Consider the following 66902-nt stretch of genomic DNA (forward strand, 5'->3'; position numbering starts at 1 on the left):
ATAGATGGACTTCTTTGCGAGAGCTCATAGAACTATAAAAGAGCCTATAGCTCAGAGTTAAGATTGCTGCATTGCAAACCAAAGGTTTTTTAGTTCAAGACCCAATAGAAACCTTAATAACAAAAATATATTTTTAAACCCAAGCTAGGAGACAAATTGAAATGATGTTTGACTTTGTCTGACTACTCGCTGGTCAGATTCAAAAAGAATTTGTGTATTTTTATGGAAAATCACATCGCTAGAGAAGATCCATGATCCTTTCAGGCTGAGCCTATAAGGCAATGATAAGGTTTCTGTGTATAAGTCTAATAGCGTTCAAGACCCGATACAAACCTAAAAAAATAACATACACACATATATATTAGATCCATAAAAAGTCAGGCAGCAGTCCTTTGGAAGTTGAGAAGAAGGGTGCCGACGGTAATCCCTCGATTCAGGATGATGACTAAACAATAAAAGTCCGCAGCACTCCTTGCTGCGCATTAGGTATTGGGAGACGCGCTGAATGCAGCGTGAATCACTGCGACTTGGGAAGGGAGTTTTGTCCTCCTTGTTCGATACATAAAATACAGCTTTAATCTCCCAGCAAGAAGTGCTGCGGACTTTTGTTATATATATATATAAATTTATTTTTATTTTTTTAAACCCTAGCTAGGAGACCAATTAAAATGATGTTTGACTTTGATGTCTGACTTTCCTCTTTGGTCAGCGTCAGATTCAAAATTATTTAAAGAGTTCCTGTGTATTTGTCTGCTGTATCACATAGTGAAAGAAAATCCATAACTACTCCGAGTTCAGCCTATACCTTAATGGTAAGGCTTCTGGCTTAGGGCTCTTTCACACCTGCGTTCTTTTCTTCCGGCATAGAGTTCCGTCGTCGGGGCTCTATGCCGGAAGAATACGGATCAGGATTATCCTAATGCATTCTGAATGGACAGTCCGTCCGTTCAGGATGCATCAGGATGTCTTCCGTTCCGGAACGGAACGTTTTTTGGCCGCAGCAAATAGCGCAGCATGCTGCGCTTTTTGCTCCGGCCAAAAATCCGGAACACTTGCCGCAAGGCTGGATCCGGAATTAATGCCCATTGAAAGGCATTGATCCGGATCTGGCCTTAAGCTAAACGTCGTTTCGGCGCATTGCCGGATGCGATGTTTAGCTTTTTCTCAATGGTTACCATGGCTGCCGGGACGCTAAAGTCCTGGCAGCCATGGTAAAGTGTAACGGGGAGCGGGGGAGCAGCATACTTACCGTCCGTGCGGCTCCCGGGGCGCTCCAGAGTGACGTTAGGGCGCCCCAAGCGCATGGATGACGTGATCGCATGGATCACATGATCCATGCGCATGGGGCGCTCTGACGTCATTCTGGAGCGCCCCGGGAGCCGCACGGACGGTAAGTATGCCGCTCCCCACTACTACTATGGCAACCAGGACTTTAATAGCGTCCTGGCTGCCATAGTAACACTGAAAGCATTTTGAAGACGGATCCGTCTTCAAATGCTTTCAGTACACTTGCGTTTTTCCGGATCCGGCGTGTAATTCCGGCAAGTGGAGTACACGCCGGATCCGGACAACGTAAGTGTGAAAGAGGCCTTACAAACACCAGTCTTTAGGTTCAAGACCCAATAGAAACCTTGAAAAAATGTATTTTGTTAACCCTAGCTAGGAGACAAATGCAAATTATGTTTGACTTTGATGTGTGACTTTTCTCACCCATCAGTGTCAAAGGAGTTTCATATATAATGTATATGTGCTGCTAAATCACATAGCAATAAAAAAAAAACATGAAGTAAACCCACTTTGTACCTCTATTGTATCCTTAAAGGGGTTGTCTCACTTCAGTAAGTCACATTTATCATGTAGAGAAAGTTAATATAAGGCACTTACTAATGTATTGTGATTGTCCATATTGCTTCCTTTGCTGGCTGGATTCATTTTTCTATCACATACACGGCTCGTTTCCATGGTTAAAGACCACCCTGCAATCCATCTGTGGTGGTCGTGCTTGCACACTAGGAAAAAGCATCAGCCTCTCTGGTGGCCGGGTCCATGGGAGCGTACATACACTAGTGCTTTTTCCTATAATGTGCAAGCAAGACCATCACTGATGGATTTCAGGGTTGTCTGTAACCATGGAAACGAGCAGTGTATAACATAAGGGAAAAAAGAATCCAGCCAACAAAGGTAGCAATATGGATAACGGAACGCCTGCCCCCCCCCCCCCCTTCCCGACTGGGCACCTTCCGCTGACGGATGCTCCTAGTGCTTCCAGAGGGCTCCAAGCACTCCACCGGACACCATAACCACCACAGACCCCACAAACCGCCGCAGCTTGGTTAGGGTCTCGCCGTCCTCCACCCACGCTGGACCCAAGACCGGGCTTTAGCTTTCAGTGGGTGAACCTCTCCTAAATCCATAGAGCAGGAACAAGCTCTTACAAGAGCTTATACTCAGGGGAGTATTGTGCTATAGCAATCCGCAAGAGTGTAGTTATCCCATTCCCCAAACATGGGCCAAGACTTCATGAAGGTATAAAGCAGGACTCCTTTATTGATGGCCACAGCTCGGCCTTTTATGCACGTCCTCCAGAAAGGGCTACTCCCCTGGGGACCTGATGGAGGACAGGCACACTAAATACAGTGACCAATCAATATACAGTACGATATAACACACTCCCATATAAACAGTAAAATCCCTCCTCTCTATCCTGGAGATGATTGGATTAAGGGGCCGGACATAGTTCCATGCGGTCGATGACCAAGCCCCGCTGGGCGTTCGTCAATTTAAAAAGGCCCATTGTGTTTGTTAAATGTATCACAAGCAATGCCCATGGAGCTTGTTAATTGCGTCACAGGCAATGTCCCTTGTGCTTGTTAATTGCGTCACAGGGCAAGAGGCTGGCAAGCAGACCTCTCCAACTCCCAGTGATGAAGGTGCTTTCGTCACAGATAATAACAATACATTAGTAAGTGACTTGTATTCACTTTCTCTACATGATAAATGCCACTTACTGAAGTGAGAGGACCCCTTTAAGTAAGCAAACCCCTGTTGCACCCTAAAGTGAGCTCCCTATTGCACCGTAAAGTAAATGAACCCTTTATTGCGCTCTAAATGTAGTAAACACCTATTGCAACCTAAAGGAAGCGAATCCCTTATTGCCCAGTAAAGTAGGTGAACTTCCAATGCTCTATAAAAGAAGTGAATCGCTTATTGCATTATAAAGGAAGTGAAGCCGCTAATGCAATTTAACGTAAGTAAACCCACTTTGCGCTCAAGTATTTATTTTAATGCTAAATCACACAGTTCAAAAAGTAAATCCATATCTCATCGTGAATTTGACCCTGACCTGTGAAGAAAGTCAGACATCAAAGTCAAACTCCGATATCGGGGTCCGATAGTATTTCGCCTCACACTGATATTACGATATCTGACCAGGTCCTAAAATAAACACTGTACGAGTGAGAAAAAAGACTATTGAATGTTATTTTCTCATCTAATTTGTGTGCTGGTAGGTGAGCTGAGGGATGTGATATCTGGCCTCTAGAATATAGGCCCTTGTAGATAGAAATAAGATTCTATGGTTCCAAGATAACGTGCGCTGATCTATAACAGACAGAGGGACCATGTCCTTTATTGCATTACGTCTAGCATATACATAGAGAAAACTTAGGCTACTTTCACACTAGCGTTCGGGGCTCCGCTTGTGAGTTCCGTTTAAAGGCTCTCACAAGCGGCCCGAACGCATCCGTCCAGCCCTAATGCATTCTGAGTGGATGCGGATCCGCTCAGAACGCATCAGTCTGGCAGCGTTTGGCCTCCGCTCAGCAGGCGGACACAGTGTTCGGGTGTCCGCCTGGCCGTGCGGAGGCAAACAGATCCATCCAGACTTAAAACATAAGTCAATGGGGACGGATCCGTTTGAAGTTGACACAATATGGCTCAATTTTCAAACGGATCCGTCCCCCATTGACTTTCAATGTAAAGTCTGGACGGATCCGTCTGAAGCTACTTTCACACTTAGAATTTTTTCTACAATATAATGCAGACGGATCCGTTCTGAACGGATCCCATCGTCTGCATTATATGAGCGGATCTGTCTGGGTAGCCTTAAGCTACTTTCACACTAGCGTTCGTCGGTCCGCTCGTGAGCTCCGTTTGAAGGGGCTCACGAGCGGACCCGAACGCCTCCGTCCAGCCCTGATGCAGTCTGAATGGAGCGGATCCGCTCAGACTGCATCAGTCTGGCGGCGTTCAGCCTCCGCTCCGCTCGCCTCCGCACGGACAGGCGGACAGCTGAACGCTGCTTGCAGCGTTCGGGTGTCCGCCTGGCCGTGCGGAGGCGTGCGGATCCGTTCAGACTTACAATGTAAGTCAATGGGAACGGATCCGCTTGAAGATGTCACCATATGGCTCAATCTTCAAGCGGATCCGTCCCCCATTGACTTTACATTGAAAGTCTGGACGGATCCGCGCAGGCTACTTGCGCACTTGCAAATTTTTTTAAAGTTATTAATGCAGACGGATCCGTACTGAACGGAGCCTCCGTCTGCATTAATATGATCGGATCCGTTCAGAACGGATCCGATCAAGCGCAAGTGTGAAAGTAGCCTTAGAAGTCAGGGTGTATAAACCTGCACAAAGCCCAGCATCCATATCTAATGAAGGGGGAACTTTCACAGCTTTTTTACTTCTGGAACATACTCCTCATACTCCGACTCTGGAGATACTGTAGGTGGTACTCTACTTGGTTCTTCAGAATCATAGTAATTCAAGTTCTGTACTTGCAAGAGCCATCAACAACTGTTAGAGACGGATCTATACAGAGTGTGGCTTCTCTATACAAGCAATATATATGCTGTATATCAGTCAGCACTTGTTAAACGCTACTCTGAAAGTTAGACGGCACGCTACAAGACACACTTCTTCATAGTGTTTACATGTGAGAGACATTATTGTTTGGTAACAAGTGCTGTAAACTCATGCAGCTAATTAATTAGACTAATGATGATAGCGCTGCAATACTCTGCAGTGCTGTACACAGAGTATCACACATTTGTCCATGGCACTCTTGGGGTTTGCAGGTGCTGTACTACAACACCATAGATGAAAAGTTGACATCTAGGGATGAGCGAATCGACTTCGGATGATTCATCGGAAGTGGATTCGTAGAATACTTTGTTGTAATACTATGAGGAGCGGGAGCATAAGCTATTCCCTAGGCAGCAGAAGGACCAGGTCCTTTATCCTGTGGGATCCAGTCTTTGTATATATTATAAGCCATTTCCTAGGCAGCAGAAGGACCAGGTCCTTTATCCTGTGGGATCCAGTCTTTGTATATATTATAAGCCATTTCCTAGGCAGCAGAAGGACCCAGGTCAGTTATCCTGTGGGATCCAATCTTTTTATGTAGCATAAACTAATTTCATAGTCAACAGATGGACCAGGTCCTTTTGCTGGCTAGGATTTAGCAATCTCACATAGAGCAGGCTATTTCCTAGGCAGCAGAAGGACCAGGTCATTTAGGGTTGTGTCTAAACTCCAGACACCAAACGGACCTGGTCGTTTTGCAGTATGGGAAATAGCCAGCTCTCTATGAGCTGTCTAAACTCCAGACACGGTACGGACCTTTTTGCCCCCTAGTGGACGGGTCCGAACAGAGCTAGTGTTTAGCCAGCTCACATTGATTTGGCTAAACTCCATACACGGTGCGGACCTGGTCCTTACTAAGTATGGGGAATAGCCAACTCTATAGGAGCCGTCTAAACTCCATACACGGTACGGACCTCTTATCCCCCTAGTGGTCAGGTACAGAACTATGATGGGATTTAGCTGATTCAAAGTGAATTGGCTAAACTCCATACTCTGTAAGGACCTTCTTAGGCTACTTTCACACTAGCGTTCGGGTTTCCGTTCGTGAGCTCCGTTTGAAGGAGCTCACGAGCGGACCCGAACGCAGCCGTCCAGCCCTGATGCAGTCTGAATGGAGGCGGATCCGCTCAGACTGCATCAGTCTGGCGGCGTTCAGCCTCCGCTCGCCTCCGCACGGACAGGCAAACAGCTGAACGCTGCTTGCAGCGTTCGGGTGTCCGCCTGGCCGTTCGGAGGCGTGCGGATCCGTGCGGATCCGTCCAGACTTTCAATGTAAGTCAATGGGGACGGATCCGTTTGAAGATGCCACAATGTGGCTCAATCTTCAAGCGGATCCGTCCCCCATTGACTTTACATTGAAAGTCTGAACGGATCCGCGCAGGCTACTTTCGCACTTGCGCACTTGCGAATTTTTTTAAAGTTATTAATGCAGACGGATCCGTACTGAACGGAGCCTCCGTCTGCATTAATATGAGCGGATCCGTTCAGAACGGATCCGCCCGAACGCTAGTGTGAAAGTAGCCTTAACCCTTTGTGGTATGTGATCCATTACAAATAATTTTGCCAAATAAAGTTGAACAGATGAGTGGTAGAAAATCTCATTTTTATTTTTAATCCTTATAAGGCCTCCTGCAGAAGACCGGATGGTTTTGAAGTCCGTTTTAAAAGGATTTTTTTTGTTTCAGTACTGTCTCAGTTTCCGTTCCGTTTTTCTGTTTGGTTTGCGTTTTTTGAGGAACTTAAACAAGGCATATACAGTAATTACATTCTAAAATTCCGCTGGGCATAAAATTTTCAATAGACGGTTTATCAAAAAATGGAACAAATACGGAAAACATACGGATGCATTCTGTATCCGTTCATTTTACAGCCCCATTGACTTGAATGGAGCCACGGAACACGATTTGCGGGCAATAATATGACCTGTTCTATCTTTGAACTGAAAAACGGAAACTGAATGCATACGGAGTACATTCCGTTTTTTTCCATATATGGGATTTAAAAAGCCTTTTGCCAAACGGAAACAAAAAACTTTTGTGTGCAGGAGGCCTAACTGTTTAATATCACTATAAAACGTGAATCCATATCATGGACGCCCTTCACCCCGAGTCCTGTTAGAACAGGGTCTGAGCTCAGATGATGCTGCAGAAGAGCCTCTAATCACTGAGAAATGTCCGCCTTCCAGTGTCCGAGAAAACGAAAGTATCGGCTCAAATTTTCTATTCATCAAGTGTTATCTGTGAAATGTTACCATCAAATTATACATCCAGATTGCAATACTCTGGCGGTAACCTGTGATTTCACCATCATCATGGTCAAAGGAAAGCTCAGCATGAGCCCCATCAGATCTGCTGCTTGTTAGGTCCTCTTCAGACATGGAGTTTAGCCTGCTCACAGTGAACTGTCTATTTCCCATACACCAGACGGACCTTTTCTATGTGTTATATACAGAGAGGTTCTCCTGCTGGTGAGGTCCTCTTCAGACATGGAGTTTAGCCTGCTCACAGTGAACTGTCTATTTCCCATACACCAGACGGACCTTTTCTATGTGTTATATACAGAGGTTCTCCTGCTGGTGAGGTCCTCTTCAGGCATGGAGTTAGCCTGCTCACAGAGAACTGTCTATTTCCCATACACCAGACGGACCTTTACTATGTGTTATATACAGAGAGGTTCTCCTGCTGGTGAGGTCCTCTTCAGACATGGAGTTTAGCCTGCTCACAGTGAACTGTCTATTTCCCATACACCAGACGGACCTTTTCTATGTGTTATATACAGAGAGGTTCTCCTGCTGGTGAGGTCCTCTTCAGACATGGAGTTTAGCCTGCTCACAGAGAACTGTCTATTTCCCATACACCAGATGGACCTTTTCTATGTGTTACCTACAGAGAGGTTCTCCTGCTGGTGAGGTCCTCTTCAGGTATGGAGTTTAGCCTGCTAACAGTGTAATGTCTATTTCCCATACACCAGACGGACCTTTTCTATGTGTTATATACAGAGAGGTTCTCCTGCTGGTCAGGTCCTCTTCAGACATGGAGTTTAGCCTGCTCACAGTGAACTGTCTATTTCCTATACACCAGACGGACCTTTTCTATGTGTTATATACAGAGAGGTTCTCCTGCTGGTGAGGTCCTCTTCAGGTATGGAGTTTAGCCTGCTCACAGTGAACTGTCTATTTCCCATACACCAGACGGACCTTTTCTATGTGTTATATACAGAGAGGTTCTCCTGCTGGTGAGGTCCTCTTCAGACATGGAGTTTAGCCTGCTCACAGTGAACTGTCTATTTCCCATACACCAGACGGACCTTTTCTATGTGTTATATACAGAGAGGTTCTCCTGCTGGTGAGGTCCTCTTCAGACATGGAGTTTTGCCTGCTAACAGTGAACTGTCTATTTCCCATACACCAGACGGACCTTTTCTATGTGTTATATACAGAGAGGTTCTCCTGCTGGTGAGGTCCTCTTCAGGCATGGGGTTTAGTCTGCTCACAGTGAACTGTCTATTTCCCATACACCAGACGGACCTTTTCTATGTGTTATATACAGAGAGGTTCTCCTGCTGGTGAGGTCCTCTTCAGACATGGAGTTTAGCCTGCTCACAGAGAACTGTCTATTTCCCATACACCAGACAGACCTTTTCTATGTGTTACCTACAGAGAGGTCCTCCTGCTGGTGAGGTCCTCTTCAGACATGGAGTTTAGCCTGCTCACAGTGAACTGTCTATTTCCCATACACCAGATAGACCTTTTCTATGTGTTACCTACAGAGAGGTTCTCCTGCTGGTGAGGTCCTCTTCAGGTATGGAGTTTAGCCTGCTAACAGTGTAATGTCTATTTCCCATACACCAGACGGACCTTTTCTATGTGTTATATACAGAGAGGTTCTCCTGCTGGTGAGGTCCTCTTCAGACATGGAGTTTAGCCTGCTCACAGTGAACTGTCTATTTCCCATACACCAGACGGACCTTTTCTATGTGTTATATACAGAGAGGTTCTCCTGCTGGTGAGGTCCTCTTCAGACATGGCGTTTAGCCTGCTCACAGAGAACTGTCTATTTCCCATACACCAGATAGACCTTTTCTATGTGTTACCTACAGAGACATGGGTTTTAGCTGCCATTCAAACCGCTCCCAGGTCATGGTCTGACTGAAAATTGGAGTCTGGTAGAAAATGTCAGAATTCCAATATTGTCTAACGTTTGGCTTCTTTACTACGCCCATATGCAGCACGAGTCCCCAAAACTTCATCTCTGCTGCATCTACTGGGGTCCAACCTAGGGGTCTAGCGTATGGAGAACTCGGGTTCTGAGCAATGAATTGTTGGGCGTCTAAATTGGTTTCGGTCACCATTAGATTTACAAAATTTTCAGAGAAGATTTTGAAAAAATCTAGCTCAGCGAAGTCCGCACAATCTATCAGAATTCCTGAGTGGCCCATGAACTCCGGAATTTGGGGCTGATAATGGTCAGGGGGTGGGGTCCATGTGGGCTCACTCTGGGGGGCTGCCTCCGCTGCTACCCTGGGGCACCTTCTAAAGCAGGCATGCTCAACCTGCGGCCCTCCAGCTGTTGCAAAACTACAACTCCCAGCATGCCCAAACAGCCTACGTCAGGGCATTGTGGGAGTTGTAGTTTTACAACAGCTGGAGGGCCGCAGGTTGAGCATGCCTGGTCTAAAGGGTCCCTCATCAGCGGATGAGGATGAGGGGGTAGAGGAAAGTGGCATCCTCTTCTTCCTCACTGGCAGACTCTGTATCGGAGGCAAGCATGGCGTATGCCCCTTCAGCTGAATATAGTCGTTGGGATGAATGGGACATTTTTATTTTATTGAGGTGTGAAACGTGTAAACCTTTATTTAGTGTGGGGAGTGTATGTAGTGTTTTCACACGTGAAGGGGCTTGTAATAAATGTGAAATTTAAATTTAGAAGAATAGTTCTAAAAAAATAAAAACATTTTCAGCAAAAAAAAATAAAAAATTACTTGCAGCGCAAACTGAGCAGACGCGATCAGTAACGGACACTACTGATCGGTGCTCAGTGGTTGCAAAATGCACGTACACAGATGGTGCGTTCGTGCTGAAATCTAAACTGACTAACTGAAATTGAGAGAGATATCTATGTATCTATCTAACTAACTAACTTAAACTAACTACCACTAACTGCAGTTATTTTTTCACACACAAATGTGAAAAAGAAAAAAAACCTCAAATGTGCAAATGCTACTGAGCACACGACTGATTGTGCGCGCTGCAGAGCACCACTACTGATTGTGCGCGCTGCAGAGCACCACTACTGATTGTGCGCGCTGCAGAGCACCACTACTGATTGTGCGCGCTGCAGAGCACCAAAGATCGTATAAAACGTTACTACATTGGCTAAAATTTTTACTTATATCTATATAGAAATATATAACTCTATATATATTTATATAAAGCCCTAACTACCAGTTCTTTTTTAACCCCCAAAAATTTTATATGAAAAAAATTTGCCAAAAAATCTGCACAAATAGTCCGCAGGTGCTGATCAGGCAGGTACGCACTGAAAAGCACTTGGCGGTCACAGGTCGCACACAGAAAAAGTGATGCAGAGCTGGAAAATGGTTAAAAAAATAAATAAATGCACGGACCAAATGGTGTCCTTAAAAAAAGGATGGGGGGGGGACTGCAAAAATTGTGCAGCTATTCCAGATGTTGTTGTTCTTTCTTCTTTTCAGCAGCAAAGGCGTTAAATTCGTAGTGGTGGTGCAGCACAAGTCCCAGCAAGCCACAGAACCTATCTGCAAGCAGTCACTAGCTAGAATGGCTGCATGCAGGGACGTTCTGCCTCTTCCTGTGCAGCTATAGCGCTGCCATTGGCTGGAGCGTTGTTTCAGCCAATCGCAGCGCTGGCAGGGGACCCAAAACACTGGTGTTCCCTGCCTCACCTCGGAGGTGACCGGTGCTGACCAGTTCAGCACCGGCCACTGTCCTCTGACCTCCTCCCAGCAGCTGCTGACAGCTTCCTGTGCTGCGATGTGACGACACATTGATCATCCAATCGCAGCGCTTGGAGCTGCAGGGCATAGCTGCCTGCCGGTAAGAGCACCCATGGTGCAGCGATTCCACCCCGATCTTCCCCCAGACCTCATGAAGTACATGTACGTCATGGGTCCTTAAGGGGTTAAAACAGCACCCAGCAGCTATGGTGCTCACGAGCGGCCACCATATTTAAATACCCACCCACCGAGGTACAATCCTGATCAAAAGTTTAAGACTACTTGAAAAATGGCAAAAAAATCATATTTTACATTGTTGGATCTTAACAAGGTTCCAAGTGGAGCTTCAACATGCAACAAGAAGAAATGAGAGTGAGACAGAACATTTTTTGAGCATTCAATTAATTAAAAATAACGATTAAACTGAAACAGGCTGTTTTTCAGCTGATCCAAATTTTCGGACCACATGCCTTTAGGCCTCTTTCACACGGGCGTTGCGGGAACATGTGTGATTTTTCCACGCGAGTGCAAAACATTGTAATGCGTTTTGCACGCGCGTGAGAAAAATCTGCATGTTTGGTACCCAAACCCGAACTTTTTCACAGAAGTTCGGGTTTGGGATCGGTGTTCGGTAGATTGTATTATAAGGGAAAATTATAAGGGAAAATAATAGCATTCTTAATACAGAATGTATAGTACAATAGTGCTGGAGGGGTTAAAAAAATAATAATTTTTAACTCACCTTAATCCACTTGATCGCGTAGCCCGGCTTCTCTTCCGTCTTCTTTTTTGCTGTGTGCAGGAAAAGGACCTGTGGTGACGTCACTGCGGTCATCACATGGTCCGTCACATGATCTTTTACCATGGTGATGGATCATGTGATGACCGGAGTGAAGTCACCACAGGTCCTTTTCCTGCACACAGCAAAGAAGAAGACAGAAGAGATGCCGGCTGCGCGATCAAGTGGATTAAGGTGAGTTAAATTATAATTATTTTTAACCCCTCCAGCCCTATTATACTATGCATTCTGTATTCAGAATACTATTATTTTCCCTTATAACCATGGTATAAGGGAAAATAATAATGATCGGGTCTCCATCCCGATCGTCTCCTAGCAACCGTGCGTGAAAATCGCACCGCATCCGCACTTGCTTGCGATTTTCACGCAGCCCCCATTCACTTCTATGGGGAATGCGTTGCGTGGAAAACACACAATATAGAGCATGCTGCGATTTTCACGCAACACACAAGTGATGCGTGAAAATCACTGTTTGTGTGCACAGCCCCATAGAAATGAATGGGTCTGGATTCAGTGCGTGAGGTGAACGTATTGCACCCGGGCGGAAATCTCACCCGTGTGAAAGGGGCCTTAAAAGGCCAAATCTGTGGATTCATTGTCATTCTCTGTCAGGTAGTCACACGTTGTGATGACAAAGGCAAAAAAACTCTCCCTTTTTGAACGTGGTCGGGTTGCTGAACTGCATAAGCTGGGGGGGACACAGGTGGGACGCAGGAAGACAGTCATTTGGAATTATCATTTTTTATGATCCTGAGGGTTATGGAACAAAAAAAAGTCAAGTGTTAGACCCAAAAGCATTTCATCAGCACTGAGCCGGAGGATCCAGTTGGCTGTCCGTCAAGACACTGGACGATCCTCGACCCAAATTAGGCCCTTTCTGGTGCTGACTGCAGCCCCATAACCATCAGACGGCATCTGAGACTGAAGGGCTTCAAAAACAAAAAACGTCTTCAAAGAACTCGTCTCCTTGAACGCCACAGAACTGCTCGTTTGGACTTTGCAAGAGAGAAACATGGGACATTCAAAGGTGGAAGAAAGTTTTATTCTCTGATGAGAAAAAATTTAACCTTGATGGTCCTGATGGTTTCCAACGTTACTGGCATGACCAGCAGATCCCACCTGAGATGTTTTCTACACGCCACAGTGGAGGGGGCGCCATAATGGTCTGGGGGGCTTTTTCCTTCAGTGGAACAATGGAGCTTCAGGAAGTGCAGGGGCGTCAAATGCAGGGCTGTGGAGTCTGAGGCAATTTTGGGTACCTGGAGTCGGAGTTGGCAAAAAATGAACCGACTCCAATCCTACTAGATTTAAATTGGAATAAAAATAAAAAAAGCAAGTTTAAATGTCCCAATTCACAAAAAGTTATAATTAATTACCATATTTTTCACCCTATAAGACACACCTAGGTTTTTGAGGAGGAAAATAAGAAAAAAAATATTTTTAACCAAAAGGTGTGCTTTTGAACTAATGGTGGTCTGTGGGTGGCACTGTTATGGGGGCATCTGTGGGTGGCACTGTTATGGGGGATCATTGTGGGGGCATCTGTGGATGACACATATATAGCATCTTATCTTATGTGTCATCCACAGATCCCCCCCATAACAGTGTCCCTGTGTAGTGAATGGGGCCCGGCATCTGTTTCTGTAATGGCAGCGGGGCCCGGTGCCTGCTTCATTCATAAAGTCGGCGGAGCAGATGATTGGAATACTTTAACAATACCCACAAGTTAGATATGATTACCGTATACTACAGTGAGCGGGGCCCGGTGTAGGAGAATACAGTGACTGCCCCGGGCCCCGCTGCCATTACAGAAACAGATGCCGGCCCCTCCTCCCTCTCAGCCTATTCACCGGACGGTCGTAGCATTCACCCCCATAAGACGCACTGCTATTTTCCCCCCACTTTTGTGATAAATATGGTACTTCTCTACTGTAAGAATAAAGGCCAATGCATGCAGTGCGTCACGTTACCGCAAAACGAACACATTAAGTGACCATGAAGAAGCATGCTTTTCATATGCTTCACTATATGGCAGGCAACGCACAGTTAAAGGGGTTGTCCGGGTTCAGAGCTGAACCCGGACATACCCTTATTTTCACCCCGGCAGCCCTCCTGAGCCTGGCATCGGAGCATCTCATGCTCCGATGCGCTCCCGTGCCCTGCGCTAGATCGCGCAGGGCACAGGCTCTTGTGTTTACAATAACACACTGCCGGGCGGTAACTTCCGCCCAGCAGTGTGTTCGGTGACGTCACCGGCTCTGAGGGGCGGGCTTTAGCTCTGCCCTAGCCGTTTTACTGGCTAGGGCAGAGCCAAATCCCGCCCATCAGTGCCGGTGACGTCACCGGGCTGCCTGTCAGCCCCATAGAGAGCCCGGTATGTCACCGGAACTCAGAAAAATGCCTTTGCCCTGCGCGATTTAGCGCAGGGCAAAGGAGAGCATCGGAGCATGAACTGCTCCGATGCTCATGTCAGGGGGGCTGCCGGGGTGAAAATGGAGGGCTGTCCAGGTTCAGCTCTGAACCTGGACAACCCCTTTAAGGAGCGGCAATACATATACTTTCCATTGTGTTGTGTTCCGCTGTTACAGGGAACGCAACGTCCATGGTTAACCTCCTAGCCTCTCACTGATAGCTGATTAAGTAAATATGTTTTTTGCAGGACTAGAGACACTTGTATAAGGGAATGGATGGTCAATAGCTCAAGACTGAAGCTGTAAACCATCAGAAAAACTGCTGCCATTCAGCTAAGGCTATAAAAACTTGTAAACTCGATTGTTAGCTTAAACATGACTATGGGATTCTACTGGGGAAATCATGTTTTACAATAAATGCCCCGTCCTGGATCCCCCACTGCCCGATCATCAGCAGAAGATCAGCACACAGCGGAGAAGGCAGCGGCTTCCTGGCCAGTACTTCTGTGGTAACGACATTCGCATATTAAATACAAAGGAGTCGGAAGTACCAAAAACTGAGGAGTCGGACCATTTATCTACCGACTCCACAGCCCTGGTCAAACGGCCGCTGGCTCTGTCCAGATGTTGCAGAGAGCATTCCTCATGACTGAGGGCCCTCGTCTGTGGGGTAACAGGACAACGCTACAGTACACAATGCCCGCAGGACAAGGGACTTCTTCCAGGAGAATAACATCACTCTTTTGGCCCATCCTGAGTGTTCCCCTGATGTAAATCCAATTGAGAACCTTTGGGGATGGATGGCAAAGGGAAGTTCACAAAAATGGACAACAGTTCCAGACAGTAGATGGCCTTCGTGCGGCCGTCTTCACCACTTGGAGAAATGTTCCCACGCACCTCATGGAAACGCTTGCATCAAGCATGCCGAAACCATAACGGCAGAGCTACTCATTACTGAGGTCATGTTTGGAAGTTGGATTTCTGTTTTTTTTTTTTGGGGGGGGGGGGGGGGGGTTTAGTTCTTTTTTGGAGGTGTGGTCCTAAACTTTTGATCAGCTGAAAAACAGCCGGTTTCAGATTATTCGTTGTTTTCATTAAATTGAATGCTCAAAAAATGTTTGGTCTCGCTCCCATGTCTTCTTGTTGCATGCTGAAGCTCTACTTGGAACCTGGTTAAGATCCAGCCATGCTAAAAAGGATTTTTTGCCATTTTTCAAGTGGTCTTAAACTTTTGATCAGGACTGTATATTTACGTTGGGTGGTCAGAAAGGGGTTAAAGCATTGTACAGGGAGTCCCCCTTGTAGCAGTAAATGCTGTTCCTCACAGATCCGCGGGGCGGTGTAATGTGCGTGTCCGTTAGGCCATTGTCAGTGTCAAGCGCAGTGAGCGTTGGAGGCTTCATCCGAAGGCACTTTGTTTAAAACTTCGGATTAATACTGTACAGTGATTAGACTACGTACAGTCTTAGAATGTATGGGCTCCGAGGAGCCGAAGTCAGTTATTCATGAAGTTGCACGAGACTCCATTGAATAACTCAAGTAGTTGATTTTTTAAGTGGAAAAGCACTTGAAACCGAACTCTGCTTCGGTCCCGTCTAGAACCTCTGAACCGAAGCAGAGTTCTGTTTAAAGTTTTACGCTGGGTTCACACCTGAGCGTTTTACAGCGCGTTCAAACGCGCTGTAAAACGCTCAACACATGAAAACCAATGCTTCCCTATGGCCCTGGTTCACACTTGAGCGTTTGACAGCACGTTTGAACGCGCTGTAAAACTCCCTACGCTCAAAAAAGTTCTTGAGCTTCTTTGGGGCGTTTTGTCACGCGTTCCTGTACATAGACTTTCGGGAACGCGTGACAATGGGCGTTCGCTTGTCTCTGTATGCGCGATTGCAAACGCCGGTACAATCGGGCATACAGAGCGCTCCTTTCAGAACGCTCAGGTGTGAACCCAGGGTCAAAGTGTTTTTCCACTTTAAAAATCCACTACTCGAGTTATTCAATGGGGTCTCACACAACTTTGTTAATAACTGACTTTGGCTCTTCGGAGCCCATACATTCTAAGACTGTACGGAGACCAATCACTGCAGAGTGTTACTCACAAGTTTTGAATGAAGCATCTGAAGCTTCACTCAACACTGACCATTACAGACGTCTGCACCCGTCTCTATGCACAGCTACAAGCGCCGAGAATACAGCAGAACTGCAATAAAAAATAATAAAAATAGAGAAATGAACATAAATATATAGAATACCTTTTTTTGGGGTTCAACAATAAGTTTTTATTAAACAGTAAAACCTGCAGCTTTCACTTCGACTTGTACAGTAGAAAATATATAAGAATAAATATCGGGTGCGGAGAAGATGGAAACCTGTTCTATTCAGTAAAACATGTGACATACACCGTGGCCCCCCAGATAGCAGCCCGCAAACAAAATATACAATCCCGCACCCCCCCCCCCGTCATAAAATCCTGCACCGCCCCCCCATCATACAATCCCGCACCGCCCCCCCCATCATACAATCCCGCACCGCACCGCCCCCCCATCATCATACAATCCCGCACCGCACCGCCCCCCCATCATCATACAATCCCGCACCTCCCCACCCCATGATCATACAATCCCGCACCTCCCCACCCCATGATCATACAATCCCGCACCTCCCCACCCCATGATCATACAATCCCGCACCTCCCCACCCCATGATCATACAATCCCGCACCGCCCCCCATCATACAATCCCGCAGCGCCCCCCCATCATACAATCCCGCACCGCAGCGCCCCCCATCATACAATCCCGCACCGCAGCGCCCCCCATCATACAATCCCGCACCGCAGCGCCCCCCATCAGACAATCCCGCACCGCAGCGCCCCCCATCATACAATCCCGCACCGCAGCGCCCCCCATCATACAATCCCGCACCGCAGCGCCCCCCATCATACAATCCCGCACCGCAGCGCCCCCCATCAGACAATCCCGCACCGCAGCGCCCCCATCATACAATCCCGCACCGCAGCGCCCCCCATCAGACAATCCCGCACCGCAGCGCCCCCCATCATACAATCCCGCACCATAGTCCCCCCCATCATACAATCCCGCACCATAGTCCCCCCCATAATACAATCCCGCACCATAGTCCCCCCCATCATACAATCCCGCACCGCAGCGCCCCCATCATACAATCCCGCACCGCAGCGCCCCCATCATACAATCCCGCACCGCAGCGCCCCCACCATACAATCCCGCACCGCAGCGCCCCCCATCATACAATCCCGCACCGCAGCGCCCCCCATCATACAATCCCGCACCGCAGCGCCCCCCATCATACAATCCCGCACCGCAGCGCCCCCCATCATACAATCCCGCACCGCAGCGCCCCCATCATACAATCCCGCACCATAGTCCCCCCCATCATACAATCCCGCACCATAGTCCCCCCCATAATACAATCCCGCACCATAGTCCCCCCCATAATACAATCCCGCACCATAGTCCCCCCATAATACAATCCCGCACCATAGTCCCCCCATAATACAATCCCACACCATAGTACCCCCCCATCATACAATCCCACACCATAGTCCCCCCATCATACAATCCCACACCATAGTACCCCCCATCATACAATCCCACACCATAGTACCCCCCATCATACAATCCCACACCATAGTACCCCCCATCATACAATCCCACACCATAGTACCCCCCATCATACAATCCCACACCATAGTAGCCCCCCCCCCCATCCCACATGGCAGCCCCTCCTCACACCTCCTAGAATTGTCAGGCCCCCTCCACAGGCTTCACATGTACCTCTCAGGCAGACACTCTCCCCTGTCAGTGCTAAAGACGCTGGTGCGCAGAGCGAGAGCAGCCATGCCTGACCAAGTTCCTGCTGTAATATAACTTCTGAAGCGCGCGCTGGCTGCCGACCCACGTGACCTAGAAACGTCACGTGATAGTGTGACGTCAGAAGGTCCGTTTGGTGTCTGGAGTTTAGACACTACCGGTCCTTTAGCTGCCTAGGATTTAGACTCTACCCTATGTGAGATTGCTAAATCCTAGCCAGCAAAAGGACCTGGTCCATCTGTTGACTAGGAAATTAGTTTATGCTACATAAAAAGATTGGATCCCACAGGATAACTGACCTGGGTCCTTCTGCTGCCTAGGAAATGGCTTATAATATATACAAAGACTGGATCCCACAGGATAAAGGACCTGGTCCTTCTGCTGCCTAGGGAATAGCTTATGTTCCCGCTCCTCATAGTATTACAACAAAGTTTTCTACGAATCCACTTCCGATGAATCATCCGAAGTCGATTCGCTCATCCCTAGATGTCAACTTTTCATCTATGGTGTTGTAGTACAGCACCTGTAAACCCCAAGAGTGCCATGGACAAATGTGTGATACTCTGTGTACAGCACTGCAGAGTATTGCAGCGCTATCATCATTAGTCTAATTAATTAGCTGCATGAGTTTACAGCACTTGTTACCAAACAATAATGTCTCTCACATGTAAACACTATGAAGAAGTGTGTCTTGTAGCGTGCCGTCTAACTTTCAGAGTAGCGTTTAACAAGTGCTGACTGATATACAGCATATATATTGCTTGTATAGAGAAGCCACACTCTGTATAGATCCGTCTCTAACAGTTGTTGATGGCTCTTGCAAGTACAGAACTTGAATTACTATGATTCTGAAGAACCAAGTAGAGTACCACCTAGAGTATCTCCAGAGTCGGAGTATGAGGAGTATGTTCCAGAAGTAAAAAAGCTGTGAAAGTTCCCCCTTCATTAGATATGGATGCTGGGCTTTGTGCAGGTTTATACTCCCTGACTTCTAAGGCTACCCAGACGGATCCGCTCATATAATGCAGACGATGGGATACGTTCAGAACGGATCCGTCCCCATTGACTTATGTTTTAAGTCTGGATGGATCTGTTTGCCTCCGCACGGCCAGGCGGACACCCGAACACTGTGTCCGCCTGCTGAGCGGAGGCCAAACGCTGCCAGACTGATGCGTTCTGAGCGGATCCGCATCCACTCAGAATGCATTAGGGCTGGACGGATGCGTTCGGGGCCACTTGTGAGAGCCTTTAAACGGAACTCACAAGCGGAGCCCCGAACGCAAGTGTGAAAGTAGCCTAAGTTTTCTCTATGTAGATGCTAGACGTAATGCAATAAAGGACATGGTCCCTCTGTCTGTTATAGATCAGCTCACGTTATCTTGGAACCATAGAATCTTATTTCTATCTACAAGGGCCTATATTCTAGAGGCCAGATATCACATCCCTCAGCTCACCTACCAGCACACAAATTAGATGAGAAAATAACATTCAATAGTCTTTTTTCTCACTCGTACAGTGTTTATTTTAGGACCTGGTCAGATATCGTAATATCAGTGTGAGGCGAAATACTATCGGACCCCGATATCGGAGTTTGACTTTGATGTCTGACTTTCTTCACAGGTCAGGGTCAAATTCACGATGAGATATGGATTTACTTTTTGAACTGTGTGATTTAGCATTAAAATAAATACTTGAGCGCAAAGTGGGTTTACTTACGTTAAATTGCATTAGCGGGTTCACTTCCTTTATAATGCAATAAGCGATTCACTTATTTTATAGAGCATTGGAAGTTCACCTACTTTACTGGGCAATAAGGGATTCGCTTCCTTTAGGTTGCAATAGGTGTTTACTATATTTAGAGCGCAATAAAGGGTTCATTTACTTTACGGTGCAATAGGGAGCACACTTTAGGGTGCAACAGGGGTTTGCTTACTTAAAGGGGTCCTCTCACTTCAGTAAGTGGCATTTATCATGTAGAGAAAGTGAATACAAGTCACTTACTAATGTATTGTTATTATCCGTGACGAAAGCACCTTCATCACTGGGAGTTGGAGAGGTCTGCTTGCCAGCCTCTTGCCCTGTGACGCAATTAACAAGCACAAGGGACATTGCCTGTGACGCAATTAAGCACCATGGGCATTGCTTGTGATACATTTAACAAACACAATGGGCCTTTTTAAATTGACGAACGCCCAGCGGGGCTTGGTCATCGACCGCATGGAACTATGTCCGGCCCCTTAATCCAATCATCTCCAGGATAGAGAGGAGGGATTTTACTGTTTATATGGGAGTGTGTTATATCGTACTGTATATTGATTGGTCACTGTATTTAGTGTGCCTGTCCTCCATCAGGTCCCCAGGGGAGTAGCCCTTTCTGGAGGACGTGCATAAAAGGCCGAGCTGTGGCCATCAATAAAGGAGTCCTGCTTTATACCTTCATGAAGTCTTGGCTCATGTTTGGGGAATGGGATAACTACACTCTTGCGGATTGCTATAGCACAATACTCCCCTGAGTATAAGCTCTTGTAAGAGCTTGTTCCTGCTCTATGGATTTAGGAGAGGTTCACCCACTGGAAGCTAAAGCCCGGTCTTGGGTCCAGCGTGGGTGGAGGACAGCGAGACCCTAACCAAGCTGCGGCGGTTTGTGGGGTCTGTGGTGGTTATGGTGTCCGGTGGAGTGCTTGGAGCCCTCTGGAAGCACTAGGAGCATCCGTCAGCGGAAGGTGCCCAGTCGGGGGGGGCAGGCGTTCCGTTATCCATATTGCTACCTTTGTTGGCTGGATTCTTTTTTCCCTTATGTTATACACTGCTCGTTTCCATGGTTACAGACAACCCTGAAATCCATCAGTGATGGTCTTGCTTGCACATTATAGGAAAAAGCACTAGTGTATGTACGCTCCCATGGACCCGGCCACCAGAGAGGCTGATGCTTTTTCCTAGTGTGCAAGCACGACCACCACAGATGGATTGCAGGGTGGTCTTTAACCATGGAAACGAGCCGTGTATGTGATAGAAAAATGAATCCAGCCAGCAAAGGAAGCAATATGGACAATCACAATACATTAGTAAGTGCCTTATATTAACTTTCTCTACATGATAAATGTGACTTACTGAAGTGAGACAACCCCTTTAAGGATACAATAGAGGTACAAAGTGGGTTTACTTCATGTTTTTTTTTTATTGCTATGTGATTTAGCAGCACATATACATTATATATGAAACTCCTTTGACACTGATGGGTGAGAAAAGTCACACATCAAAGTCAAACATAATTTGCATTTGTCTCCTAGCGAGGGTTAACAAAATACATTTTTTCAAGGTTTCTATTGGGTCTTGAACCTAAAGACTGGTGTTTGTAAGCCAGAAGCCTTACCATTAAGGTATAGGCTGAACTCGGAGTAGTTCTGGATTTTCTTTCACTATGTGATACAGCAGACAAATACACAGGAACTCTTTAAATAATTTTGAATCTGACGCTGACCAAAGAGGAAAGTCAGACATCAAAGTCAAACATCATTTTAATTGGTCTCCTAGCTAGGGTTTAAAAAAATAAAAAATAAATTATATATATAACAAAAGTCCGCAGCACTTCTTGCTGGGAGATTAAAGCTGTATTTTATGTATCGAACAAGGAGGACAAAACTCCCTTCCCGAGTCGCAGTGATTCACGCTGCATTCAGCGCGTCTCCCAATACCTAATGCGCAGCAAGGAGTGCTGCGGACTTTTATTGTTTATTCATCATCCTGAATCGAGGGATTACCGTGGGCACCCTTCTTCTCAACTTCCAAAGGACTGCTGCCTGACTTTTTATGGATCTAATATATATGTGTGTATGTTATTTTTTTAGGTTTGTATCGGGTCTTGAACGCTATTAGACTTATACACAGAAACCTTATCATTGCCTTATAGGCTCAGCCTGAAAGGATCATGGATCTTCTCTAGCTATGTGATTTTCCATAAAAATACACAAATTCTTTTTGAACCTGACCAGTGAGTAGTCAGACAAAGTCAAACATCATTTCAATTTGTCTCCTAGCTTGGGTTTAAAAATATATTTTTGTTATTAAGGTTTCTATTGGGTCTTGAACTCAAAAACCTTTGGTTTGCAATGCAGCAATCTTAACTCTGAGCTATAGGCTCTTTTATAGTTCTATGAGCTCTCGCAAATAAGTCCATCTATAACTCATTCTGACTGACCCGGACCTGTGAAGAAAGTCCGGTGTCAGAGATAGGATTTTGCCTTACATTATTCTGATACTTGACTATGATATCTGACAATGTCCTAAAATGAACCCTGTACATTTGGATCTGCTAGTTTTTAATGGTCCAACTGTAAATCAACACTACAAACCAATATTTCTAAGAAAACTTTTTTATTGACAATAAAATACAGCATAAACAATGTTCCTTAATTGTAGTGGACATACCAAACATTTGTAAGCCATACAGAACCACTGCGTTTGTCATTACATTTTGTGTACAGTATATTACTACCTCAAAAAAAATGTTGCGCAACCATGTTTTGCATTTAATAAAATTACATTTTTTTATTATTACATGATTACAAAAAAAATCGTATGATGCAACAAATCACATTGGAATAAAAAGTGTGCACCAGTAGTGAAAAACTATTAATTCAAATACATTAATAGTTCATATTTAGACATAAAATATAACCATATCAATAACCAAATCATAAGTGCAAATTACTATATGTTGGGTCTCAAAGAAATAAAAAGAAAAAACTAAGTGCAAATAATAAATACTGTATTTACATATGTATATATATTTATATCCTCATAACCTACATTTAACCCCTTAAGGACACGGCCCTATTTCACCTTAAGGACCAGGCCATTTTTTGCAAATCTGACCAGTGTCACTTTATGTGGTGATAACTTTAAAACGCTTTAACTTATCCAGGCCAACAATATTGTTTTTTCGGCACATATTGTACTTCATGACACTGGTAAAATGAAGTAAAATAAAAAAAAAATATTTATAAAAAAAATACCAAATTTACCAAAAATTTGTAAAAAATTGCAAATTTCCAAGTTTCAATTTCTCTACTTCTATAATACATAGTAATACCGCCAAACATATTTATTACTTTACATTCCCCATATGTCTACTTCATGTGTGTAGCATTTTGGGAATTATATTTTATATTTTGGGGATGTTACAAGGCTTAGAAGTTTGGAAACAAATCTTGAAATTGTTCTGAACTTTTCAGAAACCCAATTTTTAGGGACCAGTTCAGGTCTGAAGTCACTTTGTGAGGCTTATATAATAGAAACCACCCAAAAAGACACCATTCTAGAAACTACACCCCTCAAGGTATTCAAAACTGATTTTACAAACTTTGTTAACCCTTTAGGTGTTCCACAAGAATTAATGGAAAAACGAGATTTTTGTATAACTTACCAGTAAAATCTCTTTCTCGCTCTTTCCTTGGGGGACACAGAAGACCTTGGGTATAGCTCATCTCCATAGGAGGCGTGACACTAAGTGAAAACTGTTAAGCCCCTCCTCCATCAGCTATACCCTCAGCCTGGAGAGAGAGACTGCCAGTTGCGTGTCCAAGTAGTGAGAAAAGGCAAAGTCCAACAAGTGGAAACAACAAGCCAACTACCCAACGGGTAAACAAAACTCGGAAACCGTGCAGAAAAAAACAAAACAAAAAAACAATGAATGGGTGGGTGCTGTGTCCCCCAAGGAAAGAGCGAGAAAGAGATTTTACTGGTAAGTTATACAAAAATCTCGTTTTCTCGCCCAATTTCCTTGGGGGACACAGAAGACCTTGGGACGTTCAAAAGCAGTCCAAGAGGGGAGGGACCACAGCACCAAGGCAAAGCACCCGAAGGCAGCAAGGAAATGCCGCCTGCAAAACCAGGCGGCCCAAGGCAGCAGCCGCCGAAGCCAGAGTACGCACTCTGGAGAACCTGGTAAGGAGTGCAAGGTAGACCGCGGCCACTCTGCACAATGGCATGGCCGAAGCCCAATGCCTCCGGCCGCGGAGGCACCATCCGCTCTGGTGAAATGAACGGTGACACCAAAAACAAACCCCTGCCTTTGATGCACCAACCTCAGCAACAGCCATTTGGTTAAAGCGGAGGAAAGCACCCAGGAGCCGTCAACCTTAGCGCGGACCTCGCGGAACACAAGAGACCGAGCGTCGACAAGAGTCGGAGATGTCCAAGCAAAAAAACTGCAGACACTGCTAGTAACAGAGTCCCAGTCGCAGGACCAGGCCAGACTGGAGAAGACAGAATCATGGGAAGAGAAAGGCCGAGTGGGGGAATGCCCAGCTTCCTAAAGAACCCCAGGTAAGATCCGAAGTCAGACAACAGAACCCGGACGAAGCACGGCCGGGAGCGAACACTAGTGTGCTCGCTGGACTCGTCTGGGCAGGCGGGAGGAAACCCAATGCGAGTAGGCGCAGATCAGTGGCACGGGCAAAAAGGTTGGTAAAACTGGTCCCATCGGCCCCCGAGCAACACCGTCCCGTATCCACACGAAGTGGGGGAGCAGAAGGGCAAACGGAAGGAACCGAAAGCGACCCGGCCAGCATCCAACAGACGCCAGGACAAGTCAGGCGAAAGTCCCTGTCATTATAGCCACCACAGGAAGGTGTTCTACAGTCCCGGTGTGGGGACTTGAAGGGTAATCTTGACAGAAGAAGTAGTCCCGCCAGGTTACCGAGAAGGTAAGTCCAAGCAGGACCATTGCCCAGAATGGAAAAAATAATCTGCACCCAGCGGGAGGACAGAATGCGGCAACCCGGTAAACAGGCACACAGCTAGTACAGCCAGTGCGAACAACGGAGACAGTATGAGGCCATAAGGAACACCGGAACCATCCATATGAACAACCATGTTCTCCCCAGAGGGGAGGGCAGCGAAGGAACAGCCCCTGAAGCCTGGCCGGGGCAGAAGCCACATCGGAGTAAAACTGTCCCAGCGGAAGCCAAAACAGAGCAGTCGAGAAAAAACAGTCGAGAAGACGGGTGACAACCTCCAACCGAAAGGAGGAGTGGGCAACAGGGAAGCCATAGGACCGCTCAAAAGCAGAACTCCGCTACTCCGAGATGTCCGGCTCACCAATTCGCAGAAGGCGAATACCCTAATGAACCGAAAGTGGAGGTCCCTGGGACATCGAGCACCCAAGAGACGTTGGGCGACCTGCTCGAAAAGAGCGGCTAGAACCCGGTAGCAAAACAAACTGAAGCACGGAGGGTGCAACAGGAAGAACTCATACCAAAACGCATCCAAGAGGAGGAATGGCAATAGGCGAGGGAACCGCAATCCCGCCAGAGCCAACGTAGACTTCGAGGGACGCTGGAGAAAGCACTCTCGACCATGTGACCGCTTGCGCTGGGAAGCAATGCCACAGGGGAACTAATGGGTACGCATCTAGGAACCACGAACACTCCCCAGGCGGAAGGGCCAACGAACATGGTGGACACCGTCACAACGGAAACACAATATACCCTCCGAACAGAGAATGGATACCACCCAGCTCGCTGCAGTAGAGAGCAAATAGAGCCCGACCAGGTCAGGTGAACAGAAAGATCTCTTCAGAGAAGAGTGCCAGGCTGGCGGCAATCATCGTATCCCAAGAGAAAAACGGTATGTCGCAGGAAGAATGGAGGCATACGTACAAGCAGCCCCGTAAGCAGTGAGAAAGCCAACCCACCTACGGAAGGAGAAGGCATACACGGCCCAACAACGCACAGAGTGCACAAGAGCGTCCGCCCACTGCAAAATAGTCACTCAGCGAAGAGGGCCAGCCACAGAATCCATGGAAGTGCAAAGTGCAACCGGAAGGGGGGGATATACACAAGACTAGTATGGCATGCGATGGAACGCAAGCAGTCCGCCCAGAAGAGAGGGAAATGTACTTGGCAAACATTGCAGACAGCAAGCGTGCAAAGCCCGCCCCACAAGGGTGTGATGCCCAAGACCAGTACCTACTTCAGAGAAGTAGGACATACCATATCCCGCCCAGAAGAGGGCCATGCACCTGGCCACACAGCATCCAGCAGGACGTCCACCTAGTGAAATGGGGACATGCACAGGGTTATCCTAGCATTAAGTGAGTGCAATAATCCACCAAACACCGAATTTCGTGAGAGTACAACTACTCCGCCAATGAATGGGGACAAGTACAAGTCCAGCACAGCATATACAAGGACAGTTGTGAGTCCTGTGAGCATACAAAATTCCACCCATGGAATGAGGGGTGGTCACGCACAAGGCCAGCACCGTATCCAATGGGAGTGCAAGTACTCCACCCATCTTAGAGGCCAGCAACAATCTGGTGAGAGTGCAGTATGCTGCCCAGAAGGGGGAGCCATGCCCATGGCCAGTATTGCAACCAGGGAGAATGCGAGCACCCCGCCATGGATGGGGGTCATGCACCTGGCCAGCAGCATACTGGCGAGAGAACAAACACAGCCAGTGAGAGTGTGTGTATGTTGCCTGAGGAAAGGAGACCTGCCCATGGCCGACAGCAAATCCAGTAAGAGTGCCGTACACCGCCCACGGAAGGGGGAACATGTATATGGCCGGCAGCGGATTCAGTGAGTAGCAAGCACCCCACCATGGAAGGGGGTCATGCACACGGCCAGCAACTTACCGGCGAGAGAACGACCCCAGTCAGTGAGGGTGTATGCATGGCGCCTGAGGGAAGAAGGCATGCCCAAGGCCGGCGGCGAATCCAATGAGAATGCAGCATACCGCCTATGGAAGGGGGTTATGTACATGGCCGGCAGCAAATCCAGTGAGTGCAGAATTTCGCCTACGGAAAGTGCTTTCTGGCCGGCAACGAATCCAGTGTGAGTGCAGCTTTTCCCTATGGAAGGAGGCCGTGCACATGCCCAGCACCATAACCGATGAAGTGCAGTATTCCGCCTATGGAAGGGGGTCATGCACAAGACCGGCAGCGAATCCAGTGAGTGCAGCATTCCGCCTATGGAAGGGGGTCATGCACAAGACCGGCAGCGAATCCAGTGAGTGCAGCATTCCGCCTATGGAAGGGGGTCATGCACAAGACCGGCAGCGAATCCAGTGAACGCAGCATTCCACCTATGGAAGGGGGTCATGCACATGGCCGGTATCAAATCCAGTGAGTGCAGCATTCCGCCTATGGAAGGGGGTCATGCACATGGCCGGCATCAAATCCAGAGAGTGCAGCGTTTCGCCTATGGAAGGGGATCACGCACATGGCCGGCAGCGAATCCAGTGAAAATGCAGCGTTCCCCTATGGGAGGGGGGTCGTGCACCAGACCAGCACCGTATCTGGTGAGAGTGCAGATTCCATCTATGGAAGGCGGACATGCACAAGACCGGCAACGAATCCAGTGAGTGCAGCATTCCGCCTATGGAAGGGGGTTGTGCACATGGCCTGCAGCGAATCCAGTGAATGCAGCGTTCTTGTGCACATGGCCAGCACCGTATTCGGTGAGATTGCAGTATTCCACCTAAGCAGGGGGTCATGCACCAGGCAAGCCCGCAGCCCGAGAGAGTGCAGTATCCCAAGAAGGGAAACATGCACCAGCCGGGGAGTGCGACACCATGCCGCTTATGGAAGGAGCATGCATACAGCAGCACTACTGAGATAAGGCTGCAGCGTCTCATGCACATGGCCGCGCACCAGAAATCCGTTAGTTATCCATTTTATTTAATTCTAAATAAAACAGCCTCTCTGAGGCAGAAAGAGGGGCCACCATACAGGTGCCCAGCATCTTAGAGAAGTAGGGAAAAAAAAAAACAGGGCAGGGGGGGGGGCAGCCATACAGGCCCATCGGGAGCCGCCGATACCCGAAGGGTTAACAGACATCCGACCTGGGGAGGGGGGAGGAGGCGGCGCCGATCCCCTGGGGGCGGGGAACCTCCAGGCGGGAAGAATTCGTGCCTGGAGAAGTTCCCGCCCCCTCCAACAGAGGCCGGAAGTTTGCGGCCTAGTAGGCCGTGAAGCCGGGGCCTAAATTTTTTGCGGCACCCGGCTGACCGGGGCCGCACAGGAAACCGAGAGTGGACTGCCTGTGCATACCGGCCGCGGAAGCCACCCCGCGGACCGGAGAGTCAGGGAGCCCGGGTGGAGCGCCGAAATGCGGCCCAGTAGGCCCGAAGCCTGGGCCAAAACTTGCGGCGCCCGGCCGACCGAATTCGTCGACGGCCGGCCGGAAACGGTGGAGCATCGTGCTCAAGCCAAACGCCGGCCGCGGGAGTCTACCCCGCAGGCCAGAACAGTCGGGGGCCGAAGGAGCGCCGGAGGTGCGGCCCAGCAGGCCGGGAAGCCTGCAAAATTCACCGCACCGCCGTCAGGAAACGGGCCCTCGGCCCAGAGCAGCGCATCGGTAAGGGGATGGGGGGGGACCCTGAGACCGGGTGCCTGTGCGGATGAAGAGTACAGCGTTCACAGGAGAGACGCTGATAGGTGAAGGGAGGCGATGTGGCTGCCTATTCGCAGCATTCTGCAGCTAGCGTGGGAGCTGCAAATGTCCCAGGAAGGGAGGAGAGGGAGCAGGGAGTAGAATGTCGCCCTGCAGCACCCCAGGGGCCAGCCTAGGTTCAGCAGTGACAGAAGGGTCCAGAGGCCCAGTATGGGGGCCAGGCACGCAGGAGACCATTGGGTGGGGGGTGGGGGACGTAGGGCTGGAGAAGCCACTCTCTTACCACAGCCGTCTTCACCCTCGGTCCATTCCAGCAGGGTCGCCCCTTCAGCTACTGGCACCGTAGTGGCAGGACACTGGAAGAGGGACTTGGCGTGTGGGCGACCCTTGCGCTGGCGGGATGTAGGGGAGCTGGGCTGCCCTGATCCACCTTGCCTTCTGTGGGGGAGGCAGCAGTGCGGGTGACCGGCACTGGCGCAGCTCAACCCCGGGAGAAACAGAGAGGTCAAGTGCGTCTCTGTTGTCCCTGATGATCTGGAACAAAAAGAAAAGAAAAAAATCAAAATTTAAACAAGGAGAAAACAGCCCTGCAGAGCAGGGAGTGTCTTGCCTCCTTGGACACTAAGCAAAAAACTGGCAGTCTCTCTCTCCAGGCTGAGGGTATAGCTGATGGAGGAGGGGCTTAACAGTTTTCACTTAGTGTCACGCCTCCTATGGAGATGAGCTATACCCAAGGTCTTCTGTGTCCCCCAAGGAAATTGGGCGAGAAATACAGATACAATTTCAAAATTTCACTTTTTTGGCATATCTTCCATTTTAATATATTTTTTTTCCAGTTACAAAGCAAGGGTTAACAGCCAAACAAGACTCAATATTTATGGCTCTGATTCTGTAGTTTACAGAAACACCCCATATGTGGTCATAAACCACTGTACGGGCACACGGCAGGGCACAGAAGGAAAGGAATGCCATACGGTTTTGGAAAGGCAGATTTTGCTAGACAGTTTTTTCTGGACACCATGTCCCATTTGAAGCCCCCCTGATGCACCCCATGAGTAGAAAATCCATAAAAGTGACTCCATCTAAGAAACTACACCCCTCAAGGTATTCAAAACTGATTTTACAAACGTTGTTAACCCTTTAGGTGTTCCACAAGAGTTATTGGCAAATAGAGATGACATTTCAGAATTTAAATTTTTGGGCAAATTTTCCATTTTACAATTTTTTTTCCAGTTACAAAGCAAGGGTTAACAGCCAAACAAAACTCATTATTTATGGCCCTGATTCTGTAGTTTACAGAAACACCCCATATGTGGTCGTAAACCGCTGTACGGGCACACGGCAGGGCGCAGAAGGAAAGGAATGCCATACGGTTTTTGGAAGGCAGATTTTGCTGGACTGTTTTTTTTTTTGACAATATGTCCCATTTGAAGCCCCCCTAGAGTAAAAACTCCAAAAAAGTGACCCCATTTTAGAAACTACGGGATAGGGTGGGAGTTTTGTTGGTACTAGTTTAGGGTACATATGATTTTTTTTGTTTCTCTATATTACACTTTTTGTGAGGCAAGGTAACAAATAGCTGTTTTGGCAGCGTTTTTTTTTTTGGGTTATTTACAACATTCATCTGACAGGTTAGATCATGTGGTATTTTTATAGAGCAGGTTGTCACGGACGCGGCGATACCTAATATGTATACTTTTTTTTTTATTTATGTACGTTTTACACAATGATTTCATTTTTGAAACAAAATAAATCATGTTTTAGTGTTTCCATAGTCTAAGAGCCATAGTTTTTTCAGTTTTTGGGCGATTATCTTGGGTAGGGTATGATTTTTGCGGGATGAGATAACGGTTTGATTGGCGCTATTTTGGGGTGCATATGACTTTTTGATCGCTTGCTATTATACTTTTTGTGATGTAAGGTGACAAAAAATTGTTTATTTAGCACAGTTTTTAATTTTTATGGTGTTCATCTGAGGGGTTAGCTCATATGATATTATTATAGAGCTGGTCGATACGGACGCGGCGATACCTAATATATATATATTTTTTTATTTATGCAAGTTTTACACAATAATATCATTTTTTAAACAAAAAAATAAATCACGTTATAGTGTCTAGTTTTTTTTTTTTGGGCCATTGTCTCATGTAGGGGCTAATTTTTTGCGGGATGAGGTGACGGTTTGATTGGTACTATTTCGGCGTACATGTGACTCTTTTGATCACTTTTATCACCTTTTTTGGGAAGTAAGGTGGGCAAAATTTCAATTTCCTGATAGTTTTTATTTTTATGGAGTTCACCGTGCGGGGAAACTAACATGACCGTTTTATAGATCAGGTCGTTACGGACGCGGCGATACCCAATATGTGTAGTGTATTTTATTTTTTAAATTTTTATTCAGTGATAAATGTGATTTTATTATCTTTACTCTTTTTTTTTTTTTTTTACATTTTTGGGACCTTTTAGCATAGATCTGTTCAGCACCATGGACAGCAGGACGCCTGAGAAGGCGTCCTGTTGCCATGGGGACCTTCCCCGTCTGCCACAACTAAGCAGATGGGGAAGGAGGGGAGCTCCCTCCCTCTGTCCCCCCATCCATCTGGGGGCTGCAAAGGCACAGCAGGAAAGGGTGAAATGGCTAAACGGCTGACATCGCACTGAGCAATGTGCTGACACTCTGGTAAACCACTGGACACCAATGAAAATTTAGCGGGAGGCGGGCGGGGGATCGCGATCCCGCAACTGCCGCACCGCCCACAAATTAGATTTTGGACATTTTTAGGTTTCTGATCCCTGCGGTCAGGGACCGCAGGGATCAGAAACTACATAAAGCGCTGCAAACCGCAGGTCTGAATTGACCTGCGGTTTGCAGCAATCGCAGGTATGGGGGGGTCACAGGTCCCCCCTCGGCATTGAGCCTGAGTGCCTGGCTGTGTGTAACAGCCGGCACTCAGCGCTCTCACCATGTCTGCAGACATGGTTTAATGCCAGGACGAGTATACTCATCCTGGTGCGCTAAGTACCCTCGCTCCAGGACGAGTATACTCGTCCAAGGTCCTGAATATGTTAAAGGGAATCTGTCACCTGCTTTTACCATTTTAAGCTGGCACCATCGCTATGTTCACTAAAGTACATTATTTCCAGAAGTCATCTTTTTACTTTATTTCGTTTTGTCCTTTTGATATAAAAGCGCTTTTTATGATATGCTAATGAGGCTCCAAGGTGCCCAGAGGGGCGTTTTTTCCCCTCTCCGGTGCCCAGTGACGCCCCCCTGCAGTGCCTAAGAACGCCTCCTGATCCTCAAATAACCTCCCACAGCCCGGCAAACGGTTCCGCCCCCTCCCCACGTCATAGTCTACCTTCTAGAAATGCCCAGTCCTTCTTCCTGTCGGCTAGAAAACTTGCGCACGCGCAGTACCGCCTGCGCGATCATCAACCTCCTCAGGGCAACAGCGCTCAGGTTACATCACTGGGCTCAGCGCATGCTCAGTGAGACTTTTAAGGCTGTTGCCCTCAGGAGCTTGATGATCGCGCAGGCGGTACTGTGCCTGCGCAAGTTTTCTGTCCGCGACAGGAAGAAGGACGACTGCACACTCTCAATGGCTGCACACTCTCCCCGGTCAACCAAGTCCGCTGCCTTGGAGTGACCTTGGATTCTGCCCTCTCCTTCAGACCGCACATCCAAGCCCTTTCCACCACCTGCCGCCTCCAACTCAAAAACACATCCACACTTTCCTTAACTTTGAATCTGCGAAAAAAAATTTACATGCCCTCATCATCTCCCGCCTAGACTACTGCAACATCCTCCTCTGTGGCCTTCCATCTAGCACCCCTCCAATCTATCGTCAACTCTGCTGCCCGACTAATCCACCTCTCACCCTATTACTCCTCTGCCAATCCCTTCACTGGCTCCCCATTGCCCAGCGAATTCACTTTAAAGTACTAACAAATACATACAAGGCCGTCCATAACCTGTCCCCTCCCTACATCTCTGAGCTACTTTCCCGATACACCCCCCACACGCACTCTCCGATCCTCACAAGACCTCCTTCTCTCCTCTCCTCTTATTGCCTCTTCCCACAATCGCCTCCAGGACTTCTCCCGTGCATCCCCCACACTCTGGAACTCGCTTCCCCAACATATCAGACTCTCACCTACAGTGGAATCCTTCAAAAGAAACCTGAAAATCCACCTCTTCAGACAAGCCTACAACCCGTGACCCTGCTGCCTCTATACCGCCATGACCAGCTTCACCCGCACCTACTGTGTCCTTCTCTCATACCATGTAGATTGTAAGCCCTCGCGGGCAGGGCCCTCTCTCCTTCTGTACCAGTCTGTAACTCATCTTGTTTATGATTAGTGCAATTGTCTGTATTATGTATGGGCACCGCTTATCATATGTACAGCGCCAGGGAATGAATGGCGCTTTAATAATAAATAATAATGATATAGCGTGGACCATTTGCCTTGTATTTGTCTGGATTTTTAAACCGAATGAAATAAAAGTTTGCTTGTTTTTTGGAGCCGAACATCATTTCGTTTTCTTCCTATGGTTACTTACACATAATCTGCAACAGCTCCATATCTTCTCGTTGACGCAAATTTATGTCACATGTCGTTAAGGGGTTAAAGAGATGCTCAATCCATGTGCATAACGAAATAAAAATTATGACGACAAGTGCATAACAAGGGTAAAAAAAAAAATGACAGAATATAAGCATATGATGTTGTGAACGAGGTGACTGGATCCATTCAATCTTCAAGAAAGCAAATGTAAGAAGCCAACTGAAACCTGTTTAAAAATAAAGGGAAAAAAGTGAATATATAAACCAGAAAGAAAGCCTGAAAAATTTACTAGACAAATATTAAAAAAAGAAAGTACCTTTCATACAATATCCATTCTTTAGCGTTTTCCCTAAGGCTGGATGTTCTCAGGAAACATCACCACCAGGTATCTTTCTGGTAACGCGCGTCACCCCTATTGTTGTCTGCCTCCGATATGACCAGACCCTGCACCTGCAAAAAGATTAGCCTCAAAAATTAATGTCTTGCTCTTATCCAGGTCACATTTCTATCAAAATGTTCATCTAAATAGTTCAAGTGGCCATCAGTTTATTAAACATTTCCATATTTAAAAAAAAAATAAAAAATAAAAATCACACTTCCACAAAATACATGCTTTTAACCGCTTGCCGCACACCTAACGCCGAAAGGAGTCATTGCTGCGGCTCTCAGGCTACACTAACGCAGATTGGAGTCATCTCGCGTGAGCCGAGATTTCCTGTGAACGCGCGCACACAGGATCGCGTAGTTCACAAGTTCACCTGCAGCCTGCCGGCCGCGATCATTGGCTGGCAGGCTGTGGATTTTTGAATCGACCAATGAAATGGTTATGTCAGACGCTATTTTGAAAATAGCATCTGATATACCTGCTGCCTGGTCCTCTGGTGTCCCTTTTGCTTGGATCGACCACCAGAGGACACAGGCGGCTCTCTAAGTAGCACCAATCACCACACTACACATTAGATATTACCCTGTCATTTATTAACCCCATATTTAGCACCTGATCACCCATATTAGACTCCCTGATCGCCCCCTTATCCACCCCCCTGTCACTGATCACCCCCCTGTAAGGGTTCCTCATCCCTGCCAGGTAGTTTAGCGCCCAGCCCACTCCAGTCACTGATTAGTCGCTGATTAGCGTCATCGCTGTCACTAATCAGCACTAGTACTATATAGTATCTGTAAGTGATCAATACTGATCGCAATCAGATCTATATAAGTACATTAGGGTCACCTTAGGCACTACAAAAAACGCCGTGTTCGCCCGATCAGGCCTGATCTTGTGCGCACACTTGCGTTCAGTCCGCCCCACCGCAGTGACAGAATATTTTTTTCTAATCACTGCAAAAACACCGTAAAAATTGCTGCGCCGCTATAAAGATCACTTTTGAGCTTTTTGGGTCTTTATTAGCGATCGCAGCTTTAGGCCCCATGCACACGGCAGTGTGCGGGCCGTGGAACCGCGGCCTGGATCCCTCCTGAGAGCAGGAGCGCACGGCGTCACTGGTTGCTATGACGCCGTGCGCTCCCTGCTGCCGGCACAGTACAGTAATACACTGGTATAGATCATACCAGTGTATTACTGTATTGCGGCGGCAGCAGGGAGCGCACGGCGTCATAGCAACTAGTGACGCCGTGCGCTCCTGCTCTCAGGAGGGATCCAGGCCGCGGTTCCACGGCCCGCACACGGCCGTGTGCATGGGGCCTTACTTCGCAAGCACTCCTTTCTACTAGGTAGGTTTGCTCTTTTTCCCCGGGTAGTCTCAGAGGAATACCCCCTAAATTTAGTGAACCCAAAATGTCAAACAAGGGGGTATTCCGCTGAAGAGGCCTACAGGATTCTGGCCGTGATGGATGAAAGCGATGGGGACGCCTCATCCGCTGAATCCAGTGGTTCAGAATATGAACCTGTAGACAGCAGTGGCACTCTAACCGCTAGTGAAGACGACGAGGTAGAGGTCCCTGCTACGGTCAGGCGTACCCGATCCCATGTAAGAGTTCTGCATACCTTGCATGATGATCCTCATTTGCAGCAGAGTGGTGCTAGCGCTGATCTTGTTTATGGTGCGGCATACACCAGCAGCACAGCCTGGACCTTCTACCAGCACTGCCGTATTCCCTGGTGAAGTGGCGAGCACCAGACGGGCAGTTCCAGCTGGTACGTGCAATAACTCCCCTGTCGCAGCCACCGCGTTCACAGGCCCGTAGAGCCCTTAGTCTCCCAGAGGTGCTGGCAAATCCTAATTGGCAATCCCCTGCTTCCGCCGCACCCGTATTGCCCCCTTTCTCCGCCTAGTCCCGAGTTCGCGTGGAGACGGCTCATTTAGGATCGGCCCTTCAGTTTTTTGAGCTGTTCTTCACCGCGGATCTCTATGACCTAGTTGTGGCAGAAACCAACCGCTACGCCACACAGTTTATTACCGCCAATCCGGAAAGCTTCCATGCCCAGCATTCCCGGTGGAAAGCAGTCACAGTTTCCGAGTTTAAAATTTTGTTGGGCCTTCTCCTCAGCATGGGTCTAACTAAAAAAAAACTTATTGCGGTCATATTGGTCTAAAGACCCAATACATTTCATGCCCATGTTCTCTGCTGCAATGTCCAGGGCGCGTTTTGAGGCCATCATGTGCTTTATGCATTTCACTGACAATAGCACCTGTCATCCAAGAGGCCACCCTGCTTATGACCGGCTCCACAGAATTCGGCCCCTCATAGACCATTTGTCATCCAGATTTGCAGATGCGTATACCCCTAATCAGAACATCTGCATAGACGAGTCCCTAGTACATTTTACCGGGCGCCTTGGCATCAAACAGTACATCCCCAGCAAGCGCGCCCGGTCAACTGTGCTTCTTGCAGACTCCAGACTAACTCTATAGGCCCCCTGCAGAGTATTACTTAGCCATACACCCACCAAGCAAAAACCTCACCTGCTTCTGCCCTTGTCCTCACCAGATCAAACCACTCAAAAGCCCGGGAAATCAACGGTGCTTCTTGCAGACTCCAGACTGGCTCCGCCTACTCGAGTCTGGTCACATGGGCATGACATCATCAGAGGTCCTTTAGCTGCCTAGGAAATAGCATCTCCCCTGCGGTGGCGGGGTGCGTTCCACAGTGGAACGCACGCTCACACCACATGCCTGCAGCTGAGCTACACCTGTGGCCAATACATCTGAATAATCAAGAGGGCTATAAAGTGGGCAGTGACAGTCAGACAATGGCTCTGGACCGCCATAGGGAGTGCAAGGAGGACTGGACTGTAGGACAACTTAAATGTGAGTAACTCCATAAGACTGCTATAAATGGGCTCAGGATATATGAATACATCTTCTCTCATTACTTAATGTCTTGAATGCCCAGGCTCCATTCATCCACCTGATATATCTGTGGGGCCAGACTTGCGTCATCTAGGACCTTTTCAAGGTAGCATCATTTATTTTGGTGGTGGTTTCCTTGAGTGACTGGAGACACAATAAGTATGTATATGTATATACTCCGCTTTTTTTTCAGCCATATATCTATATCCCATAGGGACGCTCGTCCTATAATATGACGACCTGTGCCCTGTTGGCATACTAATACAAGGAGTGACATCAAAACTCTTAGACAGAGTGAGTTACCAATTAACCCTATGTGACTAGCATGGTGGTGGGCACACATTTATCAGGTGATGATTTAGTGCTGATGACGACCTGTAATTATACATATATGTCTCTTTTTCCTTTCTGTTCCCTTTACAGAATCCTAATCTGAAGTCCTGCATCTATGTAACTGATAGCCATGCATCGATGGTTGATTATGTCGGATGCTTCCTTAAACTCTCTTTAATACTAATAATATCATGTAAAACCAATAGGTCCAGTTCGAACTGCCATTTGTGCAGGAACAGACATGATCACACTAGGGCTGGTGAGAGAGATTCACCAGTAGAGCGGTCCCATTACCTGGGCCTCCTATCAGTGTGATATATAGGCTATATGCTGCTCACCTGTTGCAGCATTTTCTACACCTCATTATTTAATTTAACGGAAAGATTCATTCACCCCCTGATGATCCCACACCGTGGGGGAAACGCGTTGGGTTTTTAGTGTATTGCTTTGATTCGGTCCATATATCTGGGTGACCGCTTACACCCCTATAACGGAGTGTTTTTTAATGAGTAAGTCCGGTGCGCCGCGTACCTTTTGATATTTTTATATCACCAGGGATGTATACATAGCGCACTAAATTTATGTTTGTTTTTGTCTTGCTGTCCATAGAGGTCCCCCACAGAATAGGCTCATCTCAACAGGGAGGGCTACCTAGGATCTGTTAGCCTTAGGCTGGAGGACAGGGAGTCCCCACCATCAGGGGCCGTCCCTGGGCAAAGGGTTTAGCACAGGGTCCATAATAGGGACATTGTCCTTGCCCACAGCTAAACCCATCTAGTTAGAATAGGTGGTGGACCAACCATGGACACTCGATATGTGTTGAGATAATAAAGAATGTTTAATAACTGAAGCGATTGTTCTCTTGAAGGGTTGACTCTGTAGCTGGATTTTGACTTTTTAATAAGGCTGGTTGTTACGGACGCAGCAATACTTATGTGTGTTTTTTATTGTGCATAATTTTATGAGGTGAACAGGCTTTTTTTTTTTTTTTACTTAAAACTTTATTTTTTTTATTTTAAAACCCTTTTTTGACTTTTTATTTTTGTCCCACTGTGGGACTTCTTCTTTTCAGGGTTTGATCTGTTTCAATGCAGTACAGTACATGGTGTATTGTACTTCTGTAGCTGGCAGGCGCCAATGTCTGTGTAAGGGATCGGGGCTGCCATAGCAACCATCAGCCCCCTGTCACGGCAGAGCGGGGTGGGGCGATGGAGTCAGAGGGAGACCCGCTCCCTCTGTAAACCCTGCACGTAACACGTTCCTCGCTGACCATGGCATGTGAAGGGTTAATCCCGTTTCAACTATGACGGCGGTCAGTAACAGCTGGGCCCGTGCTGCTGACCGGGTGGGCGCAACTCCTGCACTCGCCCGATCCTGTACATGCACTTGGGGTTGCGGCAAGAGACCGCATTCCCCCGCGTATATGTATGTGAAAATGCGCAAATAGGTTAACGACCGATCCTGCGGATCATTCTCAGTATCAGCTCTCCTGCACACAAACGTTTTTTTATCCTATTTCCGTTCCGTTTTTTGCGTTCCGTATACGGAACCATTCATTTCAATGGATCCGCAAAAAAAGGAAGGTATTCCGTCTGCCTTCAGTTTCCATATTTCCGTTCAAAGATAGAACATGTCCTATTATTGTCCGCATAACAGACAAGGCTAGTACTGTTCTATTAAGGCCAGATGTTCCGTTCCCCAAAAAAAACGGAATGCACGCGGATGTCATTCATATTTTTTGCGGACCGCAAAATACTGAAAAAGCCACGCGGTCGTGTGAAGGAGGCCTCAGGAGCCTAGAAAACCCTTTTAAAAATAGATTGAAAAGAAACATGGACAAGCGCTGTGGCCTCTTAATAGTATTCCAAGCATAGCGCCATACATTGTGTAATGGCTGGACCTGGTATGGCAGCTCAGTCACATTTGCTGTGTGGTCTCTTCCTTACAATAGCCAGTCAGTAGATCTCTGTATATTATACATATTAACCCAGCGATGTCTGATCACCATGTGGTTGGATGATCACGACTGCTTATGATCAGGCAGAGCTCTGCTGGATCGGTGAGAGAGGTCTGCCTCCACACCATTCTGATCACTAGATGCTGAAGGATCTTGATGATGTCATGAGTGGGAGGGGCCAGAACCAGGAAGTGAATACTGTGATGTAAGTGAAGAGAAACATAATAGTGTGTGAGAGATGTATATGTAGCAGTGCTGTGTGTGCTGTATTAGTCATGGGGTGCATGCAGCAGTGCCGTGTATGTAAGTTCTGACCTTGACCCCTCCACTTCACTAAATATATATATTTTTTTCTAATTTTCCGTTGTCTAAACCAAGGGTGCGTCTTATAGTCTGGAAAATGTAGATTACACTTACCAGTATTGTGTTTTCCATGAGATAATGGCAGCACCCATAGAGAGACCTCCTCTTTCTAGACAGGAAACAGAATTGCTTAAAACAGGGAACGCCCTCTCTATCGTCAGTCCTTTTCCAAGATTAAGGAACCCTCTTATTAATATATCTATAATTATCCAGATTATTCCTCCTCTTTTTTTTAATTTTTTTTATTCAAACTCCAGGATGGGAATAACGCGGGTGCGGTCATAGACTCAAGGAAAACAGATTACCAGTAAGTGTCATCTAAATTTTCCCCTTCGCCTTATGACAGCACCCATGGAGAGCAGACAAGAAGAAGATAAAATGAGGGCAGGGGAACCGCCTGAAGAACTTTCCTTCCAAAGGCAAGACCTTCACGACAAGGCAGGTAGAGTCTGTAACGTATGAAGAGAATGCGGAGAACTCCATGCAGACACATAACAAATCTGTAGAAGCAAAACTCCTCTCTGCCCATGATGGAGATACCAACCTAGCTGAATGGGTCCCAAATCCTGAAGGGGGGAGACCCCACAATCCTAATGACCCTTCTAGGCCAACATAAGGGAAAGCATCATCATAGAAATCTCCTGGATAGGCTAAAAGGGGTCCGAGGTAAGGGCGGACAAGGCTAAGGTCCCAGGGTGGTACAAGCCTAGTTACTACTCTAATAAACTTCTTTATCCATGGATGTTCTGCAAAATTCATTTAGAACTGTCAATGCTGAGGCCTGGACCTTAACCCTTTCTACCCCGGGCCAGTTTTCACCTTCCTGCCCAGGCCATTTTTTGCAAGTCCGACATGTGTCACTTTATGTGGTAATAACTGTAAAACGCTTTTACTTATCCAGGCCACTTCTAGTCACATATTGTACTTCATTGCAGTGGTAAATTGAGTTAAAAAGAAACATTTTTAATTTATAAAAAAATAAATACCAAATTTACCCAAAAATTTGAAAAATTAGCTAATTTCAATTTCTCTACTTCTATAATACATAGTAATACCTCCAAAAATAGTTATTACTTTACATTTCCCATATGTGTACTTCATGTTTGGATTATTTTGTGAATGACATTTTATTTTTTGGGGACGTTACAAGGCTTAGAAGTTTAGAAGCAAATCTTGAAATTTTTCAGAAAACTTCCAAAACCCACTTTTTAAGTAACAGTTCAGGTCTGAAGGCACTTTGTGAGGCTTACATAATAGAAACCACCCAAAAATGACCCCATTTTAGAAACTACACCCCTAAAGGTATTCAAAACTGATTTTACAAACTTTCTTAACCCGTTAAGTGTTCCACAAGAATTCATGGAAAATGAAGATGAAATTTCAGAGCTTCACTTTTTTGGCAGATTTTCCATTTTATTCAATTTTTTTTCTGCTAACAAAGCAAGGGTTAACAGCCAAACAAAACTCAATATTTCTGGCCCTGATTCTGTAGTTTACAGAAACACCCCATATGTGGTCGTAAACTGCGGTACGGGCACACAGCAGGGCACAGAAGGAAAGGAACGCCATATGGTTTTTGGAAGGCAGATTTCACTGGGATAATTTTAAGCTGCCATGTCCCATTTGAAGACCCCCTGATGCACCCCTAGAGTAGAAACTCCAAAAAAAGACCCCGTTTTGGAAACTAAGGGATAAGGTGGCAGTTTTGTTGGTACTAGTTTAGTGTACATATGATTTTTTGGTTGCTCTATAATTACACTTTTTGGGAGGCGAGGTAACAAAAAATAGCTGTTTTGGCACAGTTTTTATTTTTTATTTACAATGTTCATCTGACAGGTTAGATCATGTGGTATTTTTATAGAGAAGGTGGTTACGGACGCGACAATACCAAATATGTATACTTTTGTTTGTTTCAGTTTTACATACTGAAATAAAGCATTTTTGAGAAAAATTATGTTTTAGTGTCTGCATATTCTGAGAGTCAGTTTTTTTTATTTTATGGGCGATTGTCTTAGGTAGGGTCTCAGTTTTTGCGGTATGAGATGACGGTTTGATTGGTACTATTTTAGGGTGCATATGAATTTTGGATCGCTTGGTATTACACTTTTTGTTCTTACAGACGCGGATACCTAATATGTATACTTTTTTTGATTTAAGTTTTACACAATAACAGCATTTTTTAAACTAGAAAAAAATCATGTTTTAGTGTCTCCATATTCTGAGAGCCATAGTTTTAATTTTTTTTTATTTTTTTTACGGTGTTCACCTGAGGGGTTAGGTCATGTGATATTTTTATAGAGCCGGTCGATATGGACACGGCGATACCTAATATGTCAACTGTGACGAATACCGTACACCTCGTGCGCCCGACTGACGCCAACTACGTCGAGCTCACGGGATACGGTATGGTCACTGGTTACCAAGGTGCGACGTTACGCCCTCCTGGAGGAGCGGGTAAGGTCAGTCTTGGTACAGTGTTCACAGACTCCTCCTGTCCACACGGGCACATGCAACAACTGCCTCAGTGAAACAGCGCGTTCGCATCCCGGAAAGACTGCCACCAGTTTCGTGATCGAGATACCAATCAGCACAAGATTAAATTATATATTTAATCTCCTTAACGGCTCACTAGAAATTACACTATACACACACTAAGGATACATACAGTGGTCTGAGATTACAAATACAGGTGGTATGGTACAAACAGGGTTAAGCAGAACAAAAGTCAGTTTACCAGATGGATGAGTCCTTTGGGTTGTGATGAGTTCTTAGCTGTATTCACATGGAGGGCAGTGATGTCAGCTGGTTGCAGGTCCCTCTAAACACATGGCATGATGTGACCCTCCTTCAGAGAAAAGAAACGCCCGCTTGCTGGCACAAGCCTTTTAAACTGTAGCCGACCCCTCCTCTTCCTGCCTCTGGGAAGGTTCCCCCCCCCCCCCCTGCTAATCCTGGCAGCTCAATGACCCACAAAAACCTTTAGGGTTCATAGCTCCAGACCAGAAGGTCACAGGGAGATGGTTCTGGGACCAACAGACCCGCCTGGGTTCCGGCTACAAGTAGTGTCCAAGCATGGTACCGTTATTTAGTTTCTGTGGGGAGATATGTATATCTATCTTCCCTGGCACCCGATCTCCAACCTATGACCATGGGCATGTTCGTCTTTGCCCAGGATTGCATAAATATATTTGACTTATGTCTGGGATGGACGGGCTTTTTTTTTTTTTTTTTTTACTTGAAACTTAAATAAATAGTTTTACAAAAAAAATATTTATTTTTAACTTTCTTTTTTTGTCCCACTCTGGGACTTCAACTTTTGGGGGTCTGATCCCCTTTACAATACTTCTGTATTGTAAAGCATTGGCTGTAAGTGTATTACACAGTGTAAAGCAGGGGGCTGGATCTTACAGGCTGTGACGGAAGGCATCGAGCTGCCTTCCCTGCCATTGGGTCCCAGTCACAGCAGCACGGGGACCCGATGGCTCCTCTGATCCCCGCAGGACATCGCCAATTTCACATCAAGGGTTAATGCGCCAGCATCAGTGTTTTCACCGATGCCAGCACAAAGGCTATGTAGCCAAAACGTTGCTGTATCTGGACCGTGTGTACTGTTTCATGCACCGTGTGTGAATAAAGCCTTATTGGATTGGAGATGCTGCCATCACATTTTTTGTACTATTCATCGCTGTAACCCCCAAGGGTCAGGGGATTTGGACTGGCTGATGCATTCCTGAGTTTCCAAGTTGAAAGGTACCTTTGTGCTGCTCTGTATATGTAAAGGGAGAATATTAATCGCCAATATTATGCGAATATCAGTAATTAGTATTCCTAAATAGGAGGAGCCGTCTAGTGAAGGCTCCGCCTATTTATACCTTTATATATAACAATATCCTCGCTATGCCTTACACTAATCACTATACTAGCTGCATGCGCCTTACTACCGCTAACAAGTACACACTACAAAGGGTACAAGTAACACAGTATTTATTAACACCTGACACTACGCACACAATACAGTAATACAGCACTAAATATACAATACTCAACTACACTACACGTTCCCAACTTCCACCCACAAACTAACTATACAATACACACATACAGGTATAACAACCCACCCACCTGACTAATATTCTATCCCTAGGGGGCCCGACGAGGGTTGACGGTGGTCGTGCTGGGGTAAAGCAGACCACAAACCAATGCAGGGGTGATAACTAAGGGAATGAGGGTATGGCAAGGGTTACCAGGGGAATCAAGGGTTAATATAATAACCAGGGGCAAGGGTTATTAGAATGGGGGTATTGTGGGGGGGCTTGATAGTGGAGGGGATGATAGCGTTGGTGGGATAGTGTGGGGGGGGGGGGTAAATAGAATGGAGGGGATGGTGGGATAGTGGGGGGGTAAATAGCGTTGGTGGGATAGTGGGGGGGGGGGGGTAAATAGAATGGAGGGGATGGTGGGATAGTGGGGGGGTAAATAGAGTTGGTGGGATAGTGGGGGGGTAAATAGAATCGTTGGTGGGAAAGTGGGGGTTAATAAAGATACTTAGGGTCCTGCTCGTTGTCCAGGGGGGCTCGTCTGTCCAGGGGATGATTCTCCAGGTGAGGTGGGCGGCCGGCTCTCTTCTGCTTAGTGTCGGGCCAGCCGGACTTATATGTCCAGCCGCCCGCACTCCGTACCACCCACACAGCGGCGCGCGAGCGCGCACCACTGTGAGGAACACGTGGGCCGGCGCGGTGAGATGACGTCACCGCGCCTGCCCGCGCATCCCTGCACGCGCGCCGCAGGGCCGTGTGTACTGGCTGACAGGCGGGAGATCCTTTGATCTCCCGTCTGCAGCTCTTAGCATTCCGGACATCGCAATGGTAATTGCGATGCCGGAATGCGCATAATAGAGGGAGCGGAGGTGTCTCCACTTTCTCTATTATGCTCCAATTATCTCCAGCCGGGCTGGAGATAATTGGAACAAAAGGATTCAGATTCATTAGAATCCGAATCCTTTTGAGGTCACCAGAATGACCGGACCTTATCCGGTCATCCTGGCGCCTTTACTCAGAATGCATCAATGTGAATGCTTGGGCCACATTCACATTGATGCATCTGGGTCCATGTAGGGGGGGTTTAATGTATGTGGGGCTGTGTATGTGGCATTTACTTCAGGGGGCATGAAGGGGGACATATATATCATGTATAGAGATTAAAGGGGCCCACATATATATTAAAGGGGCCCACATATACAGTGGCGGAAATAATTATTTGACCCCTCACTGACTTTGTAAGTTTGTCCAATGACAAAGAAATAAAGTCTCAGAACAGTATCATTTCAATGGTAGGTTTATTGTAACAGTGGCAGATAGCACATCAAAAGGAAAATCGAAAAAATAACTTTAAATAAAAGATAGCAACTGATTTGCATTTCATTGAGTGAAATAAGTATTTGAACCCTCTAACAAAAAAAGACTTAATACTTGGTGGAAAAACCCTTGTTTGCAAGCACAGAGGTCAAACGTTTCTTGTAATTGATGACCAAGTTTGCGCACATTTTAGGAGGAATGTTGGTCCACTCCTCTTTGCAGATCATCTCTAAATCCCTAAGGTTTCGAGGCTGTCTCTGTGCAACTCTGAGCTTGAGCTCCCTCCATAGGTTTTCGATTGGATTAAGGTCCGGAGACTGACTAGGCCACTCCATGACCTTAATGTGCTTCTTCTTGAGCCACTCCTTTGTTGCCTTTGCTGTATGTTTTGGGTCATTGTCGTGCTGGAACACCCATCCACGACCCATTTTCAGTTTCCTGGCAGAGGGAAGGAGGTTGTCGCTCAGGATTTCACGATACATGGCTCCGTCCATTTTCCCGTTTATGCGAATAAGTTGTCCTGTGCCCTTAGCAGAAAAACACCCCCAAAGCAAAATGTTTCCACCCCCATGCTTGACGGTGGGGACGGTGTTTTGGGGGTCATAGGCAGCATTTTTCTTCCTCCAAACACAGCGAGTTGAGTTAATGCCAAAGAGCTCTATTTTGGTCTCATCAGACCACAGCACCTTCTCCCAGTCACTCTCTGAATCATTCAGGTGTTCATTGGCAAACTTCAGACGGGCCTGCACATGTGCCTTCCTGAGCAGGGGGACCTTGCGAGCCCTGCAGGATTTTAATCCATTGCGGTGTAATGTGTTTCCAATGGTTTTCTTGGTGACTGTGGTCCCTGCTAATTTGAGGTCATTAACTAACTCCTCCCGTGTAGTTCTAGGATGCTTTTTCACCTTTCTCAGAACCATTGACACCCCACGAGGTGAGATCTTGCGTGGAGCCCCAGAGCGAGGTCGATTGATGGTCATTTTGTGCTCCTTCCATTTTCGAACAATCGCACCAACAGTTGTCACCTTCTCTCCCAGCTTCTTGCTAATGGTTTTGTAGCCCATTCCAGCCTTGTGCAGGTCTACAATTTTGTCTCTGACATCCTTGGACAGCTCTTTGGTCTTTCCCATGTTGGAGAGTTTGGAGTCTGCTTGATTGATTGATTGATTCTGTGGACAGGTGTCTTTTATACAGGTGACTAGTTAAGACAGGTGTCCTTAATGAGGGTGACTAATTGAGTAGAAGTGTCTAACCACTCTGTGGGAGCCAGAACTCTTAGGCTAGGTCTACACGACGACATTTGTCGCGCGACATTTTGTTGCACCAATGTCGCGCGACAATTTTTATAATGGCAGTCTATGGTGTCGCACTGCAACATGCGACATGCTGCGACTGCGACGCGACAGTCGCCGAAAATCCATTCTTCTGCGACTGTCGCGTCGCAGTCGCAACATGTCGCATGTTGCAGTGCGACACCATAGACTGCCATTATAAAAATTGTCGCGCGACATTAGTGCAACAAAATGTTGCGCGACAACTGTTGCGCGACTTTTTGTCGCGCGACAAATGTCGTCGTGTAGACCTAGCCTAAATGGTTGGTAGGGGTTCAAATACTTATTTCACTCAATGAAATGCAAATCAGTTGCTATCTTTTATTTAAAGTTATTTTTTCGATTTTCCTTTTGATGTGCTATCTGCCACTGTTACAATAAACCTACCATTGAAATGATACTGTTCTGAGACTTTTTTCATTTCTTTGTCATTGGACAAACTTACAAAATCAGTGAGGGGTCAAATAATTATTTCCGCCACTGTATATTAAATGGGCACATGCATATGTATAGGCATTCACGGGCCACACTATATGAATTCCCACAGGGGCATAGATGAGCCCCTGGGAAATATCGGAGGCGGATGGGCACAGGTGCTGGGCACATTTGCGCACATCGTCCTCTGCACCGCCAATACACACACACACCCCCACACAATACGCGCCACCCTTCCTCAACAATCCCCCTGTTGTCGGAAATGCGACAATCTCTTGGGGGGGGGGGGGGGAAGGGTGGAGGCATCTTTGCCCCCCTCAACCCCATCCTTGGTAATGGTCCAGGAAAACCGGAGTGCACCCTGTCTCTTAGGTACCTAGACATCATCTAACCCGATGACTTCCTCCGACCTGCCCTTCACCGTAACCGACTCCCCCATCCACAGGATACACCGTCGTCTTCTTTTCCCAGGAACTCTTCTGCCTTGATTGTTACGGTGTCAGCCCCTCCTACTGTCATCTCTTTCTGGACTTCCGGAGTGGCTTGTACCTCGCAGTCTTTGTCTGGTCTTTCTCTCATTCTTCCGGTGTCGGTCACTCCTGAAGTTTAGAATGACCACACCCTCGCTGTCTCTCGGCAATTGCTGCTGATCTTCAGGTGTCGTCCACGCCCAAGGAATCTGGAGTGGGTCCACCCTTACAGTCTCAGTCTCCATTTTGCGTCATGTCTTGTTCCATCTTGATCGAAGGATGGGTGCGGTTCTCCCATGGACAGCTGAATCGGTCTTTACGAGGCAGGTCAGATCTTTCTTCAATAGAGGTGATGTCACGGTACCTAAATTCTAACAACGGGAATACCTCCGTTACACTACACATCCAGGTTTTCCCTCATGATCCTTACCGTTCAGTGGTCAAGGTGGCAAATGGCAACCAGGGGGGGCCTGTCCCTATCGTGCCCTATTCTATCCCCATTCACACCACCTATTTACACAATAACCCCCCAAACCCAAGAGTTCAGTCCAATTGTCCTGTCTTTTGGGTGATTAGGCCTCAGGACTTCTTGTGGAGTCATGTCCTGAGCCTTCGGCGGTTGACTTCGTGCAGTGCCGTCTGGTTCTGGTTTAGTTGGTCCGTTAGTCTCTTGACTCTCCGATACATCCACCATAGTCCAAGGTACATGAGTCCAACCAGAAGCACTATCACCGGGTGTATCAATAAATTGAAAAATGACGTTGCCTTAGGACTGTATCCGAAAAGACTCTCCCACCACGAAACCTTTGAGTCCTTGTCCAATGCTGTGGCAACCGCGATGATCTTTGTTCTGTCATGGGTGAGTTGAATGGTGGCTTGCTTCTCCGTCTCCCGAAGACGTTGTATGATCTCTTCCTCTTGGCTGAAATCCATCAGGAGATGTCTAAGTTCTTTGCCAAACCCAAGAGGAATCTTCTGAAGTCTTACAGGAACATCGGGGCGGATGTCAAGTCTTTTCTCTGGGGTAATCGGGGTTCTTCCCTGCTGCTCTGCGACGTTCAAACCTAAAACGGGACTAAGGGTGCAGTACGCTCCGGGGCGGAGTGTTCCTCGTTCGGTGCAGTTAAGCCCAAAAATTGCATATGATGGATCACTCCCTTGGTACCAACACCAATACCCCTGCCCCAAATATTTCAAAGAGGATGAGGGCATTGGGTTGGCCTTCATCTCACAGGACCCCTCGGTGTTCCAACACTGGTGTCTGAGCATCCGCTCCCGACTACCCTGACAGAGGATGGCATTCTCCTTTATCCGACATCCCTCTGTATCAAACAGAGGGATGGCCCTCCTCATAGGTTAGAACGCCCGAGGGGAGCTGGGGATGAAGCACCGTCTGGTTGTTAATCATCGTTCCTAGATTGATGACACTGTATCCTTGTCTGATGCGACCGGATACAGGTGCCAGGGACGAAGCAGTGCAGGTTAAATTTTGACATCCATGCCACTGAACCACCCACCAGTTGGTGTGATTAATGGCAAAAGGAGAAATCAGTGGACTTATTCACTGACGGAGGTTGAATGGGAAGTGGCCGTTATGAAGTGCCGTGACAATATGTTTAAGGTTGTCCGAGAGTTCACTTTGGACCTGCGTACACGCCAGGGCAAGCTGAGCCCGATCCTGCTCCTCCAAAAGACCCACAACTAACCTCCTAAACTTCTCGCGTATAGCAGAAGATAGAGAGGTAGTGGCATCAATGTGCGAGTGTTGTAAACCCTCTAAGACGTGGTCTACATCAATCTGGGTCTTGAATCCCTCCCCGGCGTGTCACGCAACCTCCCCAAGCTTACTTCTCAGGACTTCCATATCCATAGTGTTCAGGGCACCCACTCCCAAAGCACCTCCGCCAAGTCCCATAGCCACCAGGTCTCTCCTCCCCCTGTTCTTCCTGGGTCGAGAGTCGTCTTTCCTGACCTCTTGCCCCGCCTCTATCCAACCTCTTACCATGTCAATTTGGTTCCTAACGAACTCCTCACACCTGTGATCCCAGTGATCAACTCGGAAGTCATCTACGGAAATTCTCCAGGTAAACAGGATGAATTTTGCCTCCGTGATGATCTTCCAGGGGGATGACAGTTGAGGAGCTACAGGGTCTGCCAATTGATGGATAGGGGTGGTGCAAGAGTCTGAATGTGGTCTTACGGGTTGGAGACCTTCTGTTTCGTAAGGGACCCTTACTACCATAACACAGACCTGTCCCCGTCCTTTGAATGGATACCATTGTTCGTCTTCTCCAGCTTGTAACACTAGTTTCCCTACGGGTTTGGTTTGAGACAGATAGACCCATTGAGTAAAGGTCCAGCACCCTTCGTCGGCTGCCTCGCAAAAAGGCCACTTGAATGAACCATCTATATTGATGTCAAAGTTAATGTCCCTGCCTCTGGGGTCTGTCCAATCGGAAGACACATACCTACCCCGGTATTCCTCAGTCATAGGGGTACCATCCATCCATACATCCACTGTAGGGGTGTCCACCCCATTACACACTAAATCCCACCTCCAGGGATTAGTGTCTAACATCACCATCTGGGTATCCTGTTCCCAGTGGGCATAGGTGACGAAATAGTATCCCGTCACCTCAGGAACGCAGTTGTCTCATGATCGTAATCATGAAAGACCGTATGGATGGAGACCCCTTTAACTGCGCATACCTTGGGTCCTTGGCATCGGTCCGTACCTTTAAAACTGGCTCGATACAAACCCTCCAGTTTTACCGGACCACTCTGATCATTCCAGATGGCCTGATCAGAGTCACTGCAATTTAACTTTAACATCATTATGCTGGTTCGCAAGTAATCTGTGGATACATGTCCCTGTACATAACTGGATTCCCTGGTGATAATCATCTGGGAATCCCTCAACATACAATAAGCCTTCAGGGTGCCTTTTACCGGAATGGGCCTATCGAAATATGTCCTAACCCTCAACCCGTTTCTGCTATCCTTCCCTAGGAAGGTAGCTTTCAGGATATACCAACCGCTGTACTCTGCCCCAGTGACATCTTCAGGACTCAGCAAACCCTCCTTTGTACACAACACTGAGGTAGTGTTGGCTCTCACTTGCTGGTAAGGGTGCAGGTGTGGATTCCTAGACACCCATCTTAAGGATTTGATAGGTACAGGGTCCAAGTCCTGAAAATGCCTGTATTCCTTGAGACAGAGCGTGCAAGTCATGTTGTATGGCAGACACATTCTCCACCGGGGTATAATGCTGAATTACACCGTTGGCAAAACCCTCTCTGGAAACCATACAGATACCATTGACCTGGTGTAAAGGTAACGTGCTCGTATGGTTCCAGGATTTTGCCACCCAAACATTCCACCATTAAAAGGCCGGGTCCATCAAGTGATATGCTGGCCATACCAATATTAGTCCCCAGGTCCTCCCCTGAAGAGGCTGAGCCTGCCACCAACATGCTTACCACCAGTGTCACAAGCTGGATACGTATCCCATTCCGAGGATGCCTAGCTCTTCCCTGGTAGTGAGGTCCCATGGAGTGTCTCCCTCTTGTGTTCTGCAATGAGATGGAATGTGTATAAGTGTATCGGATTCACCTTCGATCCACCAAGCCATTTTCTCCCCCCCCCCCCCCCTCCCTCACCCAACTCGGAACGGTCTTCGTTATTGAGTTGGGGAGGCTCGGGTGGCTTTGGCCTGGTCGATGTGAATCCAAAAAACTTCCTGGCGTCTACGGGATTTCTTCTTGCTCGTGATAGGCCTTTGTACCTTCAGCATGGTGTCCCCCATCACTTCAAGGACCTTGTACGGTCCTTCCCAGTTTGCGTCCCATGGGCCGACCCGACGAAAGACTTTCACCATTACCATTTCTCCTACAGAGGGCATAGGTGTTTCCCCCTGTAGATACGGTTTGTGTAACCGTATAGCTGCATGAGGCAGTAACTCCTTCAGGTTCTGCTGAACCTGTTGAAGAAACAAGTCCCTGGCGATGGCGTTCTTCGTGGGCTCCGACACTTGGGGTTCGTTTGGTAGACATAGGGGCATCTTACGTCCGGTCATGAGTTCAAATGGGGAGATACCAGTAGTAGAGGCCTCTGTGGCTCGGATACCCATTAGCACAGCTGGAAGGGAGGTTACCCAAGAGGAACCTTTCTCCAGCAGTGCCTTGGAAAGCCGGGTTTTGATGGTCCGGTTCATCCGCTCCACGATGCCCGCTGACTGAGGGTGATAAGGGACATGAAACCTTTGCTTTATGTCTAGGAGACCACAAAGCGCTTTCATGACCTTACCCATGAAATGGGTCCCTCTGTCGGATTCTATCAATCTGGGTAACCCCCATCGTGACAGAACTTGTTCCCAGAGAACACGGGCAGTGGTGGAGGCCGAATCATTGACCGTAGGGATGGCTTCTACCCACTTCGAGAAGACATCCACTACCACCAGGGCGTAACGACAGTTACGACTCCCAGTTGGCAAAGGTCCGATGAAATCAATTTGGATAGCGGACCATGGACCATCGGCAGGAGGAACCCGCTGTAACACTGGCTTCAAGGCAGATGCCCTTGGGTTAACCTGAGCACACACCAGGCACTGTTGCGTAACCTCCTCTACTGTGTTGGACATTCCGGGCCAGTACAATTTGTCTCTCAGGAGAGGCAAGAGCTTATTCCGGCCAAGATGTCCAAACATTTGGTGGTTCAACCGTGTCAGCTCTGCTTGCAGATGCTGAGGAACCACCGGGAGAGGAAGCGACTGTGTACCGGTGTCGTGACACAGGATCCCCTGTTGTAAGGACCAGGGATGCTGTGGTACTTGGATGTGTGTCATTAGAAGAGGATCCTTAGCTTGTTCCTCCTCGAATGACACCGGGCTGTCACTCAGATGGGTATGTGCTGCAATCCGGAATGCGGGCAGTGGCTCAGTGCCTGGTTCCCTAAAGGTCCCAGATACTGCTGCTAGTTTTGCCAGTTCGTCTGCCTGGTTGTTACCTATTGTCAAAGGTTCATCCCCTTTTTGATGCGCCGGGATTTTTATGATGGCTGCTTCCGCCACGTGTGCCATACCCCACTCCCACAGCTCCTTCAGGACTGACACATGAGCCAGAGGTTTGTTTTGGCTGTCCACAAATCCTCTTCGCTTCCAAACGTCCAGGTGCAATGTGAGGGAGCGAACTACATATGAGCTGTCGCTATATATAGTTAGTTTCCCTGGAGGGTGAAGAAGCAGAGCCTCTTTAACAGCCTCCAACTCTGCCCGCTGTGCTGACATGTGACCTGGTAACCGGACAAGACTCTGGGTACCAGTGGTCTCATCCAGCACAGCAAAACCTGTGACATATTCCCCATCCAGATAGAACCGAGAGCCATCAACAAAGATGACTGTCATCTGGATGCTTGTCAGTCCTGAACATCTGTGGAGAGTCGTCCATTACCGGTTGGCCACAGTCATGTTCAGTTCCAGTCAGGTTAAGCAACTGGGACAGAACATACTTGGCCTTGTGGTCCACCTGCAGATTCCGGCCGCTGAGATCCATGATCCATCTCCCGAATCTCTGTTGGGAGACTCCAGGGAGAGTATCACGGAGCAAAAGGGTCAACGGTGAATGTGGAGTCTGCAAAGTGAGGGGCTGGAAGCCAACAATATGCTCAGTGGTCTTAACAGCATAGTGTATGGCTGCCAATTGCTTGGCGCATTCATCGAACCCTCGTTCGACGGGCGAAAGCAGCCTGGAGAAGTATCCCAGCGGTCTGGTCTCGTAGCCTACTTTCTGTACCAGGACCGCTGTGATAGACTCGATCCCTGCATGCGCCTGTATGGCCAGTTCCCCATCTGAATGTGGAGTGGCCAACACAGGCGCCGAGGAGAGGTCCCTTTTCAGGGTTGAAAAGGCCTCTTCCTGCGCATCGGACCATCCTTTGAGGGTTCCTCTCCCCGAAGGAGTTCGTAGAGAGGCTTCGCTTTGGCCGCGAAATCCTCTATGAACTCCCTCATGAAGTTGGCGACCCCCAGGAATTTTCTCAAATCCTGAAGGGTGCCAGGCCTGGGTAACTTTACCATGGCTTCCACACGGGTCATCATGATACCTTTGGTTCCACAGGAAATTTGGACCCCAAGGAAAGTTACCTCTGCTTTAGCCAGATTTGCCTTATGGGGACTCAGTTTGAGTCCTGACTTTGCCAGGAGTCCTAGCAGCTCTTTCAACAGAACCAAGTGTTCCTCCATGGTCTCTGTATGCAAAAGCAAGTCGTCCACGTATTGTAAAAGGCATTCCGGTCGTGAGAATACACTCAGCACAGCCGCTAATGCCTGATGGAAATACGTGGGGCTGCTATGGAACCCCTGGGGCAGTACCGCAAACATGTACTGTTTGTCCCCCACTGTGAAGGCAAATTTGTACCGACACGACTCCGTGAGTTCGATGGAGAAGAACCCGTTGGCAACATCGATGGTCGAGAATACGCGGCTTTCGCCACTTATTCTGGCCATGATGTCGGGAGTTTGGGCCACCACCGGGGCTGACATTGGGGTGTATTTGTTAAGGACACGGAGGTCTATGGTCAGCCTCCATGCATTCGTGTCCTTTTTCTTAACTGGCCAGAGGGCATTGTTGCACTTTGAGTTGCCCTCAATGACCACACCCCTAGTCTTCAATTCAAGGATTGTGTCCATAATTGAATGGGTGGCCTCTGGTGGAAATCGATATTGGCGTTGAGGTGGAGGGTCAGGACCCTCTATGTCTACCAAAACGCCAGTCTGCCACAGTCATTCTTACTTTGGGCCCACAGATCAGGGTGCTTGTACACAATAGGCTCAAGGTCTGGATTGTTTGAGACCTCAGGCCACTTGTGTTCCAGCACATCAGTAGAGTTATCTACTGCTGGCAAAGGTGGTCCCAGATACTGGCGTTGAATGACAAACACCTTGGCTCGTCTGGGACCTCTCCACACAATGCAATTTGCCAGATCCAGGATCCACCCATTTTGTGTCATTACATCGGTTCCGATAATGTTATCAGAACCGGGGTAATACCACATGGGTATCCTGAGGGTAGTGCACCTGGTAATCTGAATGATTACCTCATCAATTCTGTGGGCCTTCACCCCCCCTTGTTGGTGATCAAATCCGATCACCACACACTGAGGGCTGTTGGGGAGTAGATCATGCTTGATATTGGTAATGGAGATTTCCGCCCCAGTATCAAGCATGATTTCCGTTTCTTTATCTTTTATCGTGGCTTTTATATGGGGTCTCCCTGAAGGCTCCAGTATGATTGGACATACTGGTGCCAACTCTTTAGGGACCCCTAATCTTCATTCGATATCCACCAGACTCCCAGTAGGTACTTGTGTGGTACATACTGCCACTCTTGCGCTCTGTTCCTGATCCTTAGGTGTGGAATCTCTTGATTCAACGCCCCCTGGGACATTCATGACCGCCAAGCATTTTGGTGCTTGCCCTGATGAATGTCCCAGATTCATATCACCCTGTCCCCCCACAGGCCTGGCAAAATTGGGTTTCATCCTGAAACCGTTATTATTGCCATTTTTATCCGAATTTGTCCGGTTAATGTGTAACCACTGTGGACAATTTCTTTTTATATGCCCCTCTTGTAAGCACAGGAAACAACGAAAGTTTCCTGCCCTTTCCAACGGTGGGGCCGTGGGGCGAACGGTGGATGTATACCTCGTGTGTTGTACCCGGTCGTCTTGTGACCTACCGTATACAGGCACACGCTCCCTCACTTTCACAGACCTCTTACTGAGCAGTATGTCTTGTCTACACTGCTCAATAATCATGGCTGCGTCCGTGAGGGATGGCTCCCTAGCTGCACTCAGCCGGATTGCAGTATCAAGATATGGGAATTTTTCCACAAACATGCGCACCATGCCTTGTGGAATCCCAATACCCTGATCTTTGGTAACCCTCCTGTACATTGCTTCAAACCGACTACACAATGACAAGGGTTCATCATGTATAGTAGGCTTGAATTTTGACAGGACCTCTGGAGTGACATCCCAGTGACCCGTGGCCAGTCTCGTGAGTATGGAGAGACGTTCTTCCTTATCATGAAACTGGCCATTCGTGGGTTGCATCCTCCCCGTTACCTCATACCTTTGATTAAGGTGTGTTGGTAACCATAATCTGAACAGCTCCATGCGATATTCCGGAGCCACTGAATATTTGTTACAGTGACCTTCGAAAATATCGCATGAAGCGAACGGATCTACATGGGGATCATATTTCGGGATCTCCTTGCAGATCCGTAACAGGAAGTTTATCCTTTCCATACTTGAATGGTTAGGATACATCTCTTCCTGTTTTTTCCGGACGTGTTGGCGGATTGGAAGCGGAATATCCTCCACTCTCCTCTCCCCAACCGTTGTCCTGTTCCTGGTAACGGTTGCTACTCCTATTCTCCCCGGGTGTCGGGGTGAATCGTAGTGACCGCTCCACATGTCCCCTAGTGTCTACCACTGCGGATGTATTATCCGTCGAAGACCTTGGCGCTGTCGCCGCTGTCTCCTCCTGTGCCGTTCCCGAAACACAAACTTGTTTCGTGGGCACCATACCATTGGTACTAGGCCTGGACAAATTGGAGATTGCCTGCTGCAAGTCTGCAATGGTTTGCGTCTTTGCAGCCAGGTCCTCCCTCATCTGAACAATTATCCGTAGATACCGTATTGTTCCTGTACTGATTAATCTCAGTGTACAGCCGGAGTAGCTCTCTGTCCATATCAGAGTAGAGACTGTCCTTATCCGAGAGTCTCGACTCTAACACACAGATTTCTCTTCCCCTCTCGACCGTACACTGGGCTTCCTCTTGTAATTGAACCTCTAGTGTGTGAATTCTTTTACAGTTATCAACACAACAATTGCAGTGGAAGTTTGCCTTGTCCGCAACCTCCCCTGCCTTTCTTGTGCTGGTAAGTGTCTCTGTGTTCCACCTTCCAAATGGTATCCTCATAGGAAAGAACCAATTTGGCTAGCATTTGGAGGCGTTTGGTGTTCTTATTGAAGACACTCCTACTAATACAAACCCGGTCATGAGCATAAGCCTGGTCCAGTAAAGCGGACCACAGCAGCTCAGCGGATTTGTATGTAGTAGGAACAATGGGATTAAAAGTGCTGTTTTTGGAGTGTGGAGAAGTTCATACTCACATTTTTCTGAGCCTCCATCTTCTTGTTGGTGCTGTACTTTCCCGTCCCTTGCAGCTGCTTGAAAGAAGTCCTTTTCTTCCGGAACGCTTCTTCCCGACCAGCCGGACTTCTATGTACCTCCAACGAAGATGGATCTCTTTCCGTGACGTATCCTTCACACCCCAGCGACGGTGACGTGTAAAGCAAATACAAAAATATTAGTACACAGATTATAGATTCTCTGCAAAAGATTTTGTTTTATTTCTGGTACTGTAAGGGAAGTATCGCTTCTCCTGTCCAATTATCGGGTCCTAGACGCTCAGACACTCTGCTGACCGCGTCTCTCCTGCCCGATAATTCACAGTACCAGCAACCCTCAGCCTTAAGACCAAAAAACAAACGCAAAATCCACGCAGTGGGCCTGGCTCGCCAATGTAAAGGGGGAATATTAATCACCAATATTATGCGAATATCGGTAATTAATATTCCTAAATAGGAGCCGTCTAGTGATGACTCCGCCTATTTATGCCTTTATATAATAATTACACAATATCTTCGCTATGCCTTACACTAATCACTATACTAGCTGCATGCGCCTTACTTACTACCGCTAACAAGTACACACTACACAAAGGGTACAAGTAACACAGTATTTATTACAATACACTACGCACACAATACTGTCAACACAACACTAAATATACAGTACTCAACTACACTACACGTTCCCAAATTCCACCCATAAACTAACTAGACAGTTCACACATCCAAGTAACATTAACAACCCACCCACCTGACTAATATTCTATCCCTAGGGGAACGACGAGGGTTAACGGTGGTTTTGCTGGGGATAAGCAGACCACAAACCCTAAGGGGGGGCTCAGGGGTATGATATAGGGTTCACAATAGGGATATCAGGGCAGGGAGTGGATAGGGTTAACCAGGAGGCACAAATGGGGTATCAGGGCAGGGACTATATCAGGGAGTAGATAGGGTTAATCAGGAGTGGCAGGGACTAGGGTAAATCAGGGGGTTAGCAATATGGGGTCAGGGAATTAAAGGGTTAGACGTTGGTGGGATAGTGGTAAGGGGAGTAATGCAGGGAATCAGGGGTTAATCGTTGGTGGTATAGTGGTAAGGGGAGTAATCAGGGGTTAATCGTTGGTGGTATAGGGAGGGAAAAAGGGGTTAATGATACTTAATGTTCTGCTCGTTGTCCAGGGGGGCTCGTCAGTCCAGGGGTGATGTCCTGCCTGGTGGTGTCTTGGACTCCAGAGCGGAGCGCCGCCTGCCTATTTAAACTTGGCGGCGCCCGCTCGCATGCGCACGGCCGGACTGAACACGTGGGCCGGCGCGGTGATGTGACGTCACCGCGCCGGCCCGAGGATCTTGGAGCGCGCTTCCAGGGGGGGGATCCTTTGATCCTCCCGCCTGTGAAGCGGACGCTTACCTCCGGCGCTGTAATTCTCTGTTAGGCGTACCATCTCCGGCGCGATCGGAGATGGTGACAAAGGGCAGAGGATCTCATTGATCCTTTGTCCTTTGTAGAGGCCGACGCTGGACATGATTGTCCAACTGTCGGTCTCCTCCACCAGGCAGCATGATTCCGGCATATATGCCTATAGATGCTTGGGGCACATCTATAAGCATATATGAACGGACAGTACATATGGGGGCATATATTTATCAAAGGGGGCAATATCTCAAGGGGGCATACATGTATATCAAGGGGGCATACATGTCAAGGGGGCATACATATATATCAAGGGGGCACATATATATCAAGGGGGCACAATCAAGGGGGCATACATATATCTATCCCCACAGGGGCATGAATGAGCCCCTGGGGAATATCAGAGGCAGATGGGCGCAGGTGCTGGGCACATCGCCCTCTGAGGGGATTATGCACTGCAAATATATATATGTATGCCCCAGTAGGCATGCATATCTACCACCCTTCCTCAACAACAGCGCTACCTACTGCTAACGCTGGGAAGCACGTTAACCTCTGCTATCATCTCGCCACATAATAAATCAAACACTAAAATTCTGCATTCTCATAATTTCCATTCATCCCCTCTGGGAATTATTACGGTAAATTTCCGGCAGTCTTCCAAGCTAATGCGCCATAATACCATTAACAGACAGAACAAAAAATTGCGCTCACCCTCAATGCAGCGCAGACAGGGGAGCTTTTATTACAGTGCAAGTCAGATCTCCTGCACAATCTGAATGAGGAAAAGCCTCGAAACAACAACCTGGGGACAGACGGGTGAAAAGAAGAGTAAAAAGGTGGTGGTGGTGTGGGTTTTTGTTTTTTTCCACCACAGAGTAATATAGGGACAGTGTGAAGTCAGACTGGGGCGGCCATATTGATTCTGAAATTCTATTCATCTAGATACTGGCTTAGACCTCAACCACCTTCCAGGGTTGAATTCTTGAACAGCATGGACGAGATCCTCTGCCTGGAAAAAGGAGTATATAGTTAAAGGCAATGCCTGGCAAAGGTCACATAAATCTGGGACAAGTGGGTATCTTATAGGATTAATGAGGTACAGGTTGACTTATAACTGCCTTGGCTGTGTTGGGAGGAGCGATTTTGGCAATAACTATGATGGGTGACCTGGGATGGAGTGGAGAGACAGGCTTAGGCTCCATTCACACGGCCGCATGCCTACAGTCTTCCGGTCCGCGGCTCCGGAAAAAAAAAATAAAAAAAAAAATAGAACATGTCGTATTCTTGTCCGCAATTGCGGACAATAGACATTTCTATGGGGGTGCCGGCTGGGTCTATTGCGGATCTGCAATACACTACGGATGTTTGAATGGACCCTTATCATGGAAGGTGCAGAGGACAAGATCACTTCTAGGGTGTCTGCTTTATCTTCTTCAGCGCCCTGACACTCAATATTTATACTAGCGTTACAGTACTCGTCTCATCGCTGGGTGGGGGAGTTGTATGTTGGGATACATCTGAAAGGGTATATTTTTGTTTAGTCAGTTTTTACTGTCGTACTGTGGATGTCAATTATGGTAAAAATCTTGACAATTTTCCGAGTACCAGATTTGACTGTACATGCATATGCCTTTTCTGTACTTTGAAAAACTTGTTTAATAAAAAAAATAAAAATAAAAAATAAAAGAAAATAAATTCTATTCATCTGCTTCTGTCACCCCACTAAACGCATTTTTTTTTTGGTCTACTTATAATCCCTATCCTGCCATATTACCATACATTATGTTGTTAATTTTCGTTCAGTAAATTTAGCCAAAAACGTACTTTTATGATATGCTAATTACCTTTCTACCAGCAAGTAGGGCGTCTACTTGCTGGTAGCAGCCGCAGAAAACCGCCCCCTCCTTGTGTTGATTGACAGGGCCAGCCGCGATCTCCTCCTCCGGCCGGCCCTGTCAGCATTTCAAAAATCACATGCCTGTGTTGATTCGGCACAGGCGCCCTGAGATAAGGAGGCTCGCCTCCTCAGCACTCCCTCAGTGCGCCTGCGCCGATGACGTCACCGAAAGAGAAGATGTCATCGGCGCAGGCGCACTGAGGGAGTGCTGAGGAGGCGAGCCTCCTTATCTCAGGGCGCCTGCGCCGAATCAACACAGGCGTGTGATTTTTGAAATGCTGACAGAGCCGGCCGGAGGAGATCGCGGCTGGCCCTGTCAATCAACACAAGGAGGGGGCGGTTTTCTGCGGCTGCTACCAGCAAGTAGACGCCCTACTTGCTGGTAGAAAGGTAATTAGCATATCATAAAAGTACGTTTTTGGCTAAATTTACTGAACGAAAATTAACAACATAATGTATGGTAATATGGCAGGATAGGGATTATAAGTAGACCAAAAATATATATATATATGCGTTTAGTGGGGTGACAGAAGCCCTTTAAGGGCTCATGCAGCCCGTATTGCAGCCCACAAACAGCGGGTTCGCAATACACAGGCACCGGCCGTGTGTGCTGTATCACAGATTCAAGCAAATGGGTCCGTAAGATATGGAAGCCCACTGAAGCACTATGGAGCGCTTCTGTGGGATCTCAGTCTGTGCTTCTACACCACCAAAAAATAGAACATGACTTAATCTTGTGGATCGCAGACCCATTCAAGTGAATGTATCCGCAAGCGGTGGGCACACGGCCAGTGCCTGTGCATTGCAGCCCGACATGAACCCTAAGATGCAGAATTACTACAGAAGACTGAAGGTGGAGACACCAGTTATCTGACAATCCAGGGAAATGAGTATTACACTCACCGGTAATCCGGTTTCCTGGAAGTCTCCATGACACCACATGCTGAGATTGACTCCCTCCTGATTGGACAGGAAAAACACAGAGAGGTTAAAACCCCCACCCCCTCCTCACATCACCAGTGTATTTTAACGAAGAACCCCAGGATGAAAGGATAATAGCTAATAGCAGAACGAAGGGTGGGATGTATGTGGTGTCATGGAGACTTCCAGGAAACCGGATTACCGGTGAGTGTAATACTCATTTCCCCAGTCGTCTCCATGACACCACATGCTGAGATAATACCAAAGATATCATTAGGGGGGGACGACTGCCGACAGGACCTTACGTCCGAATCTTAGGTCATCATTAGCGGCTAAGTCTAGCCTGTAGTGTTTAGTGAAAGTATGAGCTCTCTTCCAGGTTGCTGCCCTGCAAATCTGTTGTAAGGAGGCTGAAGCTTTTTCCGCCCAGGAGGCGGCCATGCCTCTGGTAGAATGTGCCTTTAGTGAAGCGGGGACATCTTTTCCCTGAGCTTTGTATGCTTCCGAGATGGCCATCTTAATCCATCTAGAGATGGAACTTTTCGCCGCTTTCCTCCCCTTGTTGGGACCTGAAAATTGGACAAACAGATTTTTGTCTATTCTCCAAAGACTGGTAGCTTCCAGGTACTTTAATACCGCTCTCCGGACGTCTAATGTGTGGTAAGTAGATTCCTGATCGTTTTTCGGATCATTACAGAACGAAGGGAGAACAATGTCCTGAGACCTATGAAAGGTCGAGACTACTTTGGGGAGGAAAGTTGGATCTAATTTGAAAATTAATCTGTCCTCAAATATTGTAAGGAATGGTTCTTGTATGGACAAGGCCTGCAGCTCACATACCCTTCTGGCTGAGGTTATTGCCACCAAAAATATAGTTTTAATTGTAAGCCATCTGATGTGAATAGAGTCCAGAGGTTCAAATGGATTGAAGGTTAGACCCCCCTAGTACCGTATTAAGGTTCCATGGTGGCACCATGTTTTTAATCGTAGGTCTGATCCTATCTGCTGCTTTCAGGAATCTGGATATCCAGGGATGTTCTGTTAGCTTGGTATTATATAGTGCCCCTAAGGCCGATACCTGGACCCTAAGGGTATTAGGGGATAGTCCTAAATCTAGCCCGTCTTGAAGAAAATCCAGGATTAGTGAGATGTTGGCTCTGAACTGGTTGAAGGAGGTTCCAGACCAATCCGCGAATTTCTTCCATATTTTTTGGTACTTATCGTTGGTAGTCTGCTTCCTGCTAAGGAGTAAGGTGTTCACTACTTTTTTTGATAAACCGAAGTTTAATAAGTTGGATTCTTCAGAATCCAGGCTGACAATTTTAGTATTTCCAGGTCTGGGTGAGTGATGGGCCCCTGACTTAGAAGGTCCGGCCTCCGAGGTAGAAGGAAAGGAGCTTCCACGCTGAGGGCTTTCAAGAGGGAGAACCAACTTCTTTTGGGCCAGAAGGGGGTTATCAGTATTAGTGTACAACTCTCCTTTAGGAACTTTTGCAATACTTTGGGAATAAGCGGAAATGGGGGGAATGCGTAGACTAGGTTTGTTGACCAGCTCTGATTGAAGGCGTCTACTGCCCCCGGATGATCCCTGGGGTTGAGGGAGAAGAACTGGTTTAGCTGATGATTTCTCCTGGATGCAAACAGGTCTATCGTCGGCCTGCCCCATTTCTTTGTGATTAAATGAGACTTCTGGGGCTAACATCCATTCCCCAGGGTCTAGTCTGTGCCGGCTTAGGTAATCGGCCTGAATGTTTAATACTCCCTTCAGATGAACTGCTGAAAGAGATTGGATGTTGTTTTCTGCCCAGGAAAAGATTTTGTTCGCCAGGTTCTGTAACAGGTGATGCCTTGTGCCTCCCTGGTGTTGGATGAAGGCCACGGCTGTGGCGTTGTCCGAGTAGACTAGGACGTGACGTCCTTCTGCCAGCTGACTCGTATGTTTCAGTGCTTCCCACACTGCCTTCAGCTCCTTGAAATTTGAGGATTGCTGACTTACGTAACTCCCCCATGTTCCCTGGTAGGAGTTCCCCTGGACGATCGCTCCCCAACCGTGGAGACTGGCATCTGTTGTGATGACTAGAGGGAGATCTTGTGCCCAGAAAATCCCGTTTTCTAGGTTGGATCTGCTGAGCCACCAAGTTAGCGATTCTTTGGTCTTTGTATCTAAGAATACTCTCCTCTCTAGGGTTAATTGTGATCTGTTCCATTTGTCTAAGATGAATTTCTGGAGTGGTCTTAGATGGAACTGTGCCCAGGCTACTGCTGGAATGCAAGCAGACAGACTCCCTAATGCCTTCATGGCCTGTCTTATCGAACAGAATTTCTCCTTCTTGAACTTCCTCACAGCTGACTGAAGCTTTACTATCTTTTGAGGTGGTAGAAAAGATCTTTGGGAGACTGTGTCTAAGGTTATGCCCAGAAAATCTTTTCGTTTGGATGGGATTAAATCCGATTTTTCCCAATTGATGATCCAACCCAGGTTCTGTAGATGCCCCAGGACTAACCCGAGATGGTTTCTCATGGTCTCTATGTTGTCTGCCACTACCAGTAGGTCGTCCAGATAGGGGATCACACAAACTGCCTTTTCTCTCAAGGTTGTCAAGGCTTCCGCCATTATTTTGGTAAAAACCCTCGGGGCAGAAGAGATCCCGAAGGGGAGACACCTGAACTGGAAATGTTGAATGTTTCCCTCCAACTTTACTGCAAACCTTAGAAATTCCCTTGATGACCTGTGAATTGGAACATGATAATAAGCGTCGCTTAAATCTATTGTGGCCATCACCGCATCCTTCTTCAGGAGCTTCACTGCTGACTTCAGGGTCTCCATTTTGAATTTTTGATATCTTACATAATTGTTTAGATGTTTCAGATTTATAATTACCCTGGATTTCCCGTTTGGTTTTTTTATAATGAAGAGGCGGGAATAAAATCCCAGCCCTGTCTGATTTTTTGGAACTGGTTCTATGGCGTCCAAGGTTAATAGGTTTTTTATATCTTTTTTTAAGGTCACAGTTTGAGATGGGGGAAGGGTAGTGACTACATATTTCTGTGGGGGGGGGGAAAGAAGATCTATCTGATAACCCTCCTGTATAATACTTAAGATCCACCTGCTGTTTGTTACGTGCTCCCAAGATTTTAGAAAGGAGCTGAGTCTTCCCCCCACAGGTATAGCGTCATTGCTTGCTATTGGATGAGGAGGCCTCTGCCCGGTTTGGGTTGAAGAGAAAGCTTCTCCCTCTGCCTCCCTTCGCATAACTCCACCTCCCAGTCTTCCCTTTATCTTTTTTATTTTCGGGTTGAAAAAATCGGTCACGAAAGGGCTGTCTCTTTTGTTTATATCTTTCCTCGGGAAACCCCCTTTTTTTATTTGTTGCGTTGTCTAGGATTTTGTCCAAATCTTCACCAAAGACGTACTGACCGTGGAAGGGGAGTGCGATTAATTTATTTTTGGATGTGATGTCTCCTGACCACGCTTTGAGCCATAATGCCCTCCTCGCAGTATTTGAGAGAACAGCTGTACGGGCAGATAGTTTCACCGATTCGGCTGCTGCGTCTGCTAGGAACGAGGTTGCCATCTTTAGTAGGGGCAAGCTCTCTAGAATTTGATCTCGTGGCGTTTTGTTAACCAGATGTATCTCTAGCTGGTCTAGCCAGAGGTTCAGTGTTCTGGCCACGCATGTAGAGGCGACGCCTGGTTTGAGAAGGGCCGCCGTAGTCTCCCAGGTCTTTCGCAAGAGACTCTCCGTTTTCCTGTCTAGAGGATCTTTCAACTGTGCTGATTCCTCAAACGGCAGGGCTGTATGTTTTGCTACCTTGGCCACGGGCGCGTCCACTTTTGGAATAGTTTCCCAATCTGTACAATCCTCTTGGCTAAAGGGGTAGCGTCTCTTAATTCCCCTTGGGATAAAAGATCCTTTATCCGGTTTTTCCCATTCTGATCGAATTAGTTTTTGTACACTATCAGGGACCGGAAAAACCGCCTTCTTTCTTTCCCCTAGACCCCCAAATATTTCTTGTTGGGTAGACTTAGGGGCTTTAGGCATCTCCATCTGAATGGTGGCCCTGATGGCTCTGATAAGTTCCTCAATATCTTCAGGATTGAATAGGAAGCGCTTATATTCGCTATCTTCGTCTGAAGATCCTGGGTGCTTTTGCACCGATTCGGAGTCTGAGACCGCCAGTCCCTCAGAGTCGGAATCCAGGATGAGTGATTTAACACTACGGGAATCCTGAGTGGGGGCAACTTTGGGGGGAGTGGGTTCTCTGGCAGCTAAGGCTAGCTGGACCTCCTCTTTTACCACTTTTCTAATGTCTTCAATTAAACCAGAAGACTCAGCCTTGATGACACTGGCTGTACATTCTTTACACAGGGCTTTGGATGCTGTGTTAGATAATCTCTTGCCACAAATACCACATTTTTTAGTTTTTTTGGCTGCAGAAGTGGAATCCTTTTCTCCCTGAAAATGTTAAGGGAGGAAAGGATGAGCAAACTGAACCCACCATACCAATCATATGCCTGAGAGCATGTACTCACTGTCCCAGGGTTTGATGCAGGCTCGGTTCCAGAGCCCGGCGCGAGGGGGGTGCTCATCTTGACTCCCGACCGCCACAGATGCTCCTCGTATGAGCCACGCTTAGCAGGGCGCCATTATCCAGGTCCTGTGCGTTTTTATGGTGTTCCCTCGCTTCAGGACCTGTGGCGCATGTGGATGACGTCAGCGCGTTCTTGCTCCGCCCCCTAGCGTCTGACGTCACTTGCCTGCCAGCCGGAAGGGACGCATCTCAGCGCCGATCCGCCGCGTCCTCCTTCCCTCTGCATCAAGCCCTCCTGGACCGCCGCAGAGGGAATCTTCGCAGGGGCACTACGTGCGTGCCCGAGCCCAGGCCTAACCGAACAGAGGAGGGAGAGCTGCACTGCAGATCCGACCTCGGCCTGTGGATGAGACGATTCAGGTGAGCCCAACGAGCTCCGTGCACCTCTCCTGCTTCCTTATCCTGATGGGACAGGAAAAACACTGGTGATGTGAGGAGGGGGTGGGGGTTTTAACCTCTGTGTTTTTCCTGTCCAATCAGGAGGGAGTCAATCTCAGCATGTGGTGTCATGGAGACGACTGGGGAACAGCAAACTCTATCCCTCCCCCCCCTCTCACCTTGATGAGCAGCACAGCGTGGCTACGGCTGGAGCGGTTGTTCAGTTTGGTGCAGGCCACTGTGCGGTTCTGGGTTGCAGTAATGAAATGTTCATCGAAGTCTGAGAAGGTGTTGATGGTCTTCTGAGTTACCCCCGGGATGAGGATATTGTGGTCTTTGTCTTCTCGGATTGTAAGGGCCTTGTTCGTGGGCTCCAGAAGATCCATCACCTGAGAAGACAGATGTTAGACAGTTCTCGCAGATATGGATAATCTCTGGCAGGGCAGCACGCAGGGACCCACCTTCTCCTGATGGATCTCCACATAGGACATGGTCATTGAGTAGCTCCAGTTCTCCTCCTCAAGCTTAGAATTTGCCTCCCGAGTCATCTGCAGCAGGCCTCTCACAGCTCGTGGTATGACACCCGGTTCGCTTGGGCTCCCCAGCATTGTGTGGGTCTTACCTGGAAAAGATGACTTGGTATACAGAGATACCAGTATTGGATGAGTCCTGTCTAGTGGATCCAAACAACTGAATGGATCCAACCAGACGTGACCCAAAAAGAAAAAAAAAACACTATAGAAGGCACCACTCCCAAGAGTATGGAGGAGATAAATAGGGTAAGTAATCAATCACCCCTTTAGTCAGGTGACGATACAGAATAATCTCCTTAGCAGGAAGTTAGTAATTCTGAGGATTAGAGTACTCACTTCACAGGGGGGGTAGTCACAGGATGAAGCTCAAGACACCCGTGACCAACTGCCCCCCTAGCCAGGATCGCATATCAGATGATAACGATTGATGGCCGCCAAACGATGAGGCTTCTGATCAATAGCAGTTTATTATATAGGAAAAATACAAAATATCCCAACGCGTTTCGGAGGTTTCATAACCCTCCTTCAGGGGTATCCAAAAGAAAAATATATAGAATAAAGTAAAACATGTAGAATAACTTAGTACCCAGGATGGACAGATATACAAATACGCACATATTCCAATACATAAAAAATATATATATATAGATTATAAATTAAAATCTTTACACAAGAAAGGCTAGATGTAAAAACAATTCTACTATACATATCCAGTACAGTGTAATTACACTTGCACATCAAACTATTAGGCATTGAAAATGTAAACAATATCGTATAAACCTTTTAAACATTTATAATTCAGACTCGATCATCAATCCAAATATAATTAGTCTATATCTACATTTATTAACTTGTCTCAATCTTTACCTTCAGGGGTCTTTTAGACAGGGGTCTCCAATACTTCAGAGGGAGATAGTTCCACTGTATGTACTTCCCCTTTAATGGACGCTTAAATAGAATAAGGAAAGCACATGGGGGTGGCGTCCCTGAGAGAGAGGGCCGGAAGTAGAAGTTCAGACAATATTGGTGGAATCTATGGTTGTAATAACCCCAAGGACCACCTCCCTACTCTGAAATAATCTATAGTCTAGGCCGGTTTTACCTCATTACCCCCTAAATCTGGCTCCAAGCCATAAGGGGCCTCATAATAACCGGATCGCCATGCGTTCCAGTGTGGAACGCAAGGCCACTTCCGGCAAGCGGCCTGTAATGTAACTTCCTGTGCGTTCCACCGTGGAACGCACCGCAACCTCCGGGGAGGATCCCGGCGCGTTCCACAGTGGAACGCACAGCGCCCATCCACAGAGATCTCGGCCCTCTCCTGCGCCACACCATGGACCGGATAATTGGTTCAGCCTGGGATAACAATATCGGTGCCCTAGATGTTTCAAAGGGATGTATAGACCAAATATTGTGTATATATAACCGCATCCATATTTTAACCATATACTCCTCCGGAAGGGGAACCATTTAGAAAAATGGGAGTGATCACACATAAAGTGGCAGGCATTAAGGAATAATAAATGGGGTGAAAAAATATAAATGGGGTGAAAAA

At 47.3% G+C, this 66902-nt stretch overlaps 1 protein-coding gene and 2 long non-coding RNA genes across 6 annotated transcripts; 1 reads left to right on the plus strand and 2 right to left on the minus strand.

Moving 5' to 3' along the window:
* Positions 1-214: 214 nt before the first annotated feature.
* On the minus strand, positions 215-35841 carry LOC122923135. Its single transcript, XR_006387233.1, has 4 exons — positions 35786-35841; positions 33178-33311; positions 32857-33087; positions 215-333 (listed from the first exon to the last, which is right to left on the minus strand). It is a non-coding gene; the product is annotated as an uncharacterized LOC122923135 (long non-coding RNA).
* Positions 35842-36223: 382 nt separating this feature from the next.
* On the plus strand, positions 36224-36750 carry LOC122923134. The gene is made up of 3 exons (XR_006387232.1): positions 36224-36278; positions 36366-36466; positions 36596-36750. It is a non-coding gene; the product is annotated as an uncharacterized LOC122923134 (long non-coding RNA).
* Positions 36751-49718: 12968 nt separating this feature from the next.
* Positions 49719-66859, minus strand: LOC122923141 (kinesin-like protein KIF22). 4 transcript variants are annotated; one of them, XM_044273862.1, is made up of 7 exons: positions 66215-66859; positions 65276-65870; positions 64994-65203; positions 57991-58034; positions 57737-57827; positions 55591-55742; positions 49719-49987 (listed from the first exon to the last, which is right to left on the minus strand). In XM_044273862.1, the coding sequence occupies exons 2-7, from the start codon at positions 65420-65422 to the stop codon at positions 49903-49905; spliced, it is 729 nt and encodes a 242-aa protein (XP_044129797.1). In that variant the 5' UTR covers positions 65423-65870; positions 66215-66859; the 3' UTR covers positions 49719-49902. The 4 variants fall into 4 exon arrangements, with proteins under 4 accessions (XP_044129797.1, XP_044129796.1, XP_044129800.1 ...); XM_044273861.1 differs by having other exon boundaries at positions 65276-66859; XM_044273865.1 differs by lacking the exons at positions 57737-57827; positions 57991-58034 and having other exon boundaries at positions 65276-66859.
* Positions 66860-66902: the final 43 nt, after the last annotated feature.

Source organism: Bufo gargarizans, unplaced genomic scaffold (assembly GCF_014858855.1).
Source record: "Bufo gargarizans isolate SCDJY-AF-19 unplaced genomic scaffold, ASM1485885v1 original_scaffold_1247_pilon, whole genome shotgun sequence".
Classification (NCBI taxonomy): Eukaryota; Metazoa; Chordata; class Amphibia; order Anura; family Bufonidae; genus Bufo; species Bufo gargarizans.

Bases quoted from the DNA above. Each gene is read 5' to 3' on its own strand.
- LOC122923141 (XM_044273862.1), bottom strand. From the start codon at position 65,422: ATGCTGGGGAGCCCAAGCGAACCGGGTGTCATACCACGAGCTGTGAGA. The intron at 65,204-65,275 runs GTGGGTCCCTGC...CTGTCTTCTCAG, and splicing joins TGGAGATCCATCAGGAGAAG to GTGATGGATCTTCTGGAGCC. The intron at 49,988-55,590 runs GTGAGTATGAAC...ATCTCATTGCAG, and splicing joins AGATGGAGGCTCAGAAAAAT to AACACAAGAGGGAGACACTC.